The 60,948-nt window shown below is 34.8% G+C and overlaps 4 protein-coding genes across 6 annotated transcripts; 1 reads left to right on the forward strand and 3 right to left on the reverse strand.

Moving 5' to 3' along the window:
* Positions 1-1,088: 1,088 nt before the first annotated feature.
* On the reverse strand, positions 1,089-5,412 carry LOC130988701 (transcription factor TCP13-like). Of its 2 annotated transcripts, XM_057912620.1 has the most exons (3): positions 5,177-5,412; positions 4,212-5,088; positions 1,089-1,714 (listed from the first exon to the last, which is right to left on the reverse strand). In XM_057912620.1, exons 1-2 carry the CDS (start codon positions 5,330-5,332, stop codon positions 4,261-4,263), a joined length of 984 nt encoding a protein of 327 aa, XP_057768603.1. In that variant the 5' UTR covers positions 5,333-5,412; the 3' UTR covers positions 1,089-1,714; positions 4,212-4,260. The 2 variants fall into 2 exon arrangements, with proteins under 2 accessions (XP_057768603.1, XP_057768605.1); XM_057912622.1 differs by lacking the exon at positions 1,089-1,714 and having other exon boundaries at positions 4,097-5,088; positions 5,207-5,408.
* A 21,184-nt stretch (positions 5,413-26,596) lies between these two features.
* Positions 26,597-33,581, reverse strand: LOC130988702 (probable galacturonosyltransferase 13). The gene is made up of 6 exons (XM_057912623.1): positions 32,848-33,581; positions 31,862-31,917; positions 31,603-31,758; positions 30,159-30,749; positions 29,204-29,506; positions 26,597-27,575 (listed from the first exon to the last, which is right to left on the reverse strand). The coding sequence occupies exons 1-6, from the start codon at positions 33,083-33,085 to the stop codon at positions 27,294-27,296; spliced, it is 1,626 nt and encodes a 541-aa protein (XP_057768606.1). The 5' UTR covers positions 33,086-33,581; the 3' UTR covers positions 26,597-27,293.
* A 7,638-nt stretch (positions 33,582-41,219) lies between these two features.
* LOC130988703 (UDP-glucose 6-dehydrogenase 1) lies at positions 41,220-44,072 on the reverse strand. 2 transcript variants are annotated; one of them, XM_057912624.1, is made up of 2 exons: positions 43,887-44,072; positions 41,220-42,881 (listed from the first exon to the last, which is right to left on the reverse strand). In XM_057912624.1, exon 2 carries the CDS (start codon positions 42,858-42,860, stop codon positions 41,418-41,420), a length of 1,443 nt encoding a protein of 480 aa, XP_057768607.1. In that variant the 5' UTR covers positions 42,861-42,881; positions 43,887-44,072; the 3' UTR covers positions 41,220-41,417. The 2 variants fall into 2 exon arrangements, with proteins under 2 accessions (XP_057768607.1, XP_057768608.1); XM_057912625.1 differs by having other exon boundaries at positions 43,754-43,962.
* A 10,712-nt stretch (positions 44,073-54,784) lies between these two features.
* Positions 54,785-60,462, forward strand: LOC130988704 (microtubule-destabilizing protein 60-like). The gene is made up of 8 exons (XM_057912626.1): positions 54,785-55,778; positions 55,887-55,929; positions 56,016-56,108; positions 56,954-57,073; positions 57,957-58,055; positions 59,782-59,841; positions 59,925-60,019; positions 60,093-60,462. Exons 1-8 carry the CDS (start codon positions 54,826-54,828, stop codon positions 60,190-60,192), a joined length of 1,563 nt encoding a protein of 520 aa, XP_057768609.1. The 5' UTR covers positions 54,785-54,825; the 3' UTR covers positions 60,193-60,462.
* The last annotated feature ends 486 nt before the right edge of the window (positions 60,463-60,948 follow it).

A 60,948-nucleotide genomic window follows, 5' to 3' on the forward strand; every position in this document is an offset into this window, starting at 1 on the left:
CTGTTGCAGTCGATCGACGATAGGGCTGAGGCTGTGAGGTTGCTGAGCCGTGAACAGAGGGATCGACGGCGGCGGTGGCCTATTAGCTGTTGCTGCTTGCCGGTTAAACGAGAGAGAAGGGTTAGGTGAGAGGGCGACAGAGGAGGCGGCGATGGCGATAGTCCTGCTGACCGTGGCTATCGGCTGAAGCAGGGAGGCGGGTAGAGATGAGGGCGGTGGTGGAGAGAAGCTAGGGTTTCTAAAATTGGGGATTTTGGCGAAGAGGTGGAGGCAGGTAGAGATGAGGGCGGTGGTGGTGATGACCACAGCTGGTTGTAGGAGGAGCGGCGGAGGCGGCGGCCACTCTTCGCCGTCGGCCGTTCGACTGAGGAAAGAGAGAGAGGGCGCAGGGGAGGGAGAGAAGATGAAGGAGAGTGGAAGGGTAAAAATGTCTTTTCAGTTTTAATCTACTTTACAATTGGAGCTGGGGTTCCTTATGTCACGCTGGGGGTGATATTTGTAATCTAAATGTAACAGTTGTTTTTTTGCGGGCTTTAGTTTTAGTGCGAGCCTGGGATATTATATATGTTGCCTATCAAACACAAGATAACTAAGCTATCAGCCCTAATATGCCCTATCAAACGGGCCCTAAAGTGGTTGGTTTGATTATCTAATTGATTAACTAACAAATTCAAAGACAAACAAGATTAAAACAAACAAGTGGTTTACAAAGTGATTAAGATGATTTAGGGATTAGGTATCAATGGATTAGCAATGGACCTCAAGTTAACTCAATATTAATCTTGATATTACCTATTATCTAGAGTGATCTCCCAATTAGTTCTAGCCCCTACCGGGTGAATAAAACGGTAGATTACGGGTCATATATAGTTACCGTCCCCGGTTAACTTCTACCCTATAACTCTCAAAAAGCACAAATGATCGATAAACTCTTACTCCACTCTCAACCTCCCAGTCTATTGAGACGATATGTTTCAAGCACCTAATCTATTGTAATCATCCTCTCCCGATTCAAATTACAAATAAGAAATGCATTAAGAGTGGCCAACAATTCATGCAAGAGTTAATACTAGGGCTTGAAAAGATAATGGCAAAGGAATAATCAAAGACATATATTGAGCAACATAATCAATTCATTACATCATCCATATAGCCTAATCCCCAAATTAAAGGGGAATTTTAGCCTAACATATTCAACATCAACGTACCTAGATTACATAAATGAAAGAGAGAGTAAAGTGACAAATCATATTTCAATGTTGCTTTCTTCATTCTCTCATCTTCAATGCTCTTCAATTTTGGTAGTTGGAAGAGGGGGAAAAGGGGTTTAAGGTCTAAAAATCACGTCTGGGCCCACCAATGGAAGGAAACCCGCCTTTTTCCCACAGTCACGGTGGTGACCGTGGCCGGGAACGCGGCTGGAAGGGAGAAAGCCCGCGGCCGCGGCCCGAACCGTAGGTGCTGATCCAGAACGTTCTGTATCGCGGGCGGACATAGCCACGGTCACCACCCGCGGCCACGGGTGTGCTCGTGGTCCACTGCTCCTTAGCTACAGCCGGCTGCCGCGGCCGTGGGGTCCTGCGTAGCCGGCTTTGTCGGCTCTATTCTTCCTCGTCCCAGCTCTAATTCCGTCGCCGTTTGCGCTCACGGATTTCTCTCGAGGTGTACTTCAATCTCATGTCCCCACAATTCTCCAATTGATATTTGATATTCCCTGAAATCACTCCAAAGATGCACCAAGCATCATATTTCAACAAAGCTCAAGTTGAGATACAAACACACACTAATAATCAAATCATAGGGGAAAATGACAATAATTCATGCGAAAGTGAGGTACGAAAACCATGTTTGTCAACCCTAAATAGGTCAACAATGACACCTATTTATAGGCTCAGGGAAAAATTTAGTCAAGAAATCCAAAAATACAGAAGAAATCGCGAAAATGAAAAAAATGTGGGAGGGCGGCGACCTCGGCTCAAATCGCCGGACAGGTCGCTGAACAACAGCTCGAATTCTTGTTTGAGTGATCGCCTAGATGCCCAAAATGATATATAGACATTGACAACCTCCATGACGATCGTCGGACTCGCCCTTTGTCCGCCTCTTGGCTCGACGACCTATGGCACGATCCCCGATGCATCTTTCTTTTAACGTATATCTTGACCTTTTCGAGCTCATTTCCTTGATTATCTAGCCCGTAACTCTTGAAACTCGAACTTCGAAATTTCATTATCGATGTTATGTTTCTAAAACACTCAAATTTGTACCAAACAACCAAAACTACTCCTAAACGTAATATCACAAAAGAATATGAAACTCATAACAAATGATATCACAATTAAACATATTCCTAACACTTCAAGCAATAATTTGCCAATAAAAACAATGCAAAATGAATGTTTATCATTGGTGGTTTTGAAGAGTTTCCAAAAGCCAACAAAAATAACACATTGGATAGTCACATACGTTGTGCTTTTACTTGCTCATATTGGTTGATTAAATCCACTAAAATCTGGGATCACGTTGAATAAATTCCGAAAATTTCGAAACTTCCTGTTCTGGGGCCTGATCCGTCAATGAACATAATATGTGAACATTATTAATTTATTATGTTCATTTGTTTTCCTACGAAAATATCAACGAACATTAGTATGTTCATTTATTTTTTACGAACATATCAACGAAAATTAGTATGTTCATTTATTTTTTTATGAACATATCAACGAACATTAGTATGTTCATTAGTATTTTCTACGAACATATCAATGAACATAATATGTGGATGCATTATTCACGTAACAGACTCTTCATAAATTAATATTCCATAAATAAAATATTTGATTGCCTATATCTATGACAATTAACGAATCAAATTTTCACCAGATGAATCATCACCCTTGAATATACCAAGATCGACGCACAAGATTTGGTCTTTGTTCTTCAAATTTTTGATGGTCTCCATAGAACTCTATCCTATATATATATATATATATATATATATAGGGGTGGGCTACCATGAGAGCACATCTTAAAATAAGAAATAAGAGTAATTTTTAATGTGTGAATTTTATGTAGAACACGTATGAATTGTGAAAAATAAATTTTTGCTATCTTTAAAATTCGAACTCAGGACCATAAATCCATCCAACAGGATTACGAATCAACTGTAGATCTTGATGATCTAAGGGCTAAAAATGATTCTTATTTTATATATTAAGAAATACTCTTATTTTAGCCCTTCCCTATATTGTAATTAATGCGCACTGAATCCATGAGTTGCTAGCTTCTATATCCTTCCTAACATTTATCTAAAAGCCCAATGAAGAAATATTAATTAAATAAGGAAAACATAGACCTGCTGGTTGATATGTATAGTAATTAATGCGCATTAAATCAATAAGTTGCTCGCTTATTTATCAATCCTTCCTAACATTTATGTAAGCCTGAAGAAATATTAAAAGAGTAAAATACGGTACTTCTGGTTGAGGAAAAAAAGAAAAAATGAAATAACTCAATGAATTAATGTGTTGATGACGATAAATACAACACTTACCCAATGGGGACCCTCCTATGAGAACTTTAGTACATGTGGTCCTTACATATGATTAATAACCCACCCACACACACATATATTGAAAATAATAAAAAGCAAAACCCTAATTTACTAACTATACTTACCTTACCCTGTCTCTCTCTGTCCTTTCTATCTCTCTCTCTTTTTCTGAATTTGGACCACACACACTACCCACAATCCTTTTCATTTCTCATTGATTCCACCATGGAAGAAGCATCCCCGGCCTTCAAGATCAATCTCTGGATTTACTTTGTTGGATCTTGTGCAAAGCTGCCATGTCTTATTCATCTCTTAACAAACCCTTTTATTCTTTACAGCTTACTCTTCACGATTTCATCACAATCATATATATATATTTTTATACATAATTTAACCGGGACCATTCTAGGGTTTTGTTATCCCTGTCATCTAATACGAAAAGTGAGAAGGGACTCAGGCCTAGGTTTGCATACAAATTAATCAAAATTTCAAGAATGGGAAGCCTACAAAAGAATTAATGCAGTGTGTATAACTCAAGAAAAATTTCCAGAAAAACCTATATAGAATATATATGGTACAAGAAAAATCCCCCAAAAAACAATCACAGTATTATATGACCTCGTTAATAAATGAAACTTGTAGGCACAAAATTCTTTACCAGATATATCTGATATAGGAATCAGAAATCGTGAATGAAAGCCATGAAATCACACTAAATTGGGCTTGTTTTGGTCGTCCGCGTCGCTGCTTTGCGAGGTGAGAAGATCCGCAGTCGTGTTGAAATCGAAGGGTCTAACATGAGAAGAACTCGACAAGTCTGAGCCGTGGAAGCTCGGGTGGTGCTTGGTGTCGAAGGCTGCATTGATCTGAGGCACGAAATAAGGCTGCGCCGATTGATACACCAGCAGCTGGTGCTGGTGCTGGTGCTGGTGCTGGTGCTGGTGCTGATGTTGATGCTGATGCTGGTGAGACACGAAATCTCCGTGTTGATGATGAGCAGTAGCAGCCAATCCGAGGCTAATGGAAGGATCCCATCTCCCATAGGAGGCGCTGCTGCTCATGAGGCTTGCAAATGAGGAAGGATTTTCCTCTTCGTCTTCGTCTTCTTCACTTCTGTGTGTAGAAGTAGAAGTAGAAAGCAGGTGTTTTTGGTTAGTAGTGTTGGGATTGAGCATTTGGGAGAAGCAGATGCCTTGAGGGATCTGCAGCGGGGGCAGCTCATCGATCTCGTTCTTGGCGGCGTCGAGCAGCCAATCGACGACTTTGCTGGGCTGGTTGAGGCCTAATCTGTCTTGGAGGTCGTAGAGCTGGATGGCGGTGGGGACGGAGAGCCGCACGCGCCGGTCCCTCAAGCCTCGGACCGTGCAGACCTTGCTGTGGCGGTCCTTGCCGCCCATGGCTCGCGACACTCGGACTATCCGAGGATCCTTCAATCTCGACCATGTTGTTGATGAGCTCTCTTGCTTCGCCTGCTCCTTTGGAATCATCTTCGGATTGTGTGCTGTGATCTCATATATGTATATATATACCTGTTTCTGTAGTTAATTAATTAGTTAGAATCTATATATGTATCCAATCATTTGTTGCTCATTTTCAGTATTTGATTTGATGAGGAAGAATTACATGTAGATGTGAAGACAGGAGATTTCTTACAGTTTGGAGAAAAGCAGACTGGAATTGACATTGGAAAAGCTTAGAGTATGAGAGTACTATATGCAATGCAAGAGGAGTGTTAATTAGTACAAAAGTAGATACATGGGTGAGCCGACCAAGCCCCATCACAAACAAAGAAAGAAAGAAAGGCGGAGACGCAGCCACGTGTATTTGGGGCACAATCAAAATCTTATCAAATTCTCAATTACAATTCCTGGTTTATTTACTACTCCTATACTCTCTCTTTAAATTTCTCATGTAAGCTTCTTTTGTATATGTAGCACGTGGATGCACGCGTGCAGGAGATTATTGATTTGCAATTAAAGAAAATGAGGCCGGGGTTTAATTAATGTACGTGACGGAGTTTTGAAGGGCACCAAGAAAAACGTATGTTCAGTTTCAGTCCCAATCTAGAGAGAGAGAGAGAGGACACATCATTTGCATGCCTGGTTTAGCTACGGAGTAATTAATACTACTACTGTATTATACAGGATTGGGGGTTTCATAACCTACCAAATATACGAAATTACTTCATTAATTTCTATTCGTAGATTGGAGCAAATTAGTAATTCAACTCATCAATCTGGACCCATATATATAATCTGGACCATCGGCTGTGCAAAGCATCTCACTACTCAATCTGGATCATTCATTTCTCTAAGGTTTTCGCTTGTTAATTAATATTCTATACATACAAAACTATTATTAAAATCATTTTTTTAAATATATATACGATAATGCATCATGTGATAACGAGTTTTATTTATTACAAAAATAAAATCATATAAAAATCAATAGCTTAGATTGAATCTTATATACCTCGCGACACAAGATTTCTGCTGATATGTACACTACAAAAAAATAAGAAATTACCGGCGGCGATTACCGCCAATAAAAAAGGGGCGGCCCCGGCGATTCCATTCTAGCTTACCATATATTTTGTACCAACCGTCGCTCACATTTAGTTCACATCAACATGTATAATATTTATTCTAGTACTTAAGATATTGTTATTGAGATTATTAAATTTTGAAATTTATGAATTTGATGATTCTAACAACAATATTCTTTCAAAGTGTAAGAATAAAAAACTAATAATACTAAAAAATATGCTGACGTGGACTAAATATTACTAGTAATGCTCATTATATATAGAAGCCTTGAAGCCCCATCTCCAAGAATGAAAACTGACTTTTCGAAATTTTGAACTCAAAATATATAGTAAAATATAGCTTACACTTTCGATTTATTGTGCATATGCCATGTAAAAGAAGCATAAAGAAGCATGACATTTGGATTTCCCCTGAAAGTGTTCATCCCGTGAAGTTGACCTATTTGTTGATGTTAATCTTTTATGGCGATGCTTTTTCTTTATGGGTTGAGACTGATTGTAAAAGCCAATGCATTAGGAAACTCACCCATAACAGAGAATTGGGTCTGAGCGGTTTGCGTTGTATCAGTTTGTTGTTGTACCTCAAAGCTTTAGCTTTGCGCACCTCCAGTGGTTGGTACATATCTTGTGAGACCTGGATGGGTTGGTGTTGTGAATGGAGAGTAGTGTCCCGCCCTAGCTTTTGTGACAACTGCTTGTAAACTGACGTTTGTGCTTTTCTGTGTTTTCTTCTGGCTTGCTCTTCGGTGCTTTGTTGTTGCAGGTGGATGCTAGGTCCTGGTTGCTGCACGGTCCTTCACATGGACCTCTATGTGCGATTGTTCCTGCTCCGCTCATGTTTCTTCCGTTGGGCTGTTGGAGTCCTCTCCCTTTCTAGGTTTTTTTTCACTTTTTCTTTGTCTCTGGTTGGGTGAGCCGGGCCTCCTAGGGGTGATGGTTCGGCCGGAGCCTTTGAGGGGGCCCGCTCACTGCCAGTTTGTTTGCTGTTTCTAGACGGACACTTTTTTCCTCTTTTTTAAGAGATTTTAACGAGGTCCGGCCCTCAGTTGCACCTGTGCTCTCTTGGGTCTAGGTTCTTTATTTCTTTTTAATAAAATTTATATTTCGGTCATGTAAAAGAAGCATGACTGTGTGTAAAAAAATATTGATGTATATTTAGAAAAACGTGATTCATAATTTCTAGAGAAAAAAAATCAATTATAACCATCCCTATATATAACAATAATTAATATACATATACAATATATATAAGATAATATAGTTCATGTTTGAGATCAAAGGTTTCAGATTCAAGTCTATTGTCATATAATTTTTAAAATTATTAATTTATTAATTCATAAAAAAATGGTCAAGGTTCAAAATTTTGAAAGAGTACTGATTTGGTTTGAAAGAAAAATCCTCTTTGTGAACCAAAAAAGTTGGGTAAATAAGAGAAGACAGAATAATCTCTAAGATTAATTTACTTTGAATTAGCAAGTTTAAGTTAAATGAAAAATAAAATAAAAATCAAATACTTTGAAAAGTATTGTGTTTGACTAACTTTATTTATGTTTCAATGCTTCATATAATTCAATTTTGACATCTATTCTGCAACTCATGACTTTTATTGATGTTGCACCTTATCCTGGTAGCCATTATGTGAGCAGTACCCCAGAATTAAATATATTAAAAATAATTGACTATGTTATAGGCTACTATAATGTTGATTTAAAGCTTAGGCAGCATAATGTTTCCCCCGGAAGAGGATGGAAATAATTTTATTTTGCTTCTTTAATAGAAGTAGCTAATTAAGTAATTTGTTCTTCAAAAAAAAATAGCTAATTTAGGCTGCAACTTATTGTTTTTCGAATTGACATTAATTTAACAACTAACAAGTTTATCTGCAATAATATAATATTAGAAATAATTCTTGTGGCTTAATTAGGGTTTCAATTTGCTTTTTGGTTTAGAAAGGTATTGATGTTTATTTGTTACAAATCATTGACAGTCCTTTGATCATAAAAAAATTGGGTAAATTTGGTCTAAAATCATAATAAATTTTCAAATTTTGGTTTTTCCCACAATCTTTCATTCTTGTTTTAAAATACATAATAATTTTTTTTTTTTGGAATTTTCCATGATGACAGATTCTTTGAAAAAATCGCTTCGGACATGCTGGGATAACTGGGTCAAGCCATTCAAAGTAATTGCAATTACCTTCCTATCACAAGAAAATCGAAAATCAAAATTACAAATAAGAAAAGTTAGGAATTACAGCTCTTATTCGATCGATATGGATTATCGAATGACTTCGACGTTTTGACATCAGCCCGATACCCATGCTTACAAATTTTATGTGGATTCTCATTCCATGAATTTGAATTCTCCGATCATGAATTTGTTGAAGCCATGAAATATATTGTTGCAATTTCTCCTTCAATGGCGTAGGGATAGAAATCTGTAAAAAAAAAAAATTGAGTTTCAAACCCCAAACTTAGATTTTCACAAGATTTCAAATGAGTAGGTGCTAAAACGACGTCGTTTCTAGTCTCTTCCGTTAAATAGGCCACCTCATCCAAGTTCTGCGCCACATCATTTAAAAGTTCACAGAAAAGTCACGCGATGGGAAATTCCAAAAAAAAATGATTTATTATGTATTTTGAAACAAGAATGAAAGATTGTGGGAAAAACCAAAATTTAATTAGAAATTCATTATGGTTTTAGACCAAATTTACCCTAAAAAATTTACGGTTGATTTATCACTTTGTTGGATGAATTTTAAGTACTGAGTTCAAATCTCATAGATAGCAAAAATTAAAATTCGGATATTTACATAGTGATTGTCCAAAGATTAAAGAATGGTTTACAACATAACCACTCCATATATATAAAAGGATAAGGTCGAGATATGGTAGAACGCGTTCCTTAAATAGTATATAGATCCAAATTATGCATTCATCCAACAAGATGATGCATCCCGCGTAGATCTTGATGGTCGAAAGGCTAAAAATAGTTTCTTATATATTTTATTTATTGGTTTTTTTTTGTGAGCCAACCCCTATATATATATAATTATATATATTAGCGAGGTCACGTTTGAGTTGTCACTATATCTAATTAATGTGGTACTACGTACGAAATATTTCTCCAACTAATATATTACCAAACATTTATCTATAGTTGACAACATTGTCCACTTTTTACATATTCTTCTTCTGCATTTCTATATCATCATGCTATTACAATCTACTTTTCAAAGGGACGGGAGGAATGCCATTCGTATATAAATAGAAGAAACACATTGCCATTATATAGTTATATAGTCATGTTTTGATTTTGAAGCACTACTAGAAAAATGCTCATAGATGACGTCTAAAAAGCGTCATCTATGTACATCCACAAGTGTCAAGAATAGACATGTCATCTATACCCTCTCAATAAGATGACACTTAAGAAGCGTCATCTATGCGCTCATAGATGACGCTTTTATAGTATAGATGACACTTAAGAAGCGTCATCTATGAACGTACAAATGACAAAAGTGTCATATTTATGATAAATACATGACGCTTGTTGTTTTAATAGATGACGCTTTATAATTGTCATCTATAACAACTACACATGACGCGTTTTAACCGTCATGTATCCATACAATAGATGACGTTTTGTTGTTTTAGATGATAGTTTTTCACCGTCATCTATTATTTTTGAAATATATATATTTTTTTTTGAATTTCCTGTTTTAAATTTTGAAATACAGTAAATTGTAACATTCAACACATAATTTAAATCCTCAATAACATATCCATAATTAATTATCCAACATTAACAAGTTTGGATTAATGTTTAAATCCACCCTAAACTAATACAAACAAAAAAAGTTCAAAATAGTAGCCGTTGGAACATCATATCCAAAAGTAACAAAGGTCTTCATAACCAATATTGTCCTTTCACTTGTCAATCTACAAAGCAAAGTAGTTTAAAGAGTTATATGCATTATTTAGATATTACAATAGAGAGATATAAATTTTATGGATTATTTGACAAACCTCATGGATCACACAAGGTATTACTACAAGAAGCTATAAAGCATTTACTCCTTTTCCCTTGCACCTGTCCAAGCAACACTTTTCTAAAAAATTATCCTTGATTTCGATTCAATCAACAATAAACTTCTTACAATAAAGGCACAAAGGTCCAAGTGAAGAATGAAAAACAGAAATCTTGAATATCATATTATGTAATACACATAACAAGAAGCACTTCGGTAATATATTCATTTCGAATGCATTATTTTAACCATAAAGCAGTTTAATGAGTCGGTAAAATATCAATTTTATAAATAAATAAGGGAATGATTTAGAGACAATTTATCCTTTCATCTACAAAAGATTATACAAAACATCAAAACAGGTGAATACGAAAAAGAATAAAACAAAGACTATAAAAACATAGAAGGCAACTGGGGTGACATTTGGTAGGGAATTAATAATATTGGCATAACAGATGTACTAGATAACTAATGGATGCTTGAATGTTAGATAACTAATGTATGCTTCTCTTAAGAATAAATTGTTCCAAATTCCCAAACATTCATTTTCAAAAACAACATATAAACAATTTTTCAAAACTGATCACTAGTCTAAAGTTACCGGAGTGGAAAGCCACTAACATTTACTTTTCTTGTTTGACTATATAAACCATGCTCATAGCAAAGTAGTAGCTTCTTCACTTATGTTTCCTTCTAGACTTATGTATTCAATAATCTACTTGTGTGATATGTAACACTAACAGTAGAACAAAGCAGCAAATAAATTAGTCAAGGTATCCTTTTATATAAGTTTTAAGTCAAAATCTTAATAAGTAGCCACTAACATAATTTACATAATGCATTTTCATTAATTCCAAAATCATGACAATATTGCCAAGAGGGACTCCATCTTCATCGAACAATTAGATGAAAACAAGGAAAATTTCAGAGTTTTCATTATCATTGGTGTATTGTGTACGCATGCTATAGTCAAAGTAGTTAGGCAAAACAAAGAATAAAACAATAAGCAACCATATTGCAGATGTGCAAAGCAAAAAGAATCCAAAGATTTTGCTATTATAAGTTTAATCAACAACTGAAGAAAACAATAATTACCGGAAAAAACAGATCAGCCCTCAAGCAATTCGAGTAAAATTGTAGCTTAATTACGCAACCAAGAAAAAAGGCGAAGTAGGAAGTAGTGGTCGCATAATTGAAAAGGAAGTGTGTCTTCCGAGCAAAAAGAATTTCAAGAAAAAGCCCATGAAGAAAGTGACTCACAGACTTGGATGAGAATAGCATTGGTAGATTAGCCAAGATTCCAGCTTTGAGCTTCTTCAGAAAATTGCATACAAGCACCGCAGTGGTGAATTGTGCGTGTGCAGAGAGAGAGAGAGAGAGTTAATTAGCAAAGGGTGTGGTTCTCTTCTCTCCCATTCACATATACTTATGAGAGAGAGCAGAGCAGAGCAGCACACGCAGCACATTCATGGGGTTTCTGACAAATTCTCAGGTAGATAAACAAGCAGTGCAAAGCGTCAACAATGTTGTAACAAAACCATCTTTTTGAGCGAAAGCAAATTATTGTACCAGAGCCTACTTAAGTCTACCTGTTTGAGATAAAAGGAAAAAGAGAAGCAAAGAGGTGCCTTAATCAACACACCCCAAGTTTTGGAACTTAAGGCTGATACTGACACAACTACACAAACGCACCCCCCCACCCCACCACCCACCTCCACCCCAATCCCTAAGCCTAAAGATTTCATACCATATATCTCAATATTGGAATAATTGCAATTTAGATCTTATTATTTTTTTAGATCTTAAGTCTATCCAGTATCCAAAGATGTGAAGTTAAAAGAAATTGATCACTAGTCTAAAGTTCTTAAAGTTCATGTGATGCAAAACTGTGTTTGCAGTCATAATACTAAACCTAAATATCATATTCATTAAGATAAGCAATTTGAAAATGTTTATCACCACAATGTACTAGATAACTAATGGATGCTTGAATAAATAGCATAATAGAAGATGCAAAATTATAATTGACTAACTTACAGCCTCAAATTACTCAAACTTCCAAGGTTTTCTGGCAGATTTCCTTCAAGTAGATTATCTTCCAAAATCCTACATTTCAGATAACAACAAATAATTGATATTAAAAAACTTTCTAGAGTAGCAATGTCTCCAATTTCAGCTGAGATCTCTGGAATAGAGGATCTGGAATAGAGGAGTACAATCAGTCTTCTTTGTTCAGTATACAACTATGGCGGTGTGCGAGAGAGACTAAATTTCGAAACCACAAAGTAAAAATGATGAATACCTGAAGATGGAGGCAGCTGATCCTCTGAAGGCGGTTCCGACGGAGAATTGGTAGCGCAGCAACGGTCGAAGAAGCGAGAATTGCGTTTGAGGAATGGAAACGAACGGTGGAGATTATGGAAACGAACGAATGTTGCTCCAGAGTCGTCGTCCAAAAGGCGGCGGTTGAAATCGCGTCGTCGAAGGTGCGGCGGTGGTCGAAATCGCACTGTTGGAGGCGGAGATTCTAATGCGGCGGAGATTCAATTGCCGAGATGGAGACGGTCGGAGATTGAAACGCGGCGGTGGTCACAATGGAGGAGGATTGGGCGGCGGTCACAATGCGGCAGAGATTGAAATGCGGCGGCGGTTTTTGCTGAGGACGAAGGGTATTTGGCTGAGGACGAAGGGTTTTGCTTTTGCTCATGGGTTCAAACCCTTTTAGAAGCTTTTTATTTCTTTTTATTTCCTCTTGTAGCTATACACATATTTTATTCTTTTAATTTTATAAAAGTATTTCATTATAATTTCTATATTATTTCTTTTTGTAGCTATACACATATTTTATTCTTTTAATTTTATAAAAAATATTTCATCATAATTTCTATAATAAAAATTGACTATATCAAAATTTAAATAGTTTAATCAATAATAATAAAATTATTAGAAACACTACTTAAAAATAACTATATAAAATTTTAAATATTAATATCAATAATAATTTTTTCTTTCCTTTTGTATCTAATATACACATATTTTATTCTTTTAATTTGATAAAAATATTTCATCATAATTTCAATAATAAAAATTGACTATATCAAAATTTAAATAGTTTAATCAATAATAATAAAATTATTAGAAACACTACTTTAAAAAAACTATATAAAATTTTAATATTAATATCAATAATAATTAATTAATGGTGTTGTAGATAAAGGATTCAAATGTTAAAAAAAATAAAATTAAAAAGAAATTAAAATAAAATTTTGAAGAACACTATCATAGATGACATTGTTCATAAAGTGTCATCTATTTTAACTCAAAAACAAACACATAGATGACACTTTTCATAAAACGTCATCTATATTAATTCAGAAACACGCACATAGATGACGCTTTTATAGAGCGTCATCTATGTTATGTATACATGACACTTATGCATGACGCTTCTTGTACAAGCGTCATCTATTTCAATCTTGACACTTCATATATGACGCTTTTTTTACAAAGCGTCATCTAAACTAAAAACGCGCTCATAGATGACGCTTTTTAGAGAAAAACGTCATCTATTTAGTGTCATCTATGTGCATTTTTCTAGTAGTGAAGTATATATATAAATAAATTTTATACAGATGATTCAGTTGGTCACGTGCTTTCTCTCTAACTAATAGATTGAGGGTTCATTTTATATATCTTCTAATGTATAAATGTATAAGAAAATGAACAAATTTTACACAAATTGTAGCAGTTAACCTTCATATATATAAGAAAAGACATATAGTCCGTAGTTTGTGAATAAACATGCATGTGACAATATCATGACTAGTTGGTAAGAACCTTTTCTATCTCCTCTAGTCCGTAGTTTAGGGATTCCAATTATCTTGCGTGGGTAGTGTGGGTGTATTTGTGAATTGTAATCTTTTAAAAATAAAATTTTATAAAACAGAAATTAATAACAAAAAAGAAGAAGAAAAAAGTGAGAATCACGAGAGGAAGGCACCCCATTTCCATTATTGCCAAATAAATGGTCCACAGATCCCTCGATACAGGACTTTTCCCTCAGATTTTTCCCGGAATATATGTCTTGGCTGAGATCGATCTCACTCAAGAGACGGGTCCGGACAAGGTTGGGTGAGGTCGAAACGGGGCAAAACACGGGGCGGGGCAGGGTTGGACGAGGGTCACAGACTCGCAGGTCACAGGCTGATTAAAAAACATGAATAATTAAAAGTAATTATTATTGTAATGAAACTTAATAATTAATTATACTCCCTCAGTCCCTGAAATAACTTTCTATTTTTCCTTTTTGGGACGTCCCCCAAATAATTTCCTCTTTCTTTCTTTCCATTTTTGGGCAACTACCCCACCACTAATAATATTTATTTATTCTTACTTTTCACTTTTCACCACTCTCAATACTAATTATAACACATTTTCACAACATTCAATAATAATTATAACACTTTTTCTCCACCATCAATACACTTTACAACTTTTTCTTAAAACTCGTGTCGTCCTCAAAGAGGAAACTATTTCAGGGACGAAGGGAGTATGAAATTTATACGTTTCTGGTGTGAACTAGGCTAGTAGGTCTTATTTGTAGAAGCCCAAATAATTTTTATTTATAGAAGACTGGATAATTTTTATTTATAGAAGACATACTAATTTTTATTTATACATTTCTGGTGAGAATCAGGCTAACGGGTCTTATTTATAGAAGACAGAATAATTTTTAGTTATACGTTTCTGACGAGAAGTACTAGGGATGGCAATGGATCTTGGACCCAGTCCAGATCTGTGGATCCAGATCCGTTTTTATGGATCTGGATCTCAATTTTTTGGACCCGACGGATCTGGATCTGGATCTGGATCTCAGTTTTGAAAACGGATCTGGATCTGGATCTTAAAATTTTAGATCCGGATCCGGCCCAGATCCGACCCGTGGATTCGTTTTATTTTATATATATATTTTTTTTATTTTATATTTAGTTTACTAATAATATTAACTAAATTAAAAATAATAAATAAATTATATTCAAAAGAATAAAAACTAAAAGTAATTAGATAAAAGTATTTTGTGTTATATTTTTCATGATGGAAATTAGATGTTGTTGATTTTGTGAATTTTTTTTAATTTAATTTAAAAATAGTAGATCCATGGATCTGGACCCGTGGACCCGCGGATCTGACGGATCTGGATCCAAATTTTTCAGATCCACGGATCTGGATCTGGTATATAAAAACGGATCTGGATCTGGTATTGGTCAGACCCGGTCCAGATCCGGCCCGTTGCCATCCCTAACGAGAACTAAGCTAGTGGATCTTATTTATAAAAATCCGAATAATTTTTATTTATGTTGCGTTAGCGGATCCCACACAAGCTTTTGCGTTTATCTATACAATAGTGCTATTGTTATATATTATGTGCTCGTTTGGTTCAAGTAGAGGAATGGAAAGGGAATGGAATTAAATAAATGAGTGGAATTGTAACAATAACCATTACTTTTATTGAGTGTTTGGTTTAACAATAGAAAAGAATCATTAGTAAGGGATTCCATTTCTTTTGTTTCCCCTCTATTTTGAGGGGTAACAAATTGAGTGATTGGGTTACCCTCAAGTAAGGGTAATGGTTAAGTCATTACCCAAATCAAACAACAAGTAATAGATTCAATTAATTGAATCCCTTTCCAACATCTAAAAACATCCAACCAAACGTGGGCTATGTATATACATAATAAGACATTTTAGTAATTTTACTTAATTAATGATTAATATGTAATTGGTACTAGTTAATTGAAATGGTATTTCACATATGTAACCTTACCGAAAAATTAGGATTAGATTAGGAAAAGTCAAAATTCATCTTTTCTAAAGATTTTTTTTTCATAAATACCAAAAATAAACTGAATACATTTTTAAGTAGAAATATACCAAAAATAGACTGAATACATTTTATGAGAACGGACGAAAATGATAAAATTAAATACATTTTATGAGGACAAAGATAGTATATTATACTAATTTACTAAGTTACTCACTGATTTTGACTATCTTTTAATTAATTTTATTTTTTTAATTTCATTTTCTTTTTCTTTTTTTACTTATTTCTTTTTCTTTTTTTTAATTTTGGCCTTAGAACTAACAATACTTAATCTAATCTTATTTTAATAATCACTAAAATAATTAATCTGATTAAATAAATACATGCATTAGAAAATAAAAGGCTATCGTATTTAGAAATTGATGAAGGTGGTTCTGACCAACACCAAAATCTATATAAAGGAGGAAATGTCTAACCTGCAGATGGAACGCGATCCTCTTTAGTAGGTACTGACTGGAACTGGGCGAAATAGATTCTGAAATGGATCCTCGATGTATCTGACGACGATTCTTGAGATTATGTATTTACGGTATAAAGTAAAGAGACTTGAGCTTTTTTTACGATTGGGGTGGATTTTAGGTGTATGATGGTAGAATATTCAAGAGACACAAATTATGAACTTCGGAAACTTAAGAAACTTATATGAAAATGGGAGCTATTTGATTGCTAAAAGATTGAATGTGTTTTACAATGATGATTCAACTATTTATAGACTATTACAATTGGGTGTATTTTGGTAAATTTAGCTTTGGGTACAGGAAGGGTAGTTTCGTCTTCTCTTCTCCATTCCTCTTGTGTACAGTGGGCATTCTCGTATTTTCACTTTTTTCTCATTGCCCGTGGCCGAAAAATAAATATTCATCCACTTCCAAATCCATTGAAAACATGTAGGACGTGCGCCCCTTTTCCACCTATAAAAGTCATTTTGTCTTCTTCTCCAACTCTGACATCTTCACGAGTCCTACTAGAGCAACTCTGTTCTCGACATATTTCTTTGCCGTGAAATCCTTCTCATCGTACCAACTTTGTAATGTGTTCCTCAGCTTCACCAGCTTTGCTATGCATGCATCTGGACATTCACATCTATCGATCTGTGAACTCCTCCCATATAGTCCACAATATGCCTGCTAATGATATCAAAACATGAGTCGCAAACACTTTTAACTTTGAACACAACACGAGCTCGCTAACACTTTCAACTTTGATTTGATACCAAAATTCCTACTAATGATATGCCTGCTAATGTAAATCTTGTAGATTATAACTCACTTGTTAGAGAGTATTTTTTATGTTTATAGGTTTCAATATGAAGGATCAGTGGACGTAGTTTGGAGAATGTGCGTGAAAATTGAAGTCTCCTTAAGAAGTCCTTGACCCGCTAAAAATCAGCGAAGCCTGATGAGCTAATTGGCGAAGCCTGCTGAGCTGGAGACTAGATGTGTTGGATATGCTTGAAGCCCTAGCTGATTAAAGACATGTCAAACTCGAAGTCAACATTATTAAAGTAGAGTTAACCTGCAACTCATTGTAGAAAAGGACGGAGACATTATGTAGTAGCCCGCTCTTTTATTATATTTAAATCTAGTAATACGATGATTTTTATTTCATCTTTCAGTAAATCAAGTCCAGTAATTATTTATGATTTAAATTCAGCTTATGACACTGGATTATATTCTAATTGAAGCAGGGTTATTATTTTATTACTAAGCCAGTTAGCTTCGCGTGAGTAAAACCGCGATGAGAATTATTGAGTAAGCCAATAATGATTCAGTTCAGATTCATAACTGACTTAGTTAAGTCATGTTATTTATTAATCACAATAGAATTATTTTTCTATTTTTATTTCTTGAGTCGTGAATTTATTTCGGCTTGTGAAGAATTAAATCTACGTTATTAATTTAGATATTATTCCGTGTATTAAATCTAGCACGCCATGCTCCCTCAGCCACTCTATTCACCTATGCTCACCCGTGCTTAGCTTTTCTTTTTCCACTCCTACATAGTCAAAAAGAATTCAGCAAACAAATCTCAAATGTCAGCAGGCAAATCTCATCTTTAATTCTTCAACCACGCTTCTACAATTCATCCGCACTACCATCTTTTCACACTATCATCCTCTCCTTAAGTTCAGTATTTACTCCCTTTAAAAGCCATCCTCACTTACCTAAAATCCTTAGCACCTGCAAAGGATTTTAAACGAAACAAGATCACCATTCATAACATAGCAGAACATCAACCAAGCATCATTCAAGGTAATTATTATCCCAGTTTACTCTCTCCATTTACATGTTTCGCATTCACATACCAACAAAACCTATGTTTAGTATAAGAAGTACTGAGATATTGATTAATGGCATAATTCTGCTATAGAATCATCAGACTAGAATCCTTAAACAAGGCAAATGCATCAAGAAATACTAAATAGCATGAGAACCAAAAGAACAAGCCACTAACCCTTGCATAAACAATATAGAGAACTAAAACTTCAAGTAGACAAGCTTCGAACTTAGTTATTAGGAAGGAGGGACGCGGCCCTGTTCGGTCGAACCGAGACGACGACGATGACGCTCTTGCTACCTCGGTAGAATCTGAGAAATAACAGCAGCGGCATCGTGGAGGGAGGCGGCGACCGCTCGCCGGACTCCAAACTAAGCAACGGCGACTTACCTTCATCCGCCCAACCTCAGCAAAACGCGCTCGGCTTCGAAGAGATGACAGCGACGATGGAGCTCTCTTCGGCTTCAAAACCCGGAGAAACGCTGGAAACGGCAACCTCCTACGGCCTCATCGGAGCCCGAGAACGACAGCAACGGCGTGGCTCGAACGATGTCTACAGTCGCCGAACTTACAGAACGAGGCGGCGCCAACTTCGGAGGAAGGCAGCCGGCGAGCTGGCCTCTGTCGGCAGCAGCTGTTCTGTCATCTCACGCCAACTCCAGAACAGCAGCAGTCGGTGGCGGACTCCTCGGCGACAGCTGACTCGTCGACTTCAGGCGGAGGCGGCTGAGTGGGGCGGCGCGGCCAAAGGCTAAGCGCCGCTGGTCGCGGCCCAGAGCAGAGCAGCAGCGGCGACTGCCTCCTATGATCATCTGCCGTTCAATGTACGCGAGGGAGAGAGAGGTGGTTTCCGACGATGACTCGCCGGGAAGAGGGGCGACGGCGATGGCTTGATTGAGAGAGCCGAGCGGCTGTTGTGAGAAAGAGAGAGATGCAGCGTTCCTTTCTCGATAATATAGAGAGAGTTTCAGTTTTAATAATTGAGAGAGAGTGTGTGTTATGTTTTAAATAAAAAAAAAAAAAAAAAAAAGGGAGAATCGATAATTGTATTGAGAGAAAAGCATTTTACTTTAATAAAGATAGAGAGAAAGAGACGTGAGAGATAGGCGTGAATTGTGAGAGAAAATAGAGAGAGAACCGAGATTGAGGGAGAGAGTGAGGATTTTGGGCTCTCCTTTTTTTTGGGCTCTTGAATTTTTGTGATTGGGCTTGAGGAATTAATTCATTTGGGCCAGCTTTATTTCATTGGGGAAAATTTTAATTTATTTAAAATGGGCTTCGAGATTTTATCATTTGGGCTCCTACTTTTTAGTTGATTAAGTCCAATGAGATTATTTAGTTAAGCCCAATGAGACTTATTAATTTAGGCCCCCTTTATTAATCCTAATTATTTTAATTAGTGATTAATTTTAATACTTGCTAATGGTTAGTTAGTAAGTGAGTTAGACTAATTCAAGATGAGTGGATTATTAAGATTTATAATCTTGTATCATAAGACGAGTTTTAATCCAATAGTTGGATTAATAATTAAAGGAATATGAGCCATGCATAATTACATTACGCATCCTCATTTATTTGAGAATTTCCTTGAATTAAAATCTTATTTATATTCTCGTAATAAAGGTCAAGCACGAGATTAATAATCAGTCAAGGAGCTACTGTACCACAGAAAGTTTCTATCAGGTGGGCATTACTTTTACTATACGTATATAGAGATCCCCTGCGTGTCGTAGGCCTCTTATACGAATGAATGCATGAGATGATTTAACTGTTAATTTCAGTTTTATATATCTATCAAACGAGTTTAATGCTACCTTTGAACAAGTTATTTCGTTACAAATCTTTGAACTGGAAAATATTACAACTGTTGTCTTGCCATAAAATGTTTAAATTTTAGTATGATGTCTATCTGATGTGGCTTTGCCAGTTATGTAATCGAATTCGGGTCCTGAGCAGTTGATAGCTATCCTGCCAGGGCTAGTGTACACCAGTGACCGTGAGTCATCTAGCGGGTTGGCCGGTCAAGTGTCCGTGAGAGGTGGCCACCTCTCCGGCACAAAGTTCCAGATATGATAGATTACAAGAGAACTTAGTCTGCAGACGAACTTTAAGAATCACAAATGAATTTAGTAAGCTTGGGCCTTTTTAGCGAAAAACTCCCTTGTTGTACTGTTTATGATGGCATGACAATTTACAGTTTTGAAGCATGTATTTTTATACCTAGGCATACGTGCCCACTGAGTGCTTTTGTACTCAGCCCTGCATATGCTTTCTAAATGTGCAGGTTGAGCTGATGTGATGATGGTGCTGCAATGAGCGGAGTCTCCAGGGTTGTTAATAAATAGTTAACCTGTCTAGAATATGTCTTCATACATATGTCTAGCTACTTTCCGCTGCAAAATGTTGTTGATGTTATAGTATGTTATGTCATACTTTGAGTCTTAAGAGAATGGTTGCATATGATGTATAACTTGATTAATGATATTAATTAAGTTTTATGCTGTCTTTCATAGACTGTTTTCAATTGAGTATTAATGAATAAAAATGACGAGTTTTATTAAGATGAGTAAGTTTTACGGCTATAAATGACGCCCCTTTTCTTCCCCTTCTTCTTTAACCCCATCCCTAGTCGCGGATCACTCGGCCTAACTATCCCTAGTTAGGGCTGGCTGTGACACATTAAGGCGTATCCCGCAATATCTTTAGACCCGCACATACAAGTACAATTGTTTTTAGAGAAGTCGGAGTTCAGAGCGTACGATGGTGCAAAACGCCGAAAGAGACATTCCATGGATCAAACGAGATGATTTCTGAAGATACATAATCGAATTTGAAAATGATCTCTCCAACAGATGTAATCTTGTTAAATGCTATTTATACCCAGCCACTCCCACTGGAAATACTATAGAAAACACCCGCGATTAAATTCTCAAGTAAATCAAAGCCTAATTTTTTGTTCTTAAGAACACTGTGATTTTCAAAGATGGAAATTCTACCAAGTATAAGCGATTTCATATGAGATTATACATTCTATCTTTGCAGTGATTTCCAATATACATTCCCTTAGATTCTAGGTGTTTTACATTGTAAATCCAAGCACTAGATTCGAACGCACAGATTTCACTAACTATTCTTCATTGTAATAGTGTATTTTAAGTTGGAAACCAAAACCTTCAATCAGTCACCCTCTAAAAGTTAGGTGTTGTTGTTAGAAGTTAGAAACCAAGTTAGCTATAAGTGTCTTAAAGCTAAGACAGATTTTGGAACGTATGGTACGAAAGTAACCATTCATACCATTTTATTCTAGATCATCGTAGATCTACATTTGGATCTCATAAGTCTCGTACATCGGGAACTCCTAGAACTCATAGATCTCTTATATCTAGAACTAGATATCGAAAAGAAAAGTAGATCTGGCATCGACGACGAAAGGGTGTAGTCCACTGGATTCTGGAAGAGAGGATGTTGATGGGGGCGACGAAGAAAATTGGAGAAGATGAGCCGGCGGAGATAGAGAGAGATAGAGGGGCTCGTTGGAAAGATAAAGATGAAGATAAAGATAAAGTTATCACAAAAGAGTGAGAGAGAGAGAGAGAGTTGGAGAGAGGGAGTGCAAAAGAAAGAAGAAACAAAGAGTTTGAGGGAGAGGGAGAATGAGGGCGTGTTTTGTACGTTCAACGGTAGTGGTAATTTTATCCAAAACACTGAATTTTTTAGCTATATATTATTGAAACTATATATATATATTTGTGGACAATTATTGATTTTTACTATTTTCTTTAACTATTACAAAACCTGCCTCAATTTTTTTTAATAGGATAAATGAATATTATAAAAGATAGCATGACGATGAAATTAAATTTAAGATATTGCCAACACATGCCCACGAGAAACTCACTTCCTAGTAGCGCATAAAATCATGTTATTATTCCATGTGTACCGATAAACCGATGTGGAAAATTGTCACAAAATTAATTTTATGAGACTTTAACATTGTATTAGTTGATTTTCAGGCTAAAATTATCTCAAAGTCCAATTAAAAGGCCAAATAAGTACAACTTTCCAAAAAAATTATTCTCTCCGTCCGCCAAGAGTATGACACTTTGTTTGGATACGGAATTTAATAAAATAGTTGGTGATTTTTATGTACTAGAGAAAAGGTCCCACCATTATTTGAAATGGGTGGTTGAAATTGAATAAGAGGTGGTTTTTTGTAAATAAGAGGTATTTGTAAGGATGAATGATAAGGAAAATATGTGGGACCATGTCCTAAAAAAGAAAGTGACATACTCTTTGCGGACGCTCAAAATGACAATTGTGACATACTCTTGGTGGACGGAGGGAATACTACTATAATATTTTTCGGTTTACACTTATATAATAGTTTCATGAGGATGAATATATAATACAGATAAAAATATATTATTATTTTAAAATTAAATATATAATAAAGATAAAATAGACAAATCAAACCTATTGCAGGGAGATTAAGAAAACTTACTTTTTAGTAGAATATTGGTGTGGTCCACACCAATTAAACACACCTTTTTTTACTTAAAATGGAAAATGGGCCTATTGGAGTGAGACGTCCCAAAAAGGAAAACGAGCTTATTGGAGTGGGACGGAGAGAGTATTACAAAACAAAGCTCTTTTAATATGGGTGGGTCTTGCAGGGAAGAGATCCAGTGTCCCACAATCTCATGTGTGCCACTATGTCCCATGCTTATATCTATTATTTTAAAAATAATTTTTATAAAAACTATAATACTATGAATTATATTTAATTTTTTGAAAATTTTTATTTCAAAAAATAATTTTTTTTTAGAAAGTACATACATAACTTTGAATTTATCAACCTATTATTAGCTAATAAAAGTGAAATTAAATGATAAAAAATAATTATATACCCTAGATTGATGGAATAAACCTTAGTTAATAAACACAAAATTAAACTAAATCATAGAAAGTTGAAATTGAAGAAAAAATATATAAAAAATTATATAAAATTGAAAGTGGGACACAAAATGAGACATAAAGTGTAGTACACTGAATCTCATTCCGGGTCTTGCATGCGGTGACCGCATCCTATGCGGTTGGGTTAGCCTGACCCGTGTCCACATCAAATTTTACAACACAAAGTTTGGTAAATATACGAATGTGTGTTGTATTTCAATGGCGGAACACGCGCCTTTGGTTGCTTGCTTATCTCTAAGGGTAAGGGGTTCAAATCCCACGGCCCTCTTTTACATTTTGTAAAGCCTTGCGTTTTTTCCCCTTATTTTCCTCCATTTCTTTTTTTTTTGCCTACTTTTTTTTCCTTTTTCTGTTTTCTTGTATTTTTTTTGTTTTTCTTCTTATTTTTCTGATTTTTTACAACATTTATTTTATTTGTATTTTATTTATTTGAAACATTACTTTTCATCATTTTAATAGTTAATTTTTTTACAACAATGATTACTTGACCAAATATACAAAATTATGCGTTTTTTTCCCTTATTTTCCTCCATTTCTTTTTTTTTTCCTACTTTTTTTTTCCTTTTTCTGTTTTCTTGTATTTTTTCTTCTTCTTATTTTTATGATTTTTTACAATATTTATTTTATTTTATTTTATTTGTATTTTATTTATTTTTACACTATATTCCAAAGTAATTATTAACATAAAAAGTAATGTTTTTGAAACATTACTTTTCATCATTTTAATAGTTACAAAATTACAAGTTCTAACGAGTAAAAATAACATTACTAGTATACATATCAATAATTACTTTTTCGTACAATAATAATTATTTGATAAAATAACTAAAAGTAAAAATTCTCATGAATAAAAGTAACAATTATTATGAACAAATGTAATAATTTAGAAACATTACATTTCATTGTAACAATAATTACTTTTTATTTGATTAAAAAAATATAATTATTTTTTATTACGACAATAATTACTTGACCAAATAGCTAAGAATAAAAGTTCTAACGAGTGAAAATACCATTACTTTTCTTAATATCAAGAATTACTTTTACTTAAAAAAATAAGTATTTGAGAAAATAACTAAAAGTAAAAGTTCTTATGAACAAAAATAAACATTATTGTGATGAAATATAATATTGTTAAAACATTACCTTTCATCATATCAATGGTTACTTTCCCGTAGGACAATTTTTACTTGACTAAACAACTACAAATATAAGTTCTAATGAGTAAAAATAAGCACTACTTTTATTCATATCAATAATTACCTTTTCCTACTATAATAATTAGTTAACCAAATAATTAAAAGTACAAGTTATAATAAATAAAATTAACTATTATCATATACAAATGTAATAATTTTGAAATCTTTGTTCACGATAATTGTTATTTTTACTCACGAGAACTTATACTTTTAGTTATTTGCTCAAGTAATTATTGTCGTCAGAAAAAGTAATTATTATTATGAAGAATGTGATATTTTAAAAGTATTACATTTTTCACAAAAATATATAAAAAATGCAAAAGAAAAACAATAAATAAAAAAACAAACGAAAAACAAAGAAAATACCGAAAGGATAAAAAAACCAAAATATAAAAAAATGCAAAAGAAAAACAGTAAAAAGAAAAAAAATGAAAATACTGAAAAAAAAAGGCAAAGATATAAAAAATGCAAAAAATAAAGAAAACAGGAAAAAGAAAAGAAAAACATAAAAAAAATGGAAACAAAAACAAAACAAGAAAACCTACGTAAAAAAAAAGGAAAAATAAATCGTAAAAGTGGGGAAAGTGGGGGGCAAGCAGTGCCGAACACTTAACCTTGGAGAGAAGATGAGGCATTTCCACTGCACCACTAAATCACTTTGGTTATTTTCTCTCAAAGCTTATACATATACCTTCATATGTGGGTTAACCGATATGATGTTTTCATCCCTCTTTACTAGTTCACTACACCAAAAATGCAATACACTGTAGCTATGGACTTTCCAATGCATTTGAAACTCGATACTTTATCTTCCACATACAAGAAACAAATTGTGATGAGTATGATGCTCAAATGTGACAACTATATATCTCGAATTTTCCAAATAGCTAGGAAAAAAAATACATAAAAGGCGAATGTGGAAGCATTATTGAAGGTACTATGTTGGCAATGAAAAGCAAGGAAGACATGAGCGTGGTTGAGATGTAAGATGATTTGTACTTAAAGTTAACATGTGAGTTTTAAGGATATGTCGGAGAGTAGAGATAAATGATGGGTGAAACATTTTAGAAAAAGGGTGTTTTAATTTGCAGTACAATCACAATCACAATCACAATCACATGTTATTGTTAATTTAGCAATATATATGATGAAAAATGGTGGTCGAGACTCAACACAATGTCAGATGATACAAGTAACGAAAAGCAACATCAACTTACATTCAATGGAACAAAAGATATGTCCCCATTGATTGGCAGCACAAGTATCACTCACTCTTTATTCCAATCACACAAACAAAAACCATACAAAACAAGTCACAAATTCAATCAATACAATTCACACATTTTGGACAGGGAAAATTCAAAATTATTATCCCCTGAGAGAGAGAGAGAGAGAGAGAGAGAGAGAGACAATCATCCATTTCTAGTTGAGCTGCTGCAGGAATTTCTTCATTCGCTTTGAGAAGCTCAACAAACTTCTAAAACTCATCATCTACTTTCCTACAAAACATATCTTTTGACAATGATTACAAGTCCCATTACTCTCCCCTGTTTCTACAAGACTTGGAAAGCTTCAAAAATATCAACTTTTCTCCACTCCAACAACCATTATGCTATGCCCCAACGTTACGAGCACATCAGATTATCAAATCTTGAAAGAATTAGGGTTTAATCGGAAAAAAAAAAGATACAAGTGATAGAGATATTGATGTAGATTTAATTAAACATTTGAAATTATTGTGAAAGTGAGTTTGTGTTGTTTATGTTCTTGAATTCACAACCAACTCGATAAATTCACAACTGAATCGCTAATGTTGGTTATGAATTCAAATTTTAAAATTTAAATTAACTAATTGTATTGATTGTGAATTCTTACTCTCTCCGTCCCGCAAAACTTGAGCAATTTCTTTTCGACACGAATTTTAAGGAGTTAATATTTTGTGTGCTAAGTGTGGTAGGTGAAAAAAAATGAAAAAGTGACTAAAGAAAAAACATTTGTCATATATAAGGAAAGTGCTCAAGATTCGCTGGACAACTCAAAATAAATATTGCTAAGCTTCGCAAGACCGAGGGAGTATTTTAAAACTCAAATTCACAAAAGTAAAAAGCTTGCAAACACGGCTTTGGCCAAAAGAATGTGAAGAACCAATTGTATTACTTTGATAGAAAGAATAATGTGAAGATCTCTAAGTAAAATGTGCAGCATAAATAATACACATGAGATACCACGTAACCTATATAATCCTTAACTGAATTAGGTACCAGTAACAAAACTACACAAGGGAATATCACCATTAAGATATATTTAATATCAGGAGAAAAAAAATGGGGGAAATATAACAACAAAAACTCATCAACAAAAGATGAAAAAGAATAATCTGTACGACCAATGGAGCCGGAGCGGAAGCCTTACAGCCGATATTATCTCATACACCGATATGCATAGCAGGGACAGACACCATGTATTCCCTTCCGAGCTCTAAGATATAGGTGAGACCCCATCAAGGAGGTCAAAAATAGTAATGTCCTTGATCCAACCATAATATAGATGAACCCCTACTTTACAGACTGAAAGAGAGTGATTCTCGAGCCTCTTGCTAGTGGTAAAGATCCATTTCTTTTCCTTTGAGGGATACAGGCACAGGCACAGGCACAGGCACAGGCACTGGCACGGCAAAATCCAGATTTCATGTAGCACAGTTTTGAGCACATCCTAAGTCTTTTTTTATTCTAATATCAACAAATTTTTCTATATATCTCTCTAGGGGACTATAATTTGTAGTATTTCCAACCTCTGGCCAACCATTTTCATTGGTGCATGCTGCATGCTAATGGCTACTCCAATATGTGGCAGTTCCTAATAAAGTCATTCGAGTAGTTCACATATTTAGTCCAAAATGGACGAAGATGCTCAAAACCTATCTCCAACCATGGTTTTGACTGTCCATTGTAGTGAATCACGGCTGCCTTCTTCACATATTCAATGTTGGTGTTATTCTGATAACCCAAGCCAAGCATGTGCCAAGAGGGATCGATTGGGTGAACATGACCCTTAAATGCAATCAAAGCAGGAGGAAGAGTTCCAAGTTTCCATAATGTCAGGTTTGACTTTAGATTCTGCAAACACAACGTCTAGTAAGAAGGCTGTAAACATAAGAGGTGATGGGGACAAGTAGACGTGTTAACATTGCCCTCATCAGTAATTGGAGAAACGTTAAGGCCATGTGATAGATTATAGCAACAAGGAAATAAACATGATGATCTCTAGTAATTCTAGTGTGTGTGTGTATATATATATATATATACATATATATATATATATATATATATATATATATATATATATATATATAGAGAGAGAGAGAGAGAGGATCAAGTGAGAATGGCTAAATGTGGTGAGAAATGAAAATGAACTTGGAACGTGAGATATTCAAATTCTATGGTTGATAATTATTTCAATAATCATGTGAAATGACATACAACTTTCCACTCCATACACTCTTCTCTCAGGGACATCCATAGCCAAAATGCTTGTTCATAAAAATTATTGACTTGTTCACGAGTGTTCAAACGAATTCTCAATTCTCAATACATCAATGGAATGGTTCCAATTAGAATGCTCATATATTGTGAGAATAAGGATTAATATGAATAAACCAGTATATAGTGTTGAATAAGCTACTATTACTGCATGAATAACCATTCAAATGTTCGAATCCTAGAGGGAGCGAAAATTTCACCAATTAACTTAATTGAATTGTGGTTATTCATGCATTACATGCAGCTTATTCACCTCGTTATTTTCATTTCTCACAAAAATAGTCATTTTCACTATAACCTGAGATTCAAATGAGAATTTTTATTTAAAATGAGAACGGAGAACCATTCTCATCCCTTCGATCGTGAAGATCTACGGTGGATCCATCATCTTAATGGATAAATGCAGCACTTGGATTCAAATCTTGAAGGGAGAGAAAATTTTAATTTTAATTTCACGGCGAATGCAATAACATTACATGTCCATACAGTGTCATCAATTCTCACTACAAAATGTGATTTTCACTATAACCAACCCCTATATATATATAGGACATGGTTCAAACAAACTAGCCTTAATCTATCAACTAGAAATCAATTTGCACCATTGATCTTTGTGTGATCTATGATTGTCATAGAAATAGAAAGAAGCATTATAGTAATACACAAAAAGCATAACTGTAATAAAACATTATAGTATACATAAAAAAGCATTATCATAATTACAAAACATTATTCTATGTGAAAACTAATCCTCACCATCGATTTAATCGTGATCTACGGACCAAATTGGTCTCTAGTTACAAGAATAAGGATTATTTACACTAGAACCCAAAACATAACTATCTATATATACATGCATAATTGAGGAGGTGCATAGTTTAGGCAAGGGAGGTCGCACTAGTTGGGCTAACCGGAAGAAACACTCTAACAGTTCTAGTTCAAGAAAGAAAATTTGTATAACCAGAAAATATTCTTGAGTGCTAACATGAAAGAAAATATTTTCGAGTGCTAACATGAAACCAGAACACAGAAAAAGAGTTGGGCTTAATTAACACTTAAAAGAAGGTGTGAGCTTTGTTTTTTGTCTTTTTCTTCTTTTTAAATTAAACAATAAATTCCCTTTATCAATGAAAACAAATACACAATAAAAGCTACAAAGAAAGATAATAAAAAAGAGACTTAGTTTGCATGAAAGATTAATATACCTCTTTAATCCAGGAGTGATAAGTATCCCTAATATTTGTCTTTCTCCAGGCATGCAAATCAAAGATATTCATCCCGTAGGCCCATGCACATTCATCTGGATTCAAATTCTTTGCAATAAGTGGATGAGAGAAGTTGAAATAATTCCTGAAATGCTTAGACATAACCCACTCATCTTCGCCTTTACAAGTTTCAACAGCTCCATTAACTTTTCCATTGAGATCAATTTCCCATAAAGGAGCCAAATCGCGTTGTATTACAACATCATCGTCCAAGAAAACCACCTTATCGATGTTAGGGAATAGCTGAAGAACATAACCACAATATTATTCTTTGCTTAACAAAGGAAAAAGACAGGTAATAGTTGAGAGTCTTGAGACCATGTGACAAAATACAGTAATGGAACAAATTCTTAATCCCAAATGTAATCTAACAATATAACTAGTTTTCAAAACGGAACCACACATAACTTGCAAGGAAAAATTGATCTCATTAAGACAAAGAAAGAGCATACTCCACCTGATTTGGCAAGGCCTTATCCATATATTAGCTCAAATGAACTATTCACCCAAAGTAGCAAGAAGATACTCTTAATCAAGAACATGCAAGTTCAAGTTAAATAAAAGAAAATAATAGTAATATAACAAGCAAATTAACCAATTAAAGCATTTAAAGAATAAATGACAAAGAAAATCCTAGAAGTTCAAGCTCCATTTAAGGGGCTGATTATTGGGAATGTGATATATATATGTCCTACCTGATGGGGCCATAAATTAACTAACCACCCATGAAAAATTTCTTTTCTTTACACCTCTCAGGCAGATTACATTACATTAGCTAGAAAAGAAACAGTTTGCAATTCGTTCGATTGCATATGTAGACCATTCGAAGGCAGTTCACAATAAATCCAGTTAATACAGATATCTGACACCAAAACGAAGTATAAGTATCAATTACCTCTGGAAGATATATCCTGAGATGGTTCAGCAATGAGATATACTTCGGACTTCTAGCCTGTAATTTTGAGGCAAACGTGCGAGGGGTTGTATCACTAAGATTGGCCATAGCAAAGTGATATCCATGGTAGTAATTTCGTATTCCATTGTGATTTTCCACAGCTTCAAGAACTGGGATATTCTCTCTTGTTAACCAATCAAATTGATGTATACCTTTAACTTCAATCACAGCAGGATACAGAGGATTTAGGGCGAACCATGAATGCATGCCTGCATAAGTTTTTTTGTCCGTTATGACATGGAAAACAATCTTTTCAGGGTTCAGAGATGACTGGACAGCAGAAGTCACAACAACTGAAGCAGCAAGAATGTTATCTGTTGATAACACAAAGTGATGGTAGGAGTTGTCAGAAAGCAAAGGAAGTAACTCTGGAGTAGGTAATTGTCTGCGTGCATAAGCATTGGAAGCATACTCATCAGTCAGCCTCAGTGAGAGACAGTGAATGGACTTAGGGATTGCACTGGCAGCAAAATGCTTATTCATTAGTTCAGCAAACTTGGAGACCCTGATCTCTCTTTCAGAGCTCTCAATCTGTTCAGCCAAAAAAAATTCACATGAATAACTTCTGAAACAATCTAGAATTAAAAATATGCCTATTCCACCAAATTATACTCCCTCCGTCCACCAAAAATATGCGTATTTTCCCATTTCAGTCCGTCCACCAAAAATATGCCTAATCCATTTTTGGCAATATACCCCACAAACACTTTTTACTATTACACTCACAAAAAATGTGGGACCCATATTCCACTCAACAAACACTTAACACAATTCTTAAAACTCATGCCGAAGCCAATTAGGCCTATTTTTGGTGGACAGAGGGAGTATATATATATATATAGAAGATCAAATAAGAATGGACAAATGTGGTGACAAATAAGAGTAAATCTGTAATGTTAGATTTTCAAATCCTATGGCTGATAGTGAATATGTGAATATTACTGTTGGTTAATTCATCCACAATTACCTAATGTAGTAGAATACTTGAGATAAATGTAAGTATGTAATGTGGTGTTCAATGACAATTGACAAATGTCATATAAGGAAAGATTTTCTCCAACCCATGTTATAATGATCCTACACTAAAATTAAACGGACACATCAACTAGTTAAGTCATTAAATATATATATTTTCTAATTAAATATCAGAATTCAGGATGGAAAACCGTAGTCAAATACATGAATCCTATCACATGATGGATAAAGTTTTGAATTAATAGATGGGCTATCAGAGATGAAAGAAAATGAGAAGCATCTCTTTCACAAATCAAACGCATAAAATTAGCTAAAATATTTCAGAACACAAGGCTGGTGAAAATTTTACAGCAATGAAGAAAGGTGACTTTTGAAAAGAGACAGAGTACAGTCATCAGGGAAGGCTTACCATTCCTTTTATAATTAAAGCAAACTCCTTTGCACTGTATTTGTTGTTTTTCATTTCAGAAACCAGTTGACTGAAAGAATCTGGGATCTTTAGATTATCGGGGATTTTGTCAGAGTTGACTTGATTCAGTATTTTAACAAAGTCCTTGACGAGCCTCTGTCATATAGAAACAACAATATATGTTTTAACTTTCAAAATAAGATTACCAATATATCTAATTAACTCCGTAGATGTACAGTGTAAAACAATAGAAGTTTACCCCAGAGTCATCAGCTCTACCAAGAAGCTTTGGTCCCAACCGTCTCCCTAAGCAATCTGAATTGATAGAAAGTGAAATTTAAAACCCAAACAAATAAAATAAAGGGAATAATAACTATTCACTATACAAGGAACACTATAATTTGGCATTTAGATGAAGGAATGGGCAAGACGTACAAAAAACACATAATAGAGCAACAACCAGGTCTACCGACAGAATGACACTCAGAAATTAGCTTACAAACCAAGTTAAGCATTCGCTCATCAAAGTTTCACACACATAAACTGATATACCGATTGGCAACATAGCTCAACAGAGTACCTAAAATAGCAACATGGCAATGCCTCACCACTTATATAAAGTGATATCTGAGGATATGAAACTATTTATCACTACAAATTGTTAAAAAATACATCTTTTCACAATGAATATGCATAAGACAATGTTATTCTTAAAAAATGAGGAGAAATAAATCACCCCAAATACTTATGATCGAAATTATGCATGAAGCTGCAGTTGACAATATGAAAAATAAAACAATAGTTGAAGCGCCTATTAACCCCCCCCCCTCAAGAGCTTTGATCTAGGTTACACATTTCAAAATATTCTTTTGATAGAAGAAACTGAAACTAATGCCTAAAACTGAACTGGACAAAGCAATTTTGATGACTCAAGATGAGAAGTTCAGCAAAAGCACAATATCTCCAGTCCAGATCATCATTTATTCACCATAAAGTTCCATTCACATGAATGAAGTTTCCGTATGACAATCTTAGCTCACCATTATCAACCCAAGCATAAAAAACCTAGCATGGACCACACATATCAAATCAGATCCTAAAGCAACCGAACACCATCAGAAAGTAAAACCTTAAATCATTAACAATCCCAATCTACAATAAACTAATTCCAAAAGATCCAAGTAACATCCTGACAAAACCAACAATGACACAATACCATCGGAGAAAGGAACACGAGGGAAGTACCGAATGAGGAACACTTGTTGACACCTTCAAGTGTGACGAGAGCCGTGAGAATGAACACAAACGGCAACAAAAATGCAAGTATAAGAATGGTGTGGAAGAGAGTGCGGTACGAGCAGTGGCGAGCTGCGACCTTGATCTTCATCAAATCTCCTCCTCCTCCTCCGTTGACATTTCCTCCGCTGCTGCTGCTCGAAGATATCGTTATACTTCTCATGCTAGGTGAGAAGTGCAGCTGCATCTTCCTCCTCCGCCACCGCCTCAGACAAATCAACAAACCACTACAGCCTCCGCCTCTGCCGCCAATACTATCAACGCAAATACTCTCAGAACAAAACTCCCCAAAAAACTCCTGCAAAATGGCAATGAAGTTTTAACCATCACACAGCTCAACAATCCCGATCTTCCCTCCTCGCGGTGTCCCCCACCGCATTTAAATTCCGATTCCATGATGTCCCCGACCAATCTACTAACCTTAGGGTTTCCAACTGCTCATCCATTCTTACACCTATATACATGCATAATAAAATTTATCGGAGCCAAGGAACAAATCCGTAATACTATTAAATAAACAAATCGGTTATATCAATCACAGCAAAGCAAGTCCAATTGATCGCACTCTCAAACTTTTTGCCGCTTGAAGACGGTGATGATTGAATTTTGTGTGTACAGATCGGTGCGGAGGAGGAAGGGAATGTGGAGAGAGAAGTGATCGGTGGCCGGTGGGTGTTTAATTTGGCTTGGCTGATCGCATACGATGTATGTATACTAATATTTCATTTTTCTTCTTACAATACATACAAATATGGAAATTATTAAATATTTAATCATTGCCAATGATTAAATATTTCAGTATGTGAGTAAGATGGTTGTGTATAACCATCTTCAGTTATCGTTGAGACATTTGCTTCGACTTTAATTTCTTTTGTGGTTAATTATGTTTTGCCGGCCGAATTATAAATGTTTTACATTCTGGTATTTTTTTGCCTCGCATACTTTATAATCTTAACAAACTATGAAATATTTATTTACTACTTCATCCGTGGATAAAAAAATAATTTCTTTTTATTATTTTGGGACTGTTAATAAAAATTAATTCTTTTTATTTTTGGACATTTATCTCTTTATCCACTCACAATAAAATTTAATATTATTATTAATATTATCATTTAATTGATATTATTTCTCCACCCACAATGCATTCAACTATTTTTGTTAAAACTCCTGATGTTTCCTTTTAAGACTATTCTTTGTGGATGAAGTGAGTATTTATTATGCATGTTTATTTGGATATCTCGAACAAAAACTCGTCGATTATTGATAATCGATACTCAACATTTGGCTCGGCAATGTGGTTATTGAAGTTTTTTTTTATTGGGTATATTTGATGATTGATTGGGTATAATCGATTAAATTAATTATACTATACTAAATTAACTTTAAAATTATAAAATATAATTTATTATTTAACGGTTAAATCATTTAATTTAATTTAATTATATATTATGTGAAATTTATTAACTTATAAATTAATAATTAAATTAACTTAAAATTAATCACATATGGAACAATTAACTCTGAAAGAGTTTAGTGCTCTGAATTACCATAAGTAACACTGTGTAGTTCATAAGAGTAATGTTAGCAGGAATGTTGACAACTAGGGATGGCAGTGGATCATGGACCCAGTCCAGATCCGATTTTACGGATTTGGATCTCAATTTTTTGGATCTGTGGATCTGGATCTCATTTTCTAAAACGGATCTGGATCTGGATCTTGAAATTCGAGATCCGGATCCGACCCGATCCGACCCCGTGGATCCGATTTTATTTAAAATATATTATTTATTTTTTATATTTATTTTATCAATAGTATTAGGTATATTAAAAATTAAAAATAATAGAAAAAATAGAATAACTTTGAAAATTCACCAAAAAGGAATGGTCTCTGCAGAGAAAGGACGATCCTGAGATCTCTGCATTTAATGCGGCTGTACTTCTGGAGTGCGTGGCTTCCTTTGAACGCTGGAGTTTCAGTCCGAGGAAGAATGTTTAACTGATATTTTACTTTAGTATCAGTCCGATGATTCCACGTGGCTCGCATTAAGTAATCAGTCAAAACTGATTCTTCGACTGATGCTTCAGTCGGCAACTTCAGTCTTCAGTCCTTCGTTCTTCAGTCTTCAGTCTTCAGAACCGCAACTAAACTAGAAAAAGAACTCTAACACTTGAGTTCTAGCAGTTCTAGTCTATTACAAAAGAAACCTATTGATTTTGGTGTCATCAAAACAAGGATTAGGATATTTCACTAAGTTTCCAAACATCATTATCAACCCATAATGATAATCTACACTACCCCTCAACCATTCCTTAGCCCTGTACAAATTGTTCCTTGGTATATTATATTGGAATCTTTCATAATATCCTGCCTAAGATCAGTTACTGAAAAGTTAGGTCTAGTCCTAAATGCATTCAAGTATTTCTTGGCTATCCACTTGCTTGTGAGGAGCTTATTGCTCATATGCCTAGGGCATGAGTGATCACCATGCATGTGTCTTTAGAATGAAAGACTCATCCTTTTTTACTACACTGCCATATACCTTCCACACACATGGTGGAGTACATTTTGCAAAGCACTGAGTTTTACTCACTTTCCTAAAATGGATAAACTTACCATATTCTATATTCCAAGTAGCCAATGCCTCCCTACACTGCAGTCCATCTTGGAACCTCATTCCAAGAACAATTTCAAAACTCTTGTGATCACAATTAGGGTCATACGCAATCCTATTGCTGTTAATCCCAAGATCAGATTCTTCACTGTTCATATCATTGTCACTTTGCTCATACTCACTTTCAGTTTCATCAACAATGTCTGGTTCATTTAACTGCTTCATTAACCTATTTAATTCCTCATTTTCAATTTCCTTTCTCATTCTTCTAGCATTTAAGTATTCAGGGTCATCAGTTTCTAAGTCTGATTCACTAAGCCCATCATCATCATCACTGGCATCTTCCTCTCCATCCTCTTCTACAATACCTCTAGCATCTGCCCTCCCACCCTCAGCTTCTACCCTTATTCCAGTATCTACCATTTCTTCAGTGATAAACTTCTCTTCTACTTGATCTAATATCTCATCTAAGTCATAGCTTTCTGCCTCAGTAACCACTCCTTCCCCAGCTTGAGTTTCTACTTATGTTAGGTCCCTATCCCCAGCCTGAGTTTCAACTTGTGTTAATTCAGGTTCTATCATAACAATATCAATTATACTACCCTCAACAAACTAATTTTCTTGTGCATTTTGCATTCTCTCCCCTTCTACAGTCTCTGGTTCATTTACTTGCTCAGTATTTTCTCCTGGGTTAGTAAACACTGCATTGTGTGTTACATCTATGTTTTCTGTGTTCTTTTGCAATCTACCAGACCCATCATCTACTCCCCCATCAACATAGACACTAATCACAGAAAGCCCTTCTTTCAAAAGATTCAACATTTGCCTAACTTGTTCATCCCTTCAATCAAAACAAACATGTTCGTCCTGCGATATCGAAAGAACAATTTAGACCATGGCTTATACCCTACATACTTCACAGCACGTCGAAGCTTAGCATAATCAAACCAATTAGACACCAAATCAAAAATACCCAAGTAAAACCCTTCATATAAATTGGAAACCCCCCATACTTATCAAAATAACCTCCATGGTGAACGAAAAGAGCAAATATGTCACTGCAAACAAAAAATGCCACACGAGATACATCAATTTCTAAACTTATCGCAAATACGGTTCTACAACTACGAAGAGGTGAATACTTATGGGTTCACGACTTCGTCGTCGGCCATGGAGACTGTGGACGTGCCCTTCTTACGGATTCTCACCCGAAATCATTGGTATTCGCCCTCAATCGCCCGCGCCCGTTGAACTTCGAAGAACCCTAACCTACCGAATTGGAAATGTAATTTGGGAATTCAAATCTGGAAGGTTAAAAGATGAAGAAACGACGTCGTTTCTTCTTAATGAAAACAACGTCATTTTTATTTTAATTTACGGTGTCCTACTGTACAGTTTCCGATGCCACAGTGTAATTTTCCGATGCCACATCATTTTAAATTTAGGGGAAACCAGCGACCATACAAAAACGAGACACAAATGTAAGGTTATGTATTTAGGGGTAGATTTTTCAAAATATGAGCAAAAACCAATTCCGTGTAAACATTATCTCTCCGTTGAGTCAGTGTTAGACTCTCTGTGTCCTGAGTCGTCATCTCTCAGTGGGTAGCTCCTTGACCTTCGTTCTTCACAATCATGTTGTGGAGAATAATACAAGCCATCATGATGTCTTTGAGATGATCAATGTATCAAATTCGGGCCAGACTTCAAATGATTCCCCATCGAGCTTGAAGCACTCTAAAGGCACGTTTGACATCATTTCGTGTCGATTCTTGCATCTTCTTGAACCTCACCTCTTTCAGATTGGTCACCACCAATGGGCTCTTGACGAACGTTAGCCACTCACGATAGATGCCATCGCATAAGTAGTAGTCCATATCTGGTAGTAGGATCGGTTGACTTCAAAGATCACCGGCGATGACGTTCCTCCCACGACGTCGGTGAACATAGGTGACTGGTTCAGAACGTTGATGTCGTTGTTAGAGGCAGCGACACCGAAGAAGGCATGCCAAATCCACAAATCGTGGGATGCAACGGCCTCCAAGATCAAGGTGGGCTCTCCTTGATCAACGCGTGTAAATGCGTCATGCCACGCCTTTATGCAATTCTTCCACGCCCAATGCATACAATCAAGACTCTTGAGCATCCCGAGAAATCCATGTCGCGTCTCGTGCATCTGAAGAAGTCGTTGGACATCCGCCGTCGTAGGACATCAAAGATACTCGGCACCGTATGCCCGGATGATAGCTTTGCAGAATTTATTCAGGCATAGACGCCTTGTCGTGTCAGGCTGTCAGCGATTTTCAGATACTCGTCAAAAGTATCCGCACTAACACCGGTGGCTAATTATCGAATAGCCACTGATAACACTCATTTTTTCATGGTTTTTAGTGTTCGTATAATGTCATTTTTACAAGGAATTGAGTGTTGGATGATTGTTTTGTGCTTAAATTGCTTTATCTTGTGAAACATGATTCTTACTCGAACTTTGAAGGATTTTACAGGTTTATTGAGTTCGAATTTGGAAAACTGTTCTGAAATAGAAGTTGTAGATCGTCTCGATACGAGTTCGTGAGCGCAAACGGATCATAAATCGGAGTTTGAACGAGAAAGTTATGGCCGAAACAAAAACATCGCGCGCAGCAGTCAAAACTCGGCGGTCAACGACTTTGACCGCCGAAAATGGGCATTTTGAAGAAGAAATTCGGCGACCTAAACGGCGACCGCCGAGTTGGTCGCCGAAATCGCTGTTTCAGTTTTGCACTGCGAGTTCTAAATTCGGCAGACGCTGAATTTGGTCGTTTTTCAGCACAAAAACGGCGGTCAACTCGGTGACCGCCGAATTGGGCGGGTTTGCGAGTTTTTTCCGATTTTTAGAGTTCTTCTGGGTTCCAAACACTGTATTTTACCCTGACACTATAAATAGGTCTTCTTTTGACCTATCTAGGGTTCCCAGCTTTTATTTTTCTCAGTTTCATAGCTTTAGATTATTATTGTTTTCTAGTTTTCAAGGCTTGGATCAAGATTGAAGATTCAAGCTGCTACAATCGTTCTTATTCAGTTTTTATATAATTCAGTTTTTCCAATTGCTTTCTTATTTATTTTGTTTATGTTTTCTTTTGCGATGTCTGGCTAGTTCTTTTATCTGAACCTAGGGTTTGTACATAGCTGATTAATTATATGTGTATGATTTATTGATATCAATTTGCCCTCCAACTTGTGATTCATGAATTCTGGTGCTTAATTTCTTGTGAATTATTTGGCCAATAATTTACATGTCTAGCTGTTCAGTTTGAGTCTTGAATGCGATAATTGTTCAGCCGATTCAGGAATGCATGTTATAGAAGTAGCCTTGACACTTGAATGGGATAGGTGAAACTATAGGGAGCTATTCTTTGTGTACGCTTGAGAGTTAATTTATTCCTTGGAATCTTGAATGTGAAGGGGGGTAAATTAATCTACTTTCATAGGTGTTCGTTAGAGAAGCTTGTGAATAGTTCTGTGATCTCTCATCAGGGTTGGATTAAATTGGTAATTGAATCAATATATTAAATGCATGTAGTTAATTAATTGGTAAAAGTACATCCCTAGGGTCAGAGTTTTCTTTCTATTTGATTTAGTTATCATTGTTTATCTGCTCTTTAAATTTTATTTTATTAAATTTAGTTTTTGATTCACCTTCTTATTTGTTTTGCCTGTTTACTATGAGTGTCTGTTTAGGAAATAAATAGAGTAATTTCGTTTTACAGTCTCTGTGGATACGATACTCGATTGCTACGTTTGTGCTACAATTACACCGTTTTAGTTGCGGTTTAGTTGCTAAGTAAATTAGTGATCAGCCACCGTGTATTTCTGCAATGGCGTGAGAGAGTCGCGGCCACACGCATCGACCCCCATCCGAAGTAGCCATCAACACCTTGCACAACATCAACGACGAATGAGAATAGCTCCTTCTGCATCCAAAAACGCCGTCGAAAAAATGTTGGCCCGTACGTCGGATTGTCGTTGAAGTAATCTTGCATAAGACGTAGATGAGCAGCCTCACGATCACGATAAACGAACCCCCTTGGTAATAACACGTCGTTCGGGGTGTGGTTCGGAGAAAAATTGAGCAACTACTTTTTGTGAATTGACGATGATATCCATGATTTCTTGCGCCTCCCCCTCGGACGAAGACGAAGTATCATTGAACCATTCAACCATTTTTGGGGGAGAAGAAATAAATGAAAAAATAGAGAAAAAGAGTGAAAGAGGTTAATGAAATGGGATAAATGGGAGGGTTGATCCGTTTATATAGGAAGGAAAAAAAATGGTCATAAGAACCGTTGGAAAAAAAGAGAAAAAAAAAATTGGCTGAAAAGAACTATTGGATTCAAACAATTTCACTTTTTTTTTTTTCCAGTTAAGCACTTGCATTGCACGCGCCATTTATAAAGGCCATTGAGTCTTACTCGAATTTTCGAGTCTCCGCCTGACCACATCGGCTTATTCGATCTCTCCCTTACTCGAGTAAGGAGGACTGAGTATAAGGATGTGGATGCTCTAAGAATTACTACCATTTTTCAGAATAAATCATAAAAGTATACCAACTACATATGATGATGAAATGAACATAAGAATTACCATTTCAATCTCAATTCTCTCGCGGCATTTCAGTCACCCCGTTCGTTCCACCATCTTCACTTACTTTAATAGCTTTCCATAAACAATAATATTCTCTCATTTCTCATCTCTACATCTTTCTCTTTGAAAATACTGCCAATCTTATTTACACGATACTGCTCCAAATCTCATACCAATAAAATGGGTTAATTGCATATAAATTATTGGACTTTCAATAAATTCTCATTTTGCACACAAACTTTAAAATCTTTATTAAAATTACTCAACTATTAATGTTTTCTCATTTTTCATATTCGTCCAATTTTCATCGAGTCGACATGGCATAAATAATATTCGCTTGGCATGAATATGCTTGCGTGACATAAATATGACTGTGTGAAAAAATAGAACTTGCGTCGTATTGTGTAATTGGATGAAAATAACGTTGTTTCATGCCCAAAATTTAGTTAGAGTAATTTTAATAAAAAAATTAAAGTTCATGTGCAAAATGAGAATTTATTGAAAGTGGAGTAATTTATATGCAGTTAACCCCAATAAAATAGTTGAAAATATTTAATATCTACTATTCTATAAAGGGGTAATCATGCATAAATATATAAATTTTCGCTCAATTCTAATTTCACACATGAATTAAAAATTCTAATTAACTCCAAATATCCGAACTTTCAATTATTCTAACACGATTCTCAATTTTTGACGAATTAATTAATGTCATCATGACAAGCTGAAATAACAAATTAATGTCACAATAGTTAACCGAAGTGCCATGAACATCTAACTACATCGTTTAGTACATTAATCACTTAAACCATATAGATATTTTAAGCGTCTACCTTGGCATTAATTTGGAGGTAATTGTCAGTCGTTTAGAAAAATAAAAATAAAAAATGAAAACTTATGCATTCGAAGGCATACATAGAAAACCAAAATTAAGTAAAAGTTTATATATTTATATGCAAGTGCATGGAAGCACTATATGGATAGAGAATTCGCGATCAGCATTACGTTAAAATTAGAACAGTAGCTTGACATACGATAAAAGTACAATGAGCGGAAAAGAGTTCCTACATCACATATGAGAGATGAGTAAAAGACATAGTAAGTAATAGCATCAAATAATACAATGTGAGAACCTTCTAACTTCAGCCCACATAGGAATATACTCAGATGGTTCTTACTACAGACTGCAAGTGACAAAAACCAACACAGATCCAATATATAAATGACAACAAAAGTGTAGTAAAGAATAAATTGTAGTTTACCGTTCCAACGATATGGCATTTAGGCAACAGCAGGCATGTCCTTTAGCCACGCATCCAGTGGCTTGCCGATTGAGTAAACAATGAAACCAATCTCCCTGAGCTTATCGGCATTCACAACGTTCCTCCCGTCAAAAACAAAGGCAGGTTTCTGCATGTTGTCATATATCCTCTGGAAATCGAGCTTCTTAAACTCATCCCACTCGGTCAGAATGCAGACAGCATGTGCATCTTTGGTAGCCTCATAGGCGTCCCAGACAGTATGCACTTTCTTCACTGTGGTCGGGCTCATTGGCTGGAGGTGAAGGGGATGGTCCCAGTCGAACTTGTTCATCGAGAGGTCCCTCTGGATCTGGTCGTCAGTGACCTGGGGATCGTAGATGCTGAGTTGGGCCTTGTCCCCTAGGAGCCCTTTGCAGACGTCGATAGCAGGAGTCTCTCGAGTATCACCTGTGTCCTTCTTGAAAGCAAAACCCAGGATGGCGATTTTCTTGTTAGCAACTGTGTTGAACATGGACGAGACAAGTCGGTTGACAAAACGGTTCTTCTGGTAGTCGTTAATCTTGATGACTTGCTTCCAGTATTCTGCAACTTCAGGGAGACCATTGCACTCGCAAATATAAACTAAGTTCAGAATGTCCTTCTGGAAGCAGGAACCACCAAAACCAACACTGGCGTTGAGGAACTTGGGACCGATTCTTGAGTCTGTGCCAACAGCATAAGCCACCTGGGAAACATCTGCTCCAGTGGCTTCACAGAGAGCTGACATTGCATTCACTGACGAGATACGTTGGGCCAAGAATGCATTTGCAGCAAGTTTTGACAGTTCTGCTGACCATAAATTAGTGGTGAGGATGCGATCTTCAGGAACCCAATGAGCGTAAACATCCTTAAGTGCTTTAACTGCCTTGTTGCCTTCTGGGGTTTCCCTGCCTCCGATTAGAACCCTGTCTGGGTTGAAAAGATCTTGAATTGCAGTACCTTCAGCAAGGAATTCTGGGTTGGAAAGAATCTGATAATTAATTCCCTTGCTGTTATGGGTCAAGATTTTTTCAATGGCCTCAGCGGTTTTGACCGGAACTGTAGACTTCTCAACCACTATCTTATCAGATTTTGATACATCGGCAATCATACGTGCTGCACTTTCCCAGTATGTCAAATCTGCAGCTTTGCCAGCTCCAAGACCTCGAGTCTTAGTAGGGGTGTTGACTGACACAAATACTATGTCAGCCTCAAACACATGTTTCTCCACATCTGTGCTGAAGAATAGGTTCTTGCCCCGGCACTGCTTCACTACCTCATCAAGTCCTGGCTCATAGATAGGAAGTGTATCACTGTTCCAGGCAGTGATGCGTGGGACAGAAATATCAACAACAGCCACTTCAATATCAGGGCATTTGAGTGCTATCACAGCCATTGTAGGGCCTCCCACATATCCAGCTCCAATACAGCAAATCTTCACCATTCTTTCCTTTGTTCTGGTTCCCTGAAAAATTTACATGCAAACATTATGCCATCTCGTCTATGTAAATGCAAAGCATCACCATAATTGAACGTTACATTCAGATATCAGGGCAGAGATTATTCATAAAGGAAATTTGAACAAGCTTTGAGAGCACTGTCATGAAATGATATATGATCTATCAGATCCGCAGAAAATTTCCTGACCATCATTCAACATCATAATTATAACAGAACCAACAAGAAAGTGGACTGCATTAACCAGAAAAATTTAATTCCAGTAGAACCAAGTGCAGCTAAAAGAGTATAGAGAATCAATGACAACGTAGGCAAAGATTACCCAGAATCTGATTCCAATTGCTTGAAAAGGTGTCAAGCTTATTCTTTATCAAAATCCATGATAATGAATACAGCATAACATCAAAGTATTTTGCTAATCAGATCTGAATAGTATAATTCAGAGCAAGAAGTACCAGTCTGCCACTGACACCTAAAGATCACAGAGTTATCATGAAAAAAGAGATCTTGCAATGCTCAGTAATTCTTCAAGTTAAATTACAATATTTCTGAATAGATCTACCACACCAACACTGTCTACTGCACGGAATAAGCTCTGAAAACCAATACTTGGAATTCACGTTAAACCATAACACAACGATAATTAGAATTATATCACATACTTGGCGAAACTTATCGAGATCTAACAAAATTCCGTAAATTATACAACTAACACCAAAATGAACATTACAATGAGAGATCAATTCAGTTAAACCTTAAATTACTACAATCACGCAAACCGCCGTTTCAGATCAGACATCACCGACATAAATAAAACCATACAACAAAGCGATAAACTTGATCTACACTCATTTCATCAACAAAATGAAACTCATAAACCTTGGACACATAAACTTCAGAGACAAAACCACGCCCACCGACACAATTCTGGTTGCTGATGTTCGCACATAATGAGAGAGATTAACAATCTATGGACAAAATGAAGTTGTGAATTGGAAATGATGAGGTTTACCTCTCGATCGCGCGTTGGGATTTGAGGGAGATGAGAGAGAGATCTGTGGGAAGGGGAGTAATGTATGAAATGAATTTTGTTGAAAGCAAAGAGAGCGGGTAGCTCCTTAAATAGTCGTTGGAATTCCAAGATCTACCTCCGTGGACTTCACAAAAAGACGAAAACACCCCTGTGCGTAATCAGATTTCATTAAAATACAACAGTAACCCTACACCTTAAAAGGGGGGTTTGGCATTTGATGATTTTGACGGCCCGCTGGCAAACAGTCTCAAATCTTAAGTGTTATCTCTCTCTTTTTTCTTTTTCTGTACCACTTTTTAGCCCGAAATCCGTGGGCTGACCCGATTAACCCGCTATCCGAGAGAGTTAGAGTTGAATATTTTCAACCCGATAAAAGTTATAATCCGAGCCCGTAACCAAATAGCCCGGCATCCGATAGGGCCGGCCCGACTAACTCGATGGGCTAGCCCGAAACCCGAATACTTAATATTAAATATTTAGATATAAAAATAAAAAAATAACAAAATATTATAAAGTTTCATCATTTCACTTTTCTGTATTTTTGAGATGCTTTGCTTCTATGAATTCAAACTCTTGTTGGATATTTTATTGTTTTTTCGTTAACAAAGTTGAACATTTTATTGTTACCAACTTATTTTATATGTTATGCAATCTTCATGTTTTTTTCAATATCTTATATTTTTGCATTTGCTTGCTATATAATTTATATCTTTGATTTCTATGTATATTTTATACATTATACATTAGATCATTAAAAATAACAAAATACAAATGATTATTTTATTTTACGCATTTAAGCCGACTAGCCCGATGGGCTAGCCCGAAACCCGAACGTTTAGGGTTAGGGTTGAAAATTTATAACCCGACAAAATCCCCAACCCGATTAGCCCTCACCCGATTAACCCGAAACCCGATAGGGCTGGCCCGAAACCCGGTGGGCTGGCCCGATTGACATCTCTACCACTTTTTATACTCTCTCTGTGCGTGTATGATTATTGGTGGCACAAATTTTAAATGAATGTATTAAAAGTGAAGAAAATAGTTCATTTTATTATAAAATATGGGTAAAAAATAAAAGGTTAGTGATGAAATAATGTCCAAACATAACAAATGCACACTCTTGTAGGACGTTCCAAAATAAAAAGAAGTGCACACTCTTATGCGACAGAGAGAATATATTTGTAGTTATAACAAACAAATTTCAATTATTTTATTATGTATTTGAAAAATATTTATAGTATAATAATGGTTAAAAATGTGATCTTTTTTGTAACATTAGTAAATATACTCCATCCGTCTCACTTCAAATGTCTTGTTTTTTTTTATTGGGTTGTCCCACTTAAATGTCTTATTCCCCTATATGAAAAAAGTTAGTCTCAAAATGTAAAAGTTTTGGGGTCTACATCACCTTTTAACCGTGCCGAAAAGAAACAGGACACTTGAAGTGGAACAAAAAGAATATTTTATTTCTTTTTTATCAACACTATTGTATATATCATGTCTATATGTATACAAAACTATTTTTAATCTAACTTACTAAATAAAATTTAAAAAGTTAACTTGATAAAAATAATTCGTTGAACATCTCAAAATTCTATTTTACATAACTATAAATTAAGCTAAATAATTTGTAAAATGGAAAAGAAATAAAAAAGTTATTTATGGAAAATAATACTCCTTCTGTTCTATTTGAAACATCTCATTTTTTGGGATACATAAATTAAGGTATAGGTGATTTAGGTATAAATCAAGTTGTTTATAATTAAGTTGGAAAGAGAAAATAATTTTTAAAGAATTTCTATCAAATTAACTGAGAGAGAAGGTAAAAACTAACTTTTTTTGCTCTCTAAGAAAAAGACTAACTTTTGTGTGTCATATTATGTAATTAATAAATTATGTGAGGGGTGTTTGTTTTGTGTTGAGTGTCTCAAAATAAATAAACATTTCAAAAGGATGATCCAAATTGAAAAGTATGATATTTCAAATGGAATGAATAGAGTATTTTTGACTGAACGATGTCAAATATGAACTTACTTGATCGTCACTGTTGTTCCTATTAATCCACATATACTTTGTTCCATATTAATTGTGACATAGTCTCGGTTTAATCATAAATATATTACTCCCTTCGTTCCATTACAAATGTCTCACTTTCTATAATGGGATGTCTCATTATAAATGTATCATTCCTTTTTGTGGCAACATATTCTCTCTCTATACCTACTTTTAAAATAATAATTAAACAATTTTCATCAATTCACTTTATCTACTAATTACACATTTCTTAATCTATGTGTCCAAAAGTAATAAGATATTTGTAATGGAACGGAGGGAGTATAACTTTTACCATAGAATCATGGTTACATCAAATATATTAATTGCATTGGCCACAAAACAATTTATTGATCTCTAACCTTGAAAAATGTTTTATTACAAACATTGTATGCATGATAAACAAAGCTAAACAAATATGGATACACGTAAGTCAACCACTGAGTTCGTTCTTTGATGGTGGCTGAGCTACACCACTAAGATTGATCTCGTCGATAGATGGTGCAAGTATGTATTTCATTTTCTTTTTGTCAATTTATATGTTGGTACTAGAGTGAGTAATTACTGGTGTATGGATGGAATATACCAATTATAATTTTTCGTTGCTTGTTTATTCAGTTACCAGTTAAAACTTTTCGTTACATGTTTACTTCTATTGATAAGACTGATCAATTATGCAACAATTAGCTTTCAGATGACTAGATTAGCACATGATGAATGAGTTGACGCCTGTCTAAGTAGTTGACTTGTCTAAGCAAAATTAGATAGCTAACCTATCGTCATAGCACATGATGAATGAGTTGACGCCTGTCTAAGTAGTTGACCTGTCTAAGCAAAATTAGCTAGCTAACCTACTGACGATAGATTGTTTTTCAATTGGACATAACTGATGTAGGTGAAAGATGTGGCAGTTAAGTTTCTCGCGTTGCTTTAGAAAATCTTAAGTTGATTATCTATTGGAGACATTAGTCAGTTTATGCAGATCAATTGATTAAGTATGCTGATGGAAGTACGTTGATAATATCAAGCAGTCGAATGAGTCAATTGACATGTTTGTGTGCTTATTGTGATGATAGTTTAATAACACTCATTGTAAAGACATAATTTAAAGTATGCAATGTTCAACATGGTTTAGAGAAACTTCTCCTATGTCCACGGGCTTGATAAAAAATTGAACTCACTTAACTTTACTTACTTTAGAGCTGCAAGTCAGCTGACCAATTATGTAACCTTAAATTGATCCACGAGTTAACTGACCATGACTAGCGATCTTACTTCACTTTCAGCCAAGTAACACTTTGTTGCTTACTTGCTTCTACTTTTAACAACAAACTCCTAATTTTTCTAAGTAAAAGGTAAGTGTTTGAAGGTGGGTTCCAATTTGAACAAACTATTACAATGAAGAACAATAATGATGGTTTAGTTTACTCGATCTGAGGGTTTGGAGTAACTGTTGGAATCTCAAGAGATAACTTGTATTAGAACCTCAGAATTTGTAGTAATTGAGTTTCCCTTTTGGTTCCTTCACTACTATGAGTGATTAAAGATATGAACTTTTAATTCGCTTGTGAGTTTAAGTTTGCAGTATTTTCAGGTACCTTCATCGAGGTGAGTCGTCTGGTATTTATAGGAGGGAAGTGAATAGTAGTCTAAATTACATCAACTGGTCATCATCATTCGACGGCTTTGGTATCTAACCAAAACGTAAAAAAAAAAATTCCAACAATTTTCTCATTTTTTTATGAGGCCTAAACCACTATTAACTCTATGCAACGAATTGAAGAAAAACTTATCTCTACTGAAGGAAAGTGGTGCAGGGAGCTAAAGACTTTATGCAAAAGACTACTTCCCTATAAGTATGTTACTTTCCATTGTAAGAGAATGGTTAGTGCAATCATTAGAAAAGTAAAAAAAAACTATAAGGACAGAACCTAGACAAAAAATTATTATGGTCGGGTTAAATCAAGGAAATGAGACCTTCGGCAAAACTGAGGCACCCAAAGACTCTCCTTTGTGAGAGGTCTTGGGTTCAATCCCGCTTGCGTGCGGTGATGTTTTCTCACTTTAGGTGGTGTTGTATTCCTGTTTGCATGCGGTGTTGTATTGTTTGGTGTTGAGGTCCCACACGCAGGGTGTTTCTCGCCTGCATGCGGTGATGTTTTCCCACCGCTTGGGTGGTGGTGTGGTATCGCCTACATGCGGGCTGCATAATTAATTATATTCAAATACCTCTTGTAATTTAAAAAAAATATACTTTGTTTTTAAAAAAAAATTGTATATACCTATCAGACAAGTTGATTACAAATACATCAGATAGTAGATATTAAATCACTACAATATACAATCTATTATATGTAAGATCATTTGGGCTTTCTTTTTCACTTGTTCACTTTACGCGCATCAACCATTTGAGCGTCCTTTTGCTCATCCGCCAGCAGCTGTCCGTACTTGCTAAATTTCAATTAGAGAGCTTTGTATCGAGACTTGTCATGGTGACTCAAAGTTAATAAGAATTCACTTTTTAATTTTTATAAATTGTAATTATATATTATATAGATCTTATATTTTTATACAATGTATATTTATATAAATTATACACCATAAATATATATATATATATGTGTGTGTGTGTGTGTGTGCGCGTTTTTTTAATTTTTTAATACCGTCAAACAAGCTGAAATAGAATTTTATTAAAAGATAGAAAAAAGCGGAAAACCAAGAACCCTTGAAAGCACAAAGAAGCAGACTAAGGGCCAGCCTCGTTAAAACTTCATTAAGAACACCCGAGGGGGAAGCCTTAGTGAGGAGAAAGAGAACTAGTCTAAGGACCGACGGAGCTGAGTTGGGCGGCCTCAAAGGTTCCGGCCAAACCATCGCCCCTAGACTACCCGGCTCACGACCGAGCAAGACAAAAGAAAAAGAGCCAAGAACTCAAGCAAAGCGAGTAAAAAAAGGAATGGTGACATCATCCGTAACAAATTCATGTAACCCAGCAATGTATTTTTATGTATTTTTAATATGTATTTTTATGTGTTTTTTTCTTTGTTGTAGATTAATGGTCATATTTTGTTATTTTAACCAAAATTTAAAATATTAATTGCTAAAATCTAATTACCGTGAATTACTAAGCTCAATTATAAATTATTGAATTATAATTAAAATTCTAAATATTATTAATTAAATTGTTAGAGTTTTATTTGCTTGAGAGTTGATGATTGGAATTATAATTTAATATAATTTCATATTTGATGTTGTTATCTCAAGCTGCAGAAGTGATGATGCTCATAACTCAATTATGATATTTCAAATTTCAAATTCCAGAGAGATAATGCTTAAAAATTATAAGTGGTTGTGAAGCTCGAGCCTCTAAATGAGATTATCCTCAAAATTCAGTTATGATATTTTAAACTCCATACGAGATAATGTTTACAAGTCAGGTCTGATCTTTAAATTTCTATATGATGCTCATAACTAAGGTGTGGCCTTTTAAGCTCTAAATGCGATGATATACAAAAGTCAATTATGATTCAAGCTCGAGATGAGATGATGCTAAACAATCAATTATGTTCTTACGAGATCTAGATGATATGATTAACAACAATGTGACACATCATTCCTCCATCATATCTAATTATTATTCCCTCTGGCCCACTATAACTGATACAAAACTTTTGAACAGATGAATTAAGGAGAATGTGTAAATTGGTTAAAGTTGATAGGACATGCACTTTTTTCAATGGTTAATTTTTGTCATTTATGGAACAGACTATTTATAACGAGACAACTTAAAATGAAATACAAACCACTTTCAATAGGAATAGGATGAGTGAAGTATTAATTAAGTTGTTAGAGTTTTGTTTGCTAGAGAGCTAATAATTACTTGAAATGTACCACCAATTTAATTTGCTCAAATTAAATTAATTAATCAATATAATAAATATTTCATATGTAATAATATTATAAATAATAAAACGATCATAAATTTGAAGTGATACCGTCGAATTTCGACGGGTTAAGCTCTAGTAAATTTTAAGACAATAATATGCTACTTTACTTTATAAATAATGTGTGATTATTCTAATTACATTCTCGTTCTTCTAAATGGACTACTACATTATATGCCCGTGGCTTAATAATAAAGTGATTAATGCATGAAGTCAAAAATTATGTGTGAAAAATTTTATATTTAAATCTATTATCACATAATTTTTTAAAATATTTATTTTCTCGATCAAAATAAAATAAAATAAAATACACCACTGTAATATTCAAATACACAACTGATTTTCACGTAAACTGAATCGCCCCTTAAAGCAGTAAAGCTTGATTAACTCTTGCAATGTAAAAAGCATGAACGTAAAATAAGCATCAAGGTATACATAAAAAAGGCATGATTAGTTTATACGGAAAAAAAGGTGGTTATTTAACCATCCTCAACATATATATTGTGATAATGTAGTAAAGTATATACAGTATATATAAGAAAATTCTTGAAGCAACGTGAGTTGACATGCATTAATCTACAAGTGATATGAAAGTATATGAGGCCAGCTTTTCCTGAAAAGAATTAACACTAGCTAGTAAAGGTTTTGTGAAGCCAACTTAATCACCAAATTCATGATCAATAGGAATTATATTTTTATGATGGTATATTGGATTGTTGGTGAGATAGTACATGCAATTGGAAGATAATTCAAATCTCACTATTATGGTATTACCTTATAAGTCAAATTCATTGTATATGGCGTCTTCCCTTCCCTTCACTTTCATTCTCTTATATTTATATATGGTTTTTTGGCAAAGGCATATAAGACGAGCAGAACCGATCACCTGCCCACCGTGGGCAAGCATAACGTGCCCACCATTGTTGTGGCAATTTTAATTAGGAAATATAACTAATAAATCTTACTCTAATTAAAATTATCTTACTATAATTACAATTGTCACATTATGGTGGACATGTTATGCATGCCCACGGTGGGTAGGTGATCGGTTCTGATAAGACGAGTTTATCTATAGCACGTTCATAAATATTGACTGCACGCCTCAAAAATATATATATGTATATATATTGATTGCAGATCTGTTAATAATAATAATAATAATAATAATAATAATAATAATAATAATAATAATAATAATAAATTGGGAGTTTTTGATCTAGTAGCAATATTAATTTTGTGTTGACTTGAGAAATCCTCACATTATTTTTTACTGACATGCTAATATATAGCAGGATTGTAGGAGATGAGTGAGATGTAGCTTTTTGCAAATTCAATGAGCATTCATTGCAGGCAGAAGGTCCAACTTCAGAATGAAGAAACCCACCTTTGCGGGCTCCATAAAAAGTAATTTGGGGAGTGATGTTGAAGCCACAATAATTTAACAGGGGATCTTGCATGCTCAGTATCGTAGACTACATTCTAATTGTAATTAATAAATTTTAATTTGGATTAATAAGTAAGTATTAATTAATTAATTGTGGCTTTCACACGTGTTGGTCCTGAACGAGTATGTATCGGTGAGTATACACCAATTTAGTGGCGGATCCAGGATTTGTTATTAGGGGGGACGAATTTTATTGAAGTACGACGTTTGAAAATATCTATACGGGGTTCGGGGGCGGGAGCTCCCGAGCTAAATCTTTTTAAGCATTCCGTCAATTAATTTTTATATCCAACTAGAATATTAATGGGTTTAGAATTAGAATCAGTCACTTAATATACTCCCTCCGTCCCAACGAAAACGGTGCACTTCTTTTTGACACGGGATTTAAAGAGAATAAAATTATAGTGTAAAACTGTATAAAGGTGTGTGGGGCCACATTATTTATAGTGTAAAATCTATATAATATATAAAACACCAGTTTAACGTAAACTTTTTCCCACCAAATTTTCTCTTTCTTCATCTTTCTTTTTCAATTTCGCTTCTTTTTTAAAAATCATCAATTTTAATTCATAAAAATATATTCAATATGGATGTTAAACTAAAGATAACGAAAAGATCTTTAATTTGATGTAAAAATTACAAAAAATAAATTTAAAATAAATAAGTTATTATCATTTAAAGTCATAAATTTATTTCTTTTTCTCTCTCCTCTCTCATCTATCATCTTATCTCTCCTAAATCTATTCTTTTGAATTTCACGGTTATATCTTTTCCCTATTTCATTCCCTTTTCTTTATTAATTTAATTTTATTTTTATAGTATTTTTATTAGACATCATTTTTAATATTTATGCTACTAAAAAGATTAAACTTATAATTTGTTCATTTTAGAACTCTTTAGCTTAAAAGTAAATTTTTAAAGGTGATATTTAGATTTGTATAAATTTATAGGAGTAAATCTTAGAATATTATATGATACATAATGATACTCATTATCATTTACTTGCTTTTGATATTTGATGATTTTTATATTTATACACAATATCAATTATATTTACTTACATTTAATATGTATATTTATTTATTTAAAATATCACTCACTTTTAATATTAGTCGTGCATCGCACGAGCGGGCGTACTAGTTATTATCAAAAAAGGAAATGCACCACTTTCGTTGGGACGGCTCAAAAAGGAATACGCACCGCTTTCGTTGGAACGGAGGGAGTAGTAAATAGTTGTTCGCAATTTTAATTGAATGACAAGTACATTAAAAGCATATAAAGACCTACTTCTAATACGCTTTTTGAAAAATTGTTTTATCTTAAAAAAAAAAACTAATTTCATTATTAATAGTTCATAATTTACTTTAACTCGAGGACTGACTCAAATTCAATATTAAAATTTTATTAATTAGAAATGAAAATAAGACAAAAATAACACAAACTTAACAAACTAATAGAACAAATAACTGTAAACTGTTAAACAATTAATGTGGATATTATAATTATTAAAATATTGTATTATATTTTTTTTGTATATATATAGTAAATAAAAAATAAAAAAAAATTGGGGGTACAGTTGTACCCCCTTGCACCCATGTAGATCCGCTGACCAATTACAAATTTTGCTATGCTTGGAAGATATTGCTTAAGATAATAAGATAAGTTGAGCTGAGTGAAGATTCAACTTAAATGACATTGATCAGTTGACTGAATAGTAAGTTGACAAAAGTCCAAATAAAACTTATTATGTTATTAATTGCTGAAAAGCTGATCAATTGGACTAATAAGATCATATTGTGCAGAATGTGGTGGTTAAGATATTTGTGTGTTCATGAAATTTTTAAGTGTTCAAGTTGAGCTTAGTCAGTTTTAAATTTGATTAGGAGATTCATTAGTCTATTTTGGTAAGTCAGCTGAAAATTGAACTTTCTGCTTAAGCTGAGTTTTGTACGTCAATTCAAAATGCTTTAAGGGCGTGTTTACTTTGATGGAAAATAAAATAAAATATATATATTTTTCACAAATTTTTCACCATTTTCACACGTATACTATGATAGAATTTTTCTTTGGGCATCAGGCAGCTTCTTTTCACTCTTTTTCTCTCTAATGCTGTATAATATTTTTAGATAGTGGTGTCAAAATATTTTTCAATATTTTTTTATCTCTAGTAAACACATAATAAAAAAGGAGGAAAATACAATATTTTCTCATATTTTCTTATCCATCATTTTCCAATGAAAATTTTACAACCAAAATGCACCCTAAGTAGATACAGAAAATAAGGCACATACTAGTTTAACGTGGTTCGGAGATAACCTTCCTATGTCCATGGATATGGATTACACGTAAATTCACTTAACTTCTGGATTCCTTATTGTCAAAGCTGCAAGTCAGCTTGAACAACAAATTAAGTTATGTTGAACCACGGGTTACGCGGCTGTATCTATTATGTGTGATTACTCAGTCGTTTTCGAATACAATTTAATTTTCAATGTAACACCCTGATCTAATTAAAATGTTAAATAATTATTTAATCCAAAAAATCATAAAATAATTTTTGATCATTCTAACACCATTTTCAAAATGAACAAGTTCTTGAATGAAATATTCAAATAAAATTTGAGTTAAAGTATCGAGTCATGACATAAAAACAACATGATAAATTGATAATATTAAACGTAGTAAGTCAAATGCTATTTAGAAGTAGTTTGAGTTTCAAAGCTTACACTACAATGCTATTTGGAAGTAGTTTGAGTTTCAAAGCTTACACTAAACAAAACATTAGATATTATATTTAGGTGCAAATAGAAATATCATTTTTCAAAAATGACTTGACGCAGTTATTCAACTCTCCACATGTCTCCAACATTAAATACCTGTTAAATATGGGATGAATATTAATATATTCTTTTAATTATCTTTAAAATTAAATATATAATTGAGATTATTATAAATAATCTATATTTTGTGCCCAAGATATTTTTTATATTAATATAGATTGGTTGGGGGGGGGGGGTTTCACCTATTCCAAAAGTTCAATTTTAAATATTCAAATTTGTTGCACATTTTCGGCCATAATTTCCATTAACAACTCGAAAATCCTTTACTTGAATTTCAAAGGTTACCATAACACACATTATTGAAATTTTTGTGTAATTAAATCACGGATGAATCCCATCTCTATAGGCATCTTTTTTGTGATTTATTGTTTTTCCTTTGAATAAGGTGACTTATTATTGTCAATTGATATTAAAATTAAAATTATTGATTGTCAATTCACATTCTTTTCCCTCAAAATAAATATATAAATATAAATAATTATTTTGATAGAAAATCAATTGACATATTGACTTGTCCTTAATATTTCATTTTATATCAACTCAAAAACAAATAAATAAATAAACTGATTTTATACGCTCCAAATTCAGCGCGAGAAAACTAGCCGTTTGCAAGCGCCTCCCAATTCCCAAACCTCAAAATGATCCATTTCTCCTCTTCTCTTCAAATATTTGATCAATGCAATTCACGTTGTAGTTCGAAAAACTCACACTCTCTCTATCTCCCCAATTCGTGGTCGATTTTCATGGAGTCGACGTCGGAGTTCACTAGAGTACTAGTTACTCCGACGAAAGAGAGAGTCGCCGGTTCAGGTCGGACGAAATCGAACGAAAACCTCAAGTATGCGGAAAATTTTGATCCAAACGTTTGTCGTGCTGGAACGAAGCTATACAAATCAGCATCAATGGTCAATTCTATACTCAGCGCCAAAAATCCAAGTCGCGGGAAGTCTAATCTTAACCGATTGGCTTGTCCTTCTGCGATGATGAAGATTCGAGGCAGGAAGTTTGTGATCGCGAAGGAAAAACCTCGGGTAGAAGAATCGAATTCCGCAGCCGCCGCTGTGGATTGTAAGAAGTGTGAAAAGGCGGCCGGGAAATCCAAGTGTTTGTGTGTGGCGTATGTGAGTTTGAGGGCTTCGCATGAAGAGTTTCAGAACAACCAGGATCAAATTCAGAAGGAGGTTGACTCTGATAGGGTAAGTGAGTGCGAGAACCCTGGGATTGACGATGAAGGAACGAAGGAGACAAGTGATGTATTGATTGAGAGTGATTGCGAAAATGGTGAATTGAGGTTGAAAAAGAGCAGGGAAAGGCTTTTGGAAGCGGCGAGACGGAGCGTGCCGGAGCCGGGATCAGGAAGGGTGATGCATTTGGTGAAGGCATTTGAGAAACTCCTTAAGATGCCGAAATCAGGCGATTTTGATGAAAATAAGGAGAAGAATGTTATAAAATGGGCGTTACCTGGATTGCAGCGGCCTCCTAAGGTGCCTCAGAAGCAAATTTCTTCTTCATCGTCAGATTTTTACCAAACATCAGAGAGCTTACCTCTTGATTCTCGTCCTTCTTTCTCATCAGATGGCAACCAAAGAAGGTTAGCGAGGATGACGGCCAACACATTTGAATTGTGATGTCTATGTATAATTGTGTGTTATATACCTGTTCTATGTTGGAATCTAACATTGTTTTTATGAACCTTCAGCCTGTCATCGAGAACTTCGGCCTGTGGAAGAAGCAGGCTAAGTGTGAGAACCTTTGACTACGCTACACTTAATGGGAGATAACTTCCCTTTTCTTTTTGACAATCTCATCTATGTTGTGATTTTTGCAGAGCTCTGAATCTTCCAGAACCTTCAGCAGAAGACAACGGAAAACAAAGCAGCAGAAGTCAATCTCCCGAAAGCCTTTCATGCTAACGACAGAGGTTAGTCTCATGGAAATTGATTCTTGTGTATGCACTATGCAGCACTCTTTAGATTTGTACTGTGTTAACCAAGCACGTTTGTAGCGTGTGGACTCATATGGATGGTGTATGGTTACAATAGAGCTGTGTCATGATGGGATATTTCAATTAAAATAAACAATTCATATTCACATCCACTAAGAAAAATCGGTTATTATTCGTTCATTCCATTTGCATTCTGCCATGTTGACCTGTGGGCGGAGACCATGAGGATATGGTTTTCTTTCAACTGTTTCTAGAAGGTTTAAGTTCTATAAAGTGAAAACTTCAAGCTTGTAACAATTTTTTAGTCTAGTCATAGCCTCCTATTGGTAAAGGTTAGATGTAGAATGATGATTGGGTGAAGGAGCTGGAGTCATAAGAACACATGTGAAGTTGCATATATGAGTAGAAATACGAAAATAATTGTGTAGCAGCAGGAGTCATAAGTTTTTTTTTTGGGGTGTTTTAAGCTTAGTTTTCAGGGAGATTACTGGTTGATAAACTGGTGAGAGTCAATAGAGCTAAAGCCGATCCATCATCTAATAGTTACAAGTTATTTTTAGAAGGTAAATAACAATAATGATCATTTATACAGTCATAGTGGCGCCTTCCGTTAATAAAAAATTCTCAACCGATCAACAATTTTACTAATCCTAATTATCTGCAAATGGTTTGTATCCAGATGCATGTTTGTATGACAGAAAAAACTCGTGTTTTCGACAGCAGAGATACATGGACCTATGAGCCCGTGCATGGTTTTGATGCTTGGTTATCTGCTCCTTCCTTAAAATTGTTACAAATTTCGGAAACTGATCTTACTGCAGCAAAGAGGAAGATATAAGGAGGAAGATCTCATGCAGAAGCTAGAAAAGAAATTAGTGGAAGAGGAAAAGTTGAGGATACCTATTGCTCTAGGTCTTCCGAGGACAACAGATGAACCAGAGGTAAATTGCTGTTATCTTCTCATTGCTGTTTCCTTAATCATTTCACATGGTTCATCTTAGTGCATTTTTATTGTTTTTCTCTCAGAAATATTGATTTTAATCAGGTTTCTTTTTATATATGTTTAAAATATTTCATATGGTTCTTTTTCGATTTCTAATTCTGTCAGCGTAAGTTATGTTTGTTTCACCAAATCTCGTCTCAAAATCTCAATTTATCTTTCCTAAATTTTTCCACAAAAAAAAATATCAACCCTTTTATTATAGTGGGACAACCACTTGCATAGAGGGTGGTTCCAATAAGTTGAGCATGACTTGGAAGTTTTCAATTTCATCTGGTAAAACTGTACTGGGTAAAGGGACACGGGATTATGAGACTCAAGATCATGATAAATGATAGTATTGCTTTTCATCATTGTTTGAGTTGCAACAATTTTTAGCTTAACAAGTACTTATGCCTTAGCTTGGCCTATACAAGTGAAGATTTTGTAATTGCACTGATATTCAATTATAAGAACAGCAAGTCAAACGCTTGAGTTTGAAATCTGCTCTATTCATTCAAGGATATGATTTGAGACTCACGACAAATATATGAATTTCTTTTTATGAACTCTAAATTGTATCAAATCCAATTTATAGGAAAGCTAAACGTAAATCCTTTATTTTAGTAAGCGTAGCTTTGTGCAGATTGTTAAACAAGCAATACAAAAATTTCAGTTTAGTTCTGTTGCGTAAGGGTGTGATTCCATGAAAAGTAGTTTACTTATTCCCGCTGGCTACTGGACTTTCTGTTTAATATTTTCTAAACCAGAAATACAGACACTAAAGGGAACATCTAATGCATACCAGAAATAGATATTGAGCAATCTGGTCTGTGGTGTTTCAGATCCTTGTGAAGCCCCCAGTTAAAGAAAGCACCAAGCCTGTCGACTTGGTACTGCACAGTGATATCAGGGCTGTGGTGCGTGCAGAATTTGATAATCAGGTACGAAAATAAATTAAATCTGTGAAGTTCCCAAAACTAGAATCTTGATGCTTGCTATTAGTACTACTGAGATGTCATAGTATTATTATTGAGACTCTTTAGATTTCATTTAAATAAGAGCCATGTAAAAATTGCTAAATCACTTGCTTCTTAACTTCATTGTCAAAATTTGTGTAAATCTTCCCCATAACAAAACAGTCATTTGCTAAGTTTTTTGAATTAAACAAATGATGTCTTAGAAAAGTTTTAACTTTTCAATTCTAAGCTTCCATCTCAAAATGGCAAACATAGTCATAGGGTAGACTTAAGAAGCTATCATAGCTGGCAAATTATGCACAGTGAATACTGCTGGAAAAACAGAAGGACAATTCAAAACCTTTCTTTTCCTTATTTCTTTCATATGTAAAATTTAATTTGGGAATTCATGTATATATATATATATATATATATATATAGAAATGATAAGTTGATAATAATTAAGATTGTGTTGGATTGATCATAATGTTAATGTAACAAATCAATATATGTAGTCCAATCATACATCAAACTGTAATGAATAAAACTGGGTGATGGAAGAATGATTAAGATTAATACACAGGGATGAGAAAATGGCGTTTGGCCAAGAAAACAACTGAGGATGGAAAAGAGTGATTGGATGACCAAAGAGATTGATCAGAGAGATAATGGATGTATGTGGCTGGGAGAAGATAAAGACAATTAATAAGGAGAAGAGAGCTAATAGATGAAATGCTGGTGACTGTAATAGCAAGAGCATAATAAAATGAGAGAGAGAGAGAGAGAGAGAGAGATGGAGGGCAAGTGGTGATACACAGTAACATGGTAATTGAAGTGTGGATGAATATGTAATGGTTGAAGGATGTCAATGGAAGAGAGAGAAGAAAAGCATGGAAAGTAAAGAAAGAGAGATTTGGCGGTGAGGAAGAAATGTGGTTCAGATGGCTTTGAGTGATGGATAGGGGAAGAACAGGTGGTAGAAGGTAGTGGTGAAGAGAAAAACGGAGTAATTGTGGATATAAGTGGAAGAGGAAGAAAGAATAGAGGGGGAGAGAGGAGAGAGATGAGGGAAGAGAGGGGACGAGAAAATGCAGAGAATGTGTACAAGGAAGAGAAGAAGTTCTAATGGGTAGAGAATTGGAGAACAAGTATCTTGAAGTTCTAAAAGATGTGAATCTCAGCGCATGCAATTTACCCTTTGCTGACTTAAAAAACGAACTTTCCTAGTGATTGATTTTTCCAAAGCTCTTAGTGCAACAGAATTCTATGATCTTTGAATATTCTTCCATAGATATTCAAATAAGCTTGGTTTAATGCCCAGTTGACTAGAACAGAAGTATAGATGATCAATACTATTATATTTCCCAAAAGCTAATAAATAGTATGATCTAAGGATTGAGCTTTTAGTTGGTTAAAATCAACATTACTGGATAGGAACAGGTCTTGTGAAACTATTATTAAACCAGAACTTCGTCCATTTCTAAGCCTAGCAAAATGCAGTGTTGATGTGTGTATTGACCAAGCGGTAAGGGATTAATGCCTAAGGACGAAGGTCTTGGATTTAAGTCCCCTGTGGCGCGGCCTTTAAAATCCTTTATTTAATATTGTTAATTTATAAAAAAAAAAAAAAAAAAAAAAAAAGCAGTGTTGGTTCTTTTTGAGGTTCACTACCTGTATTCGTCTTCCGTTGTGACATTTCTTTGTCTTTTAGGTGGCCAAGAAAATGAAGCTAATTGAGCAGTACCGGATGGAAATGGAAAGGCAACGAAGGGTAAACCGCAGTCCAGAACTGGAATTCAATACTGTCATTGTTAACCTAAGCTCACTCTAACGTATATCTGTTTTATTTTGCAGCTAGCAGAAGAAGAAGAAATCAGGAGACTGAGGAAGGAGCTTGTCCCTAAAGCGCAACCTATGCCGCATTTTGACAGACCTTTCGTTCCAAAAAGGTAAATTCACCATGTCTCGCAGAGGAATTTTAACAAGAAAATACGTAATCACCTGCATTCCATTGATCATCAGGTCTGTGAAGCACCTGACCATACCAAAAGAAACAAAATTCCATTTACCTCAACATAAGAAGATCAAATGCGCTACATGCCTGCCTACACAGGTGGAGTGAAGGGATCGACGTTGGATTAGCTTATTACGAGGCTTGAAATTTTCATGTACAGAATTATGGATTGAATGTGAATTTTGTCGATGAGAATCAACCCATATGGTCATGTCCAGCTATAACTAAAGCAATGTTGATTTTTGGATTAGAAATTTCCATATAAAAAAATCCACCACGTTTTGAAGTAGAGGTAGAAGAGGTGAGCAAGCTCATCAGAACCCACAAGCAGATTGAAAAAAGTTGTTAAGAGTTGAAGTCGAAACAAAGCTCTAGAAATCAAGAAATCTAATACTCTCAGTCTAGGTGACTTTTAACTTGATTGAAAATAAATGGTTAAAATTGCTTAAGACGTATGACCAAAGATAGGTTTTTGTCCACAGATATTCAAACGGAAAAGATATCGAGTTCAATTTCTATAGAGGGTATTACTCTTCTTCCCCAGTTATTAATAAAGATTAAGAAATCCAGGGACAACCATCTCTTCATCTCAGTCGACACCATAGTCCCTATATAATTTATTTTTATTCCATCTCTATTCATTAGGCGTTTACCTTGCATGATTGATAAGATGTAGGGTTAATATTCGATTTTGTCTCATCGTATTAATGTTTTAACAAGTACCCATCATTTTAGAGTTTGATTATTTGTGTCCCGAGACAAAATTCCAGCATTTGAATACTAATGTAGTGACGTGGAATGTCAGATTTCCACATTCGCAACTTACGTGACATCACTAACATATTTTATTGATATGGTGCACAC

Source organism: Salvia miltiorrhiza, chromosome 6, assembly GCF_028751815.1.
Source record: "Salvia miltiorrhiza cultivar Shanhuang (shh) chromosome 6, IMPLAD_Smil_shh, whole genome shotgun sequence".
Classification (NCBI taxonomy): Eukaryota; Viridiplantae; Streptophyta; class Magnoliopsida; order Lamiales; family Lamiaceae; genus Salvia; species Salvia miltiorrhiza.

Coding starts and splice junctions, on each gene's coding strand:
- LOC130988701 (XM_057912620.1), bottom strand. CDS start 5,332: ATGGGGCTTGGTCGGCTCACCCATGTATCTACTTTTGTACTAATTAAC. Junction 5,089..5,176: donor TCCTGTCTTCACATCTACAT/GTAATTCTTCCT, acceptor AATTAACTACAG/AAACAGGTATATATATACAT.
- LOC130988702 (XM_057912623.1), bottom strand. CDS start 33,085: ATGCAGCTGCACTTCTCACCTAGCATGAGAAGTATAACGATATCTTCG. Junction 30,750..31,602: donor CTTTAATTATAAAAGGAATG/GTAAGCCTTCCC, acceptor TTGGCTGAACAG/ATTGAGAGCTCTGAAAGAGA. Junction 27,576..29,203: donor ATCACTCCTGGATTAAAGAG/GTATATTAATCT, acceptor TTGTGTTTGCAG/AATCTAAAGTCAAACCTGAC.
- LOC130988703 (XM_057912624.1), bottom strand. CDS start 42,860: ATGGTGAAGATTTGCTGTATTGGAGCTGGATATGTGGGAGGCCCTACA.
- LOC130988704 (XM_057912626.1), top strand. CDS start 54,826: ATGATCCATTTCTCCTCTTCTCTTCAAATATTTGATCAATGCAATTCA. Junction 55,930..56,015: donor GTGGAAGAAGCAGGCTAAGT/GTGAGAACCTTT, acceptor TGATTTTTGCAG/AGCTCTGAATCTTCCAGAAC. Junction 56,109..56,953: donor CTTTCATGCTAACGACAGAG/GTTAGTCTCATG, acceptor ATCTTACTGCAG/CAAAGAGGAAGATATAAGGA.